The 60948-nt window shown below is 36.5% G+C and overlaps 8 protein-coding genes and 2 pseudogenes across 12 annotated transcripts; 4 read left to right on the forward strand and 6 right to left on the reverse strand.

The window, feature by feature from the left end:
* The first annotated feature begins 18894 nt into the window (after positions 1–18894).
* On the forward strand, positions 18895–24913 carry LOC147568868 (GTPase-activating protein gyp1-like). Its single transcript, XM_086655290.1, has 10 exons — positions 18895–19120; positions 20576–20732; positions 20848–21031; positions 21121–21191; positions 21748–21885; positions 22009–22100; positions 22675–22946; positions 23893–23978; positions 24126–24227; positions 24462–24913. The coding sequence occupies exons 1-10, from the start codon at positions 19017–19019 to the stop codon at positions 24624–24626; spliced, it is 1371 nt and encodes a 456-aa protein (XP_086511416.1). The 5' UTR covers positions 18895–19016; the 3' UTR covers positions 24627–24913.
* A 90-nt stretch (positions 24914–25003) lies between these two features.
* On the reverse strand, positions 25004–28475 carry LOC147568869 (protein THYLAKOID ASSEMBLY 8-like, chloroplastic). Of its 2 annotated transcripts, none has more exons than XM_086655293.1 (3): positions 28042–28475; positions 26168–26428; positions 25004–25260 (listed from the first exon to the last, which is right to left on the reverse strand). In XM_086655293.1, the coding sequence occupies exons 1-3, from the start codon at positions 28414–28416 to the stop codon at positions 25231–25233; spliced, it is 666 nt and encodes a 221-aa protein (XP_086511419.1). In that variant the 5' UTR covers positions 28417–28475; the 3' UTR covers positions 25004–25230. The 2 variants fall into 2 exon arrangements, with proteins under 2 accessions (XP_086511419.1, XP_086511418.1); XM_086655292.1 differs by having other exon boundaries at positions 26168–26554.
* Positions 28476–28571: 96 nt separating this feature from the next.
* Positions 28572–29249, forward strand: LOC147568870 (protein TIC 20-II, chloroplastic pseudogene; annotated as a pseudogene). The gene has a single exon (XR_015231131.1). The product of XR_015231131.1 is annotated as a protein TIC 20-II, chloroplastic pseudogene (transcript).
* Positions 29250–29946: 697 nt separating this feature from the next.
* On the forward strand, positions 29947–32687 carry LOC147568871 (FKBP-like peptidyl-prolyl cis-trans isomerase family protein). Its single transcript, XM_086655294.1, has 7 exons — positions 29947–30136; positions 30540–30826; positions 31157–31240; positions 31427–31476; positions 31594–31642; positions 31775–31849; positions 32364–32687. The coding sequence occupies exons 1-7, from the start codon at positions 30100–30102 to the stop codon at positions 32481–32483; spliced, it is 702 nt and encodes a 233-aa protein (XP_086511420.1). The 5' UTR covers positions 29947–30099; the 3' UTR covers positions 32484–32687.
* LOC147568872 (endochitinase EP3-like) lies at positions 32560–33664 on the reverse strand. Its single transcript, XM_086655291.1, has 2 exons — positions 33213–33664; positions 32560–33084 (listed from the first exon to the last, which is right to left on the reverse strand). The coding sequence occupies exons 1-2, from the start codon at positions 33619–33621 to the stop codon at positions 32672–32674; spliced, it is 822 nt and encodes a 273-aa protein (XP_086511417.1). The 5' UTR covers positions 33622–33664; the 3' UTR covers positions 32560–32671.
* A 266-nt stretch (positions 33665–33930) lies between these two features.
* On the reverse strand, positions 33931–39306 carry LOC147568873 (diphthamide synthesis DPH2 family protein). Its single transcript, XM_086655289.1, has 10 exons — positions 39084–39306; positions 38702–38922; positions 37776–37884; positions 36653–37028; positions 36132–36201; positions 35946–36013; positions 35439–35554; positions 35228–35334; positions 34840–34982; positions 33931–34562 (listed from the first exon to the last, which is right to left on the reverse strand). Exons 1-10 carry the CDS (start codon positions 39162–39164, stop codon positions 34297–34299), a joined length of 1557 nt encoding a protein of 518 aa, XP_086511415.1. The 5' UTR covers positions 39165–39306; the 3' UTR covers positions 33931–34296.
* A 319-nt stretch (positions 39307–39625) lies between these two features.
* LOC147568874 (signal recognition particle 14 kDa protein-like) lies at positions 39626–42689 on the reverse strand. The gene is made up of 4 exons (XM_086655296.1): positions 42552–42689; positions 41965–42058; positions 41751–41860; positions 39626–40007 (listed from the first exon to the last, which is right to left on the reverse strand). Exons 1-4 carry the CDS (start codon positions 42552–42554, stop codon positions 39831–39833), a joined length of 384 nt encoding a protein of 127 aa, XP_086511422.1. The 5' UTR covers positions 42555–42689; the 3' UTR covers positions 39626–39830.
* Positions 42690–43383: 694 nt separating this feature from the next.
* On the reverse strand, positions 43384–48613 carry LOC147568875 (eukaryotic translation initiation factor 2A-like). 2 transcript variants are annotated; one of them, XM_086655288.1, is made up of 15 exons: positions 47719–47827; positions 47521–47592; positions 46904–46953; positions 46434–46788; positions 46142–46328; positions 45732–45966; positions 45408–45476; positions 45157–45258; positions 44978–45018; positions 44678–44811; positions 44374–44437; positions 44189–44285; positions 43962–44086; positions 43775–43797; positions 43384–43671 (listed from the first exon to the last, which is right to left on the reverse strand). In XM_086655288.1, exons 3-15 carry the CDS (start codon positions 46941–46943, stop codon positions 43572–43574), a joined length of 1572 nt encoding a protein of 523 aa, XP_086511414.1. In that variant the 5' UTR covers positions 46944–46953; positions 47521–47592; positions 47719–47827; the 3' UTR covers positions 43384–43571. The 2 variants fall into 2 exon arrangements, with proteins under 2 accessions (XP_086511414.1, XP_086511413.1); XM_086655287.1 differs by having other exon boundaries at positions 47521–48613.
* Positions 48614–48810: 197 nt separating this feature from the next.
* On the reverse strand, positions 48811–52587 carry LOC147568876 (selenoprotein family protein). The gene is made up of 4 exons (XM_086655295.1): positions 52185–52587; positions 50561–50619; positions 49348–49529; positions 48811–49087 (listed from the first exon to the last, which is right to left on the reverse strand). Exons 1-4 carry the CDS (start codon positions 52339–52341, stop codon positions 49012–49014), a joined length of 474 nt encoding a protein of 157 aa, XP_086511421.1. The 5' UTR covers positions 52342–52587; the 3' UTR covers positions 48811–49011.
* A 1041-nt stretch (positions 52588–53628) lies between these two features.
* Positions 53629–56829, forward strand: LOC147568877 (cysteine-rich receptor-like protein kinase 25; annotated as a pseudogene). Its single transcript, XR_015231132.1, has 7 exons — positions 53629–54527; positions 55022–55147; positions 55298–55419; positions 55529–55739; positions 55905–56142; positions 56244–56394; positions 56499–56829. The product of XR_015231132.1 is annotated as a cysteine-rich receptor-like protein kinase 25 (transcript).
* The last annotated feature ends 4119 nt before the right edge of the window (positions 56830–60948 follow it).

Raw genomic sequence — 60948 nt, forward strand, 5'->3', positions numbered from 1 at the left:
TGAAGAAGATAAAATGTCACACAAAATAAGAATGATGAACACCCAAAAATGAGAACATAAAACTTTTAGAGAGAGTAAGAACAGAAAATTGATGTTTTTAGAGATTGAAAGAGATGAAGAAAATAAAATGTGAAACAAAAAAGAATGATGAACATCCAAAAATAAGAAAATAAAACTTTTAGAGAGAGAAAGAAAAGAAAATTTATGTTTTTAGAGATTGAAAGAGATGAAGAAGATAAAATGTGAAAAACAAAATAAGAATGATGAAGAAGATTTTTGGATGTATAAATAAGAAGAAAGAAGGAGTTGAAACAAAATATAATGGGAGGGATCCAAAAAAATTGGCTGAAATTTCGTCAAAAAATGGCGCCATTTTTAAATTTTCAGAAAATCTGAATGTTTCTCTGACATGACGTCATGTACGGGGAATTAATTGCTTCGCTGTCGTCCGTCAGATTGTCAGAAAACACAGAACTTTCCCGTGGAGGGGTAAAAGAGGGATAAATAAAAACCAGAAAACTGTGAGTTGTCCTGACAATTTGGAATTGGTTCTAATTTTTTTCTTGGGCTGGGGGTAATGCTTATTTACCCTCCATTTTTTGGGCCTCTCACTCAAAAATCCATAAAATTTAGGATGGCTTGCGCTTAATGGGAGATAACGGAAGATGCTAAGCGCAGAGCCGTCCTGGGTATTTGTAAATTTACATGCTTACACTCCTCGTATGGAGCAGGGTTAGCAGGTCGGGTTTAAGGCTGCTCCAGCCATCCAACTCACAACCTAATGTGAAGATGTAAGTTGACTAGCTAGTCCAAAGTTGACGAGGTTGTCCACTTAGAATTTTCCATGTTTAAATGGTAAATACCAACGTTCATTTCTAACAAATTGTTAAGGGTATCTTGCACTAACTTCATCTCATATGCCAATGCTAATCAAAGGAACTTGGGAGAATAGTCCTCATGATACAAATGACATCGCATAATAAAAAAAAAATCATATAGAGATTAGAATGTCTCTATTCGTTGTTTATTGATTTTGAGTCAGAAGTCCAAAATATACACATTTTATTTTCATATTTACCGACGAAAAATAATTCTTTACATACCAATAAGGCAATAACCGGTAAGAAGTTTTGTACATCAATTTTAAAGATTAGTTTATTGTTTCATGTCAACTTAAATATGTAAATCTTAGCGGGCAATTTCTTGTATATAATTTTTCCTGAAAGTTCCTTCACGTTTGGTTGGGATTAGCCTCCACAATTTTCTCCACTTTTAACTCTCCATAATTTTCTCCAATATATAAAATTAAGGTTTTGTTTCAAGAGACTACCAAATCCAAATAATTTGTCTTTATTAGAGTCTGTAATTTACTTAGCTTAAGCACTCACATACTAAAGTTTAAAACCCCCACATTTCGTATACTATTAATATTAATTTCCCAGATGAAATCGGAGTAATTTGTTATTTGTATCTCAATTACCCTGCCTTCTACCAGTTGTCAATGAATAATGAGAGAAAACACCTCTCAATTTATTTCTTTAAAGGCCGTAATTAGTTTTATCTTGTGCACATTTCGATTATTTCACAGAGATATAAATTCACCGTGAACCAACAGAGTTAATGAATTATGTCTCGTATTTACAACCTTGTCAACCTTTATCATGGACATATACATCTTTCCTTTTATCAATGTGGGGTTGAAACTTGGAACTTGGAAGTGTCCATGAACTGCATCTTTTATAAATTTAGTCTACTAACATGACAGTGACCCGACATCTTGTTACTAAGCTATATGAAAGTTATAAGCTAAAGTTTATCTTTTAAGGGGATATGCTACCATTTGAATGTGTTTATTAACGATTAGTTTATATTCAAACATTAACAACACCAGACCTATAGCCCAACAAAGGCAATGGTCTGAAGTCCAACAACTTTATCAATACCTACATAATCCCAATTCAAATAACCAAAGATTCCACCTTTTATGGGATTCGAACTTGAGACTTCCAGAGTTTTCTGGAGTTTATGTCAACACCTTTGAACCACTTGGGCTACCAAGTACCAACTGTTGACGTTGTTTATGAGTTTTGCTCCTTGACAAGCTGAGATGGTTAATAAAATATGAAGATGTAGTTGGATATGTATTTGTTTTGCTTTATTTGTTGGCAATTTATGATAATTTGTCTACATATATGATAAAAGGTCCCATATGTGAAAATATTAACAAATCACCAAAGGAGAACAAAAATCCAATCATTTAACAAACAAAATGGAAAAGTCTTATCTGGTAGAGACTATGTTGATCTAAAAAGTGAACAAGTGGTTAGCATTATAGAGGAATGTGAAGGGGGGAGCACATGGAGCATGTGCTTATATGGACACCCACCATTTGCTATTATTGTGTACCACTCTTGATCTTATTGTTAGCCTAGAAGAAAGACAAGAAAACCTTTTCTTTACAAAGAAATGCTTTTTAACCACCTATTTTACCTTCGGGTCGCTTTGGCAATATTGAATTTTCTTTTACTCAAAAGTTTTATATGTGTGCAACTTAACCTTTTGTTCAAGGAATCAGTTTCTGAACTAAAAGACACATCTTAATGTGCTGCCTAACAATTTCGACCCACACAACTTTAAGTTGGTCGTCAACATTTGGTAGCCCAAGTGGTTCCAAGGTGTTGACATAAACTCCAGACCTCCCTGGAGGTCTCAGGTTCGAATCCCAGAGAAGGTGGAATCTTTGGTTATTTGAATTGGGGTTATTAGGGTGTAAATAATGTCTTCTTGGCTTTAGGCCATGTCTTGTTGGGCTATAGGCCCGGTTCTGTTAGTGTTTGAGTGGGCTGTTATCGAGCTTATCACATCTATGATGTATCAAGTGCCAAATGTAACGACATACGTAGATTGTAGTCGACTTCAAAAAAAAAAAAAACTTTAAGTTGGTCAATAGTCTTTAATCATCTACCAAAAGAGCTTCTCCAGTATATACATGATAAATCGTATTCTTAAAACTATGTATGCATTAAACACGTAAAGAAATTACGGAGCTTATCACATCTATGATGTATCAAGTGTCAAATGTAACGACATACGTAGATCGTAGTCGACTTCCAAAAAAAAAACTTTAAGTTGGTCAATAGTCTTTAATCATCTACCAAAAGAGCTTCTCCAGTATATACATGATAAATCGGATTCTTAAAACTATGTATGCATTAAACACGTAAAGAAATATCTTTAGTTATTACTTCCCTGTTTTTAGAAATTACGGAGCGGTGACTCCTCGTTACATTCCATGGTGTACTCCCTCTAATAAGACAACGAGTATCTTAGTCTTTTCACAGAAAACATAGTAGAGAGACTAAGATACCTCTCGTCTTATTAGCCACCTCAACAACGAGGTAAAGAAGTCCCCCAATCATTTTTGTAGAAATTATACTTAGAGAAAACGATTGTTTGGGTTTGAAATATTATCATAATGACTAAAATGACCTACATATTTTTCTATTGACTCAAAGTTGTCAATATATTATGATTAATGATACATAAGGTGTAAAATAATATGGGTAATTGTCATTAAGGTCATTTTGTATTTTTTTCAATCCCAAAATGCCCTTGCCCAATAAAACCTATTTGATGCCTAAAAACCAAAAAATTAAGGGTTTCTTTTGTTCTGCTTCTCCTCTCGATCATTCTTCTCCATCTCGACCCTTCTTCTGGTCTCTTCCTAACCGATGCCACCCACGATTCTACTGTTCCACATGGGATTCCTGGTTATGTCGATCACGAATACCACTAATCAATGTTTATAGTTTTGGAGGTGTTTTGATTGAGATCACATCCTCTAAACCAGTAATCGATATCTATAGGCATCCACACTAAATCAATTTGTCTAACCTGGCAATTAACAAGATTTATATTCATGCTTTACACTGTTAGATCCATCAATAAGGTTCCACTTGGATTTTCATGTGAAGATGATGATAATGTTGGTTGTAGAGTTAGCTTTTAGGTGTTTGAACGAGACAAGGAAACCAAACATTCAATGGTGGTATTTTTTGAGGTTTTAAAAGGGATCTGAAGTGAAGCTTCAAATATGCCCATGGCAGTTGAAATAGAAGAGATCAAGTTCAGGAAGGGTACTCCACCAGTTAATTTAATTCGGCAGGATTGTCTAGAAATCCCACAACCCTAATAGTTGAGACCTTAAAAGTTTTTAAAATGAGATCTTGATATATATATATATATATATATATATATATATATCATGTATGTTCCACAGATTCTTTGTTTCTTAAGGTGGATTTGTTTTCCTCCCTGGGACATATAAGATCGTTCCAAGTTTGTAGTCAATTTTGCTCTTAAAGATCTTGAAAATTCAGTGGATATGGTTGCAGAAAATGACTTAAAATCAATAAATGATATTGTTGTTGAGCTCCAAAATTGGTTGAGTTTAGTTCTTTCCCATAAAGGAGATGGTCTGAAAGATAACCCTGAATTAGTTAAAGCGATGAAAGATTCAGATTTAAGTAATGTCGACGAATTTGCAACCATTTCTCTTGGTATCGTTGGTGAATTAATAGAGATTCTTAAGGCTTTTAACATACCCATCGATCTAAAGAGTACAATTAGCAATGCTGGAACTCTATTAGACAGAAAGAGTGAATACCCAGAGTGGTTTTCGCATGCTGATAGAAAACAAATGGCAATCCAACACAGTGGTGGTTTGAAGCCTAATGCAGTTGTTGCTAAAGATGGTAGTGGGTAGTTCACAATAGTTACTAAGGCCATTAATGCAATGCCAAAGACAGACAAGAAAGCAAGAAAACTTCGAGAATCGTTATCCCAATATATGTAATCTATGTTAAAGCTCCTGTTTACAAAGAATGGATTCAAAATTCTAGGAATGAGAGTAATATCTCTATGTATGGAGATGGCCATCGTGAAGTCGACCACACATTTCTTCATGAGTTTTATTTGATGAATGATGAAATCAATTCCAAACTCAAGAATCGTATAAACATAGTCTTAGTTTATATTCTCGATTTGCAAATCGAGTTTGCAAGATATGCAACTTAAGATTATATTTTGCAAAGCTTGCGAATCATGTTTGCAATCTATATTTTTTGCAAACACAGTTTGCAGTTTACATTATGCAAACACACGTTTGCAGAACAGATTTTTGCAAACACGTTTGCAGAACAGATTTTTGCAAACACGTTTGCATAACAGATTTTTGCAAACACGTTTGCATAACAGATTTTTGCAAACACGTTTGCAGAAAAACGTAAAGGAAAAAAACGCCGTTTTTTCTGAGTTTTTTTTTTTGGAAAAAAGTATTGAAAGTGGATCTTGTTGGAAAGCTAATGAAAAATCATTTCTAAATATATAATCTTTATAGAAATCCGACATCTCAAACAAAAGTTATATCGATTTAAAATTTAAAGAAAAATAAAAGAATTTAGTTACATAAAATGACAAAAGGGGTATTTTAGTATTTCCACACTTTTTGACCTGAATAATAATTTCCAAATGTTTTGTGCTTTTCTACTCATTTTCGATATTATTTTGACCTTTATAGAAATTACCCCACTTAACTAAAAAAATGAAGTGTTAACAATATTAAAGGCGCATCTTTCTCTGACATTTTCTTCCTAAAATTTGGTTGGAGGAGGGGCCTTTCTGTCGCTGACTGAGCCCATAAAATGATGAAGCCCATTACATTTCAAGCAAAAGCCCATCAAGGGCTCCTTCTTCATCCTCAACCTTAATAGTAATACTAGGGTTTTGCTTTGAGGATTTTGCAGTTCAGGTGGAAGAACAGAACCATTGTTCATCCTCTCCGATCAAATCCTCGCCGTAAGACTCTCTCTCTCTCTCTCTCTACGTAGACTTTTATAATTTAAGCGGGAAATGTTCCACTAGGCATTTCTACTTTATTTTCTTCATTTTGTCACTACTATTCTAGGGATTAGGGTTTAAAGCTCTCAATTTATTTACGATCATTGTTCTCTTGTAAGAACCATTCCTCAGAAACAGTTGCTTCTGGGCGCCGTCTAACTCGGTTGGCTCAGATTCTTTTTTTTTCCTAACCCTTTCGACCAACACAAAAACCCTTAGGGTTTCTTTTCTCTTGTCCGATGAAATCCGATTGGGCCCTATGGAGTCCGACTATAGTCACTAGTCCCCGGTTGGTCGCCTAGTCCCCCTTTCCGCTTTTTCCAGCATAGATCTTGGTACAGTTTTCCTGAGTAATGGAACCAGCTACTGAAACTGAAAGAGCTTCTTTTTGGCTATTTGGTCTATTGAAAATCAATTATGAAATATTTGAATTATTTCCAGTAAAATGATAATCCCCTTTTGTTCAATTAAGTGATTTTGCATATTAACTCAATTTATTGTCTCTGTGAATACTATGAGTGAACTAAAAATTGGGTTTTTTTCTTCAAGTTATTGAAATCAATGATTTAGAAATATTGGTCACTATCATTATTAGGGTTCCATTTGTAAATCGCCTAATTGGGTGGGGAGATAATGTTAAACTTGAATTACTTAGACGATTAGTGTTTTATCTTTATAACTTCTTCATTATGATTGTTTATACTTTATAGTGTGTTTTCCTTGTTTAGTCGATGTTATTTTTTTTCTCGTAGTTGCAGTGTTTAATTGATTGATTTTGGATATAGTTACTACTTTTTTCTTTGGTGGGTTCTCTGTTGGAGTTGTATTTTTTGATTGACAAATGTTGAACACTGTCAAAACTATAACATATTAACGACTACTTTTCTATTTCACATCTCTCGAGTCTCGACTTTTGAATGAAGCACTCTAATTATGTTCTTGTTAGGATGGATAAGGCTTAGTAGCAAAATGGTGGTGTTTAGTCGGTCTTGATTGAGTCTGGTACCAATGACTTTCGTGTAAACCCATTGATGGTTGTTCTACACATGCATATTTAGGCTGATCTTCCCTCCTTGCAAATTATACCCAAAATATTTTACTTCAGATATTAGAATCACAAGCACTTTGATGTGTTGCAAGTGTTAAAGAAACAGATCATCTCATGTATTATAAATTGTATGTTGTCTTCCTTTTTCTGTAATACTTGCAAAGCAATATAATTGGTGTGAACATCTAGAGATTGCCGATCAACTGTTTTCTTTTCTAGATATTTGGTTATCAAGTTCTTATTTCTTCAACATATTCATCATCCTCTAGTCCTCCCTTGAATGAAGTGTAGGGTTTTAAACCCTTATACTAGTGTTTATAGCGGAAATAAGACATCTAATGTCTACACTAGTATCCCCAGGATCACATGCAAAACTAGTAATTAAACTAATGGAAATAGTAGATTACCTTAATCGCTTTTCCCTCGAACTAGTTGAATTGATTGAAGAAGACCAAGAGCTTCAAGTGTAGCTCCTCTACTTGGGACACGAGCAATCAATTTGATCTCCCACCTTGTTGTATAGCTAGCACACCAATGGTGGTTGGATAGAAGAACACCTTCTTCTTTGACTAGATTGATAGTAATGTGAATTAGCTCACTTTCTCCTCTCTACTTGATGTGGTAGAGTAAGAAAGCTTAGAGAGAAATTCCACACCTTATTCTCTGCCCTAAGAGTGTTTATATAGAACCCTAATAAGAATCCACCTCCTTTTAGGTTTCCCAAAACACCCTTTAGAATAAGATTTAGGGAAATAGTCGAAAATAGCAACTATTGATATTTTCTCAATTACCTAAGGAAATGACGTCCAAACCCAACCAAAATTGGCAGATTTAATGTTCATAACATAAGGAAACGTCCCTCCAAAAATCAGCCCAATCCGAGCCCTAGAAGTGCCCGAATCGGCTAAGGCCCAAAAACCCTGTTTTTGGCCTTTTTGTACTATCTTTGCCTAATTCCTTTTTAGGCCTATGAGATATGTTTATGGGACACTCCCATGATTATATCTCACTCCCACTAGTCATATCCTAGATCAATTTCACACTCTTATGTGTAACCCGTTGTAGGATCCGATCGAAGTTAGCCGCGAATTACTTCGTAATTCGACGATCGTAGTTGGTCTCTAGCTACAACTCTACGATCCCTAAATCAATCGGACTTGATGATCTTCCACATCAATTATCCTATCCGACATATTGCTCGCATTTCCATCTTGGTCGAAGGACATCTCCTTCAACTCCTTCAGACTCCCACTTGGACTTAGAACAAGTGCAATGCCTCGATTCCCGTGTCAATTTAGTATCCCATCTGATACGTCACGTCATTCAGACTTTCTTGATATCCGAGTACAACTGTAAAAGACAAACGATTAACTTTTAATCTGTTTGAGCGCGGCCACGCATTTTCAGTTGCTACTCATCAAGTGGCCTTGAGACACTTTGTACCTAATGTGATTAGGGTGACACAATCCATTCTTGCGCTCCCACTTAACTTCATGTGTATCCTGTCCTTCCCAGTATCCGTCTTTATGACCTCCTTTTACGGCGCGGCGTTTAACGGAACCAAAGTCGGGCATTCCTTACATAAGATGAGTGGAGCACTTATGTTTTGAGGAATCTCTCCAATTGTCTTTATGAGAAGTATTGACGTTCATCACGAGTGATGTACTTCTCATTTGAGGGTTATCCAGTGTATAAACCTTTTACACACCCACGTAGTCGAGTAGAATATACTATTCCTATAGCCCATGAAACTGCGCTATCCCATCGACTCCCGTGCTAGTCTTCGTGAGTCATTGTTGTCCATGTAATGACCTGGACCAGGGTTTTTGATAATAAATATTCCAAGTTCACTTAATAGTGTTTCATTCATCAGATCACGTATCTGACAAACCTATTCGGAACGTTTTATTATCGATGGACTGTCGTTTAAATACTAAACCAAATTTAGACGACTTGTGAAATAACTCTATTATTTCTGATAACGAGAGTTGTAAATCTGAGCCTCTTGAAGGAGTTGAAGGAGATGTCCTTCGACCAAGGTGACAATGCGAACAATTTGTCGGATAGGACAATTGATGTGGAAGATCATCAAGTCCGATTGATTTAGGGATCGTAGAGTTGTAGCTAGAGACCAACTACGATCGTCGAATTACGAAGTAATTCGCGGCTAACTTCGATCGGATCCTACAACGGGTTACACATAAGAGTGTCAAATTGATCTAGGATATGACTAGTGGGAGTGAGATATAATCATGGGAGTGTCCCATAAACATATCTCATAGGCCTAAAAAGGAATTAGGCAAAGATAGTACAAAAAGGCCAAAAATAGGGTTTTTGGGCCTTAGCCGATTCGGGCACTTCTAGGGCTCGGATTGGGCTGATTTTTGGAGGGACGTTTCCTTATGTTATGAACATTAAATATGCCAATTTTGGCTGGGTTTGGACGTCATCTCCTTAGGGAATTGAGAAAATATCAATAGTTGCTATTTTCGACTATTTCCCTAAATCTTATTCTAAAGGGTGTTTTGGGAAACCTAAAAGGAGGTGGATTCTTATTAGGGTTCTATATAAACACTCTTAGGGCAGAGAATAAGGTGTGGAATTTCTCACTAAGCTTTCTTACTATACCACATCAAGTAGAGAGGAGAAAGTGAGCTAATTCCCATTACTATCAATCTAGTCAAAGAAGAAGGTGTTCTTCTTTCCAACCACCATTGGTGTGCTATCTATACAACAAGGTGGGAGATCAAATTGATTGCTCGTGTCCCAAGTAGAGGAGCTACACTTGAAGCTCTTGGTCTTCTTCAATCAATTCAACTAGTTCGAGGGAAAAGCGATTAAGGTAATTTACTATCTCCATTAGTTTAATTACTAGTTTTGCATGTGATCCTGGGGATACTAGTGTAGACATTAGATGTCTTATTTCCGCTATAAACACTAGTATAAGGGTTTAAATCCCTACACCTCTTCCGTAAAACTCTTTTTACCCACTCAGTTTTACTCGTCGAGGTTTATTCCAAATTTACCTCATGCCTTAGACTGTGTATGAGTCTCATACTATGTCTTAGGTGACAGTTTAGTTTGACTACGTATGTAGTCCGTTTTAAACTTTGCTAATTATCAATTAATTTGAAGATTGCTTACTTCAACCTTGATAATTTCTAGTAACTTTTACTAGAGTTAAGGGTTTTAATTCTTTATGTAGTATTTGCAACAGTTCCCGGCTTAAAACACTTTTAGCCTACTTTCCTTCCATGTCTGAAAGTTTGCTACGATGACATGTTCAACTTTTGTACTACTTCATCCTTTAGCCTTCTAGGATGTTTCTAAGTAGTGTTTCGGTTTTCAAATCCGAATTTGGATATTCAAATGCTAATCATATCAATATGATTGACTTTATGTATTCGAACATAAATCTCTCTCTCATGCTTGTTTGCTACGTCGGTGTCTTTTCAAACTCCGATTTAGCAACGCTCTTAGTCATGAGTTTTGGGTCGAAATTCTTTTAGACTTTCCGAGTCTTAGATTTTCTGTTTCGGATCTCAAGCATCACAGCGTACTGAGTCTCTCTAATCCTATCATCCTTTTGATCTATGCTTATAGATCTTCAGATGCCCAAAATGGCATTTTATCCTTTTGTGTGTGGTCCTTTATTGAGTCAGTTCGTTACTGTTATACAACATCTTATGTCGTACTTAATCTTTTGTATGTACTCAGCATACGGACCCGGAAGGTTTGTTTCTCCCACTTACCTTCTTGAAACTCGCGATTCAAGATTTTCTTCATTCATCAGGAATCAAACTTCTTTGATTGCCTTTTTGAATCGAAGATTCTAACTCTTGCGTGCTTTTAATCCGTCGATAGATTTCTGAAGCATGCTTGTGGACATAACTTGATTGGAAGAATCTTATTCTTCTTGTCTCGTTTCGGGAAACATGAATGTTTCCATCCTTCTCAGTTTTCTATTTTGGAAAACCAATTTAGGTCTTCTGTTGACTTAAATTATCAAGCTTCTTGTCTTGACGAGATATGGATTCCATGATGATTTTGGCTTCTAGCCAAAATCTAGAGTCAGTTTCCGTTTCTGCGCAGGTCTTTTATCTCTTCAGAAATAACCTTTATTTTCTGAGTCTTTAAGATTTTATTTTGACCTTTCTAGGGCTTTTGAACAACAATTTGGAATTTTCTCAACTACTTTGAGATATTCCTTTAGAGACACTTTCACTCGCTTTGAGAGTTCTCCTGCGAATGACATTCGCTTTTGTGCGGTGGGTTTACAAGATCACATCTTTAACCTTTCCTTTTCCGAGGAGCCGCAGTTTGTTGCTCTTGGTCGAATTTAATCGTCTTGTACAAGTTTTCATGATTGTTCTTCATGACTCTTCATGATTTTTCTCATGATCGAATTAAATCGACTTGTACTTTTCTCCCACTTATTCTTGTAATAATTAGTGCTTTTCTCCCAGACTACTAGGTGTGCTAATTATTAGAAGAATACTATCATGAGCAACAAACACTTTGTTCTCTTGATTGGTTGTGGAAGAAGCCCAAATTTCTTTCAAAAAGAAATTGCATCAGATATTAACTAAGTTTTGTAACGCTGTTACAAGTTTTAGCCTTAGACGGAGTAGGTTAAGTGTGAAAACAATCGTGTCTAGAATATATCCCAAGGTATTCGGAAGACTGGCTTAAACCCATCATTTGATCGAATCATGCATAGCAGTGTTCGATTACTCCCACTGAATCCACCATCCGTCGGATGTGTTCCATGAAGCAGAGTTGGGAAACTGTTTCTCAACTCCTTTGATGGTTATCAAGTGTTTGACTCAAGTTTTCACTATCTTGTCAAAGTGATTCTTTACTTCAGTTTGTACTTTGTTTGAACCTTTCAAAAATTCTGACTTATACTTTATGATTTGTACGTTTCCATACTTCATGAAGTTATTAGCGTACATATTGGAGTAGCTCTCGTTACTTCTGCAAGTAAACTTATAGGTCTGCATAACACTGTATGAGTCCTAATAGATTACTAGTCTCTATGCCTTTTGAAAGGGGTGACTTTGTCAATTTAGTCCTTAAGACCTAATTGACAACGCTGAAGTTTAATGAGTTTGAATCTCTTGATTTTAGCCATTATCAATGTTAACCTTCAGTTAATTTTACCACTGGTTTAAAACATCATATGTTTCTAGAAGAACAAAATAATCACTATTAAGTTCTAAGCTAGATCAGTGTCTAAAAGAAGACTTTGATCCCTTTCAGCATCCCTAGCATTACTGCTTCTGCTCCCTCTTGGATCTTTACTTCTTTTAGTCAAGTATGTAATTCCCTTAAGCTCCCACTGAGCCGCTCATCTGGTCTTAAATACCTGATGAAGGAATTTTACGATACTTGTTTTTAACTTTGTTAGCAAGGATACGGAACCGGAATTCATGATTCCATTCCTTTTGTCCTCCAGGTGCTAAAGGTAGTTTCCTTTTAAATGGTCTAGCCATTGTTTTAGAAACATTCACAGTAATGAGGAATACTCTTGATCATGTACTCGGCAACTGCTTTTCTTTGATCAAATGTTTGTCTCACTTGACTGATCCTTTTGCCCTTTTGAATCTCAAGATCTCTTTCTTAGATTCTTTGTACCAAATCTCAAGAACCTTTCTTAGACTGGATATTCCCGTATGTTCTGCTCAGTTTGTTTGTAACAACCTGAGTGACTCATCTAAGGTCTTTATCAATCTTTGTTCAATCGATATTGAATTGGGTGATAGATGTATTCTGTTGTCTTCCCTTAGGATGACTTTCAGATTGCCTTGGAGGTCTCGTACCTCTCCATTTATGACTTCTGTAGGAATTTCTTCCTTAGTTTGTCTTAATGGTTATGCTAGCACTCATTACTCTTCCAAAGAGAATGTTATACGATTGCTTGCAAATGGCTTTTGACCTTCTCTTGTATGATTCAACATTGGGATTGGGTATTCTGGTGACCTTCCTTTTGAATCTGAGAACTATTCTCGGATTCATTCTTCCATTCTAGGAAGTGGATCAGCACCTCCCTTAGGTGTGATTCAATGTTGAAATCGTTTGTGTCATCTTAAAACTACATAAAGAAATGGCAAAGTTTTAAAACTCGTTATCGTTTTTGAAAAACTTAGTTTTCCCACATTATTCAATAAAAATCGTCCCCAATTGAATAAGTGATTCCAAGACCCCAGTTCTTCGGAGTAAAGCGGACGAAGGCCCTACCCTTTGACCCCGTCGTTCCGGGTGAGTGAACTACTTCACTGATCATACCTTATGACTCTTGGTTGATAGATTTCATTAATGAATGACTAATCTATCCTTTTGCCTCGAGTATCCAAGACTCTCTTGCTGATCTCGTTGAGTAGAACCATTTAGACGTGTAGGCCTCTTCTATAGACCTACCCGCATTGTCCCAAGGTAGAGGAGGTACTCTGCGAAGGCCGACCCACCTTCCTCGAACAAGGGCGCAACGAGTGTCTTAATCTGGATAGGCGATTACTCAAGATTACGTTTTGGGGACTTTTACGCTAGTCTGGCGTTTGTTATAGTGAACTATTTAGCCTAACTAACATCCACGACATAAAGCGTAAAAAGTAAGTAAATGCGCGCGAGAAAGTAAATCAAGCAGACATGGATCCTAGTATGACCCCTAACCTAGAAGATCTAATCTCCTTTGGTTTTCTTCTTGTTTCGCCTTTCGGTTCGTCTTAGATCGCCATCTTTGAACCTCCATTGATTTCTCCAACTCGCCTTTGGATTTCATCCTCGCGTTTCTTCAATGGACTCATAGACCCTAAACTCTAATTACAAGACTCTAACGATTCGCAGATCGTATAAACTTGAAATTAAAATTAATTACAAAGCATGCACCCATCCGTGCTTAAAACAAGAATAAAGATATAAATCTATGGCCATACTAGTTTCCCGCATTCACATCACATGCAATCATATAATATATCAAGGCTAAGAATTATATATGCATGATTATCTTGGGAGATACTTTTGTTGACATCACATGTCACATGACGAACCTTAAGTCTAAATTCGAAGAATTCGACTAATGGTGCGTTCTCGTTTTATCTCTTATGATTTCTAAAATCAACTTTAAGAAAAACTCCGTTTTGGGCTCGAGAAAGCCCGGGTCAATTTCGGAAAAATATTGGTTCGATTCTTAATGATTTCATAAATCAATTTAAAGAGAAATCCGTTTTGGCTTTCTGGATGGCCCGGATTGATTTTGTAATTATTTGGTTGGAATCGGAAGAAATTTTGGCAAAAACTCCCACTCGAATGATGGTCCCTTTTTGTGGTCCGAAAAGCCTCAAAAAAGCCCGGGTCAAGTCCTAGACAAGTCCCAGCCCAAGCCCACAAAAGGGCTCGGACAAGGTCCGGACATAGCACGGCCCATAGGGCCGGCATGTCCTGGCCGAGGCCTATCAAGGCCTGGTCTCGTCCTGGCCGGAGCCAGGACGCTAGTCCATGTACCAGACGCGTCCTAGACGTGTCTGGTGCTGGACCGGACCAGCACTAGGTGTCTCGGACTAGTCCGAGACACCCAGAACCTCCCAGACGCGTCTCCAAGACGCGTCTGGTCGAGAGCTCTGGACGCGTCTCAGACGCGTCCAGGAAGCTACCAGTGCAGCTTCTGGTCGCGTCCTAGACGCTTCCGAGCTGCTCTGGACGCGTCTCCAAGACGCGTCCAGATGCTTTCATTACAGCTGGTGGTCGAGTCCCAGACTCGACCTGGACGCGTCTCCAAGACGCGTCCCAGCTGCTCTGGACGCGTCCTAGACGCGACCAGTGGCAATCTGGTTGCAGCTGCTGGACGCGTCTCCTGGACGTGTCTCAGCAGCTGCTCTGGACGCGTCCAGTGGACGCGACCAGCAGCTTCTGTCCGGCCAGGAAGCTTCCTGGCCGGACACTAGGGTTTCCAAAACCCTAGTTTCCAAAAATTTTTTTTTTGTTGTTGTGCAAATCTTATTTGCTAACTTCCAATTTTAAAACTCTTTCTAAATTTTGAAATCTTTTAGAACACTTCTAAAATTTTACAAAACTTGTAGAAACTTTTAAAATTTTCCAAATTTTGTTTTGAGAGTTTCCTAAAACTCAAAACACTTCTTTTAGAACACTTCTAAATTCCAAATTTTGTTTTTCAAAAGTTTCCAAAACTTAAAAACAACTCTTAATCAAACCAATTTTGGATCAAAGTCTAGGTTTTTGAAATTTTTCAAAGAACAATTTTGAAATCAATTTGAAAAATCTTTGAATCCAATTCAAAATTAATCAAATTTCATGTTTAAAACCTTTTTAAACATAACTATCAACTTAATCAAGCATGGATTAGTTTGAAATTCAATCAAATTGAGTCTTTTAAAACACTTTTAACAATTTGATTCTCAATTTGAAATTCATTGAATCCCATTCAATAATATCAAATTGTGAGTTTTAAATAATTTTTAAAACACTTTTAAAATACTTTTATAAACTCAATTTATTAAACTATTAATCATATCTAATATGAACTAGTTCGATTCTTAGCAAAAACTAGTTCATTGCAAGAGGCTCTGACGCCACTGTAGGGATTTAAACCCTTATACTAGTGTTTATAGCGGAAATAAGACATCTAATGTCTACACTAGTATCCCCAGGATCACATGCAAAACTAGTAATTAAACTAATGGAGATAGTAGATTACCTTAATCGCTTTTCCCTCGAACTAGTTGGATTGATTGAAGAAGACCAAGAGCTTCAAGTGTAGCTCCTCTACTTGGGACACGAGCAATCAATTTGATCTCCCACCTTGTTGTATAGCTAGCACACCAATGGTGGTTGGATAGAAGAACACTTTCTTCTTTGACTAGATTGATAGTAATGGGAATTAGCTCACTTTCTCCTCTCTACTTGATGTGGTAGAGTAAGAAAGCTTAGAGAGAAATTCCACACCTTATTCTCTGCCCTAAGAGTGTTTATATAGAACCCTAATAAGAATCCACCTCCTTTTAGGTTTCCCAAAACACCCTTTAGAATAAGATTTAGGGAAATAGTCGAAAATAGCAACTATTGATATTTTCTCAATTCCCTAAGGAGATGACGTCCAAACCCAGCCAAAATTTGCAGATTTAATGTTCATAACATAAGGAAACGTCCCTCCAAAAATCAGCCCAATCCGAGCCCTAGAAGTGCCCGAATCGGCTAAGGCCCAAAAACCCTGTTTTTGGCCTTTTTGTACTATCTTTGCCTAATTCCTTTTTAGGCCTATGAGATATGTTTATGGGACACTCCCATGATTATATCTCACTCCCACTAGTCATATCCTAGATCAATTTGACACTCTTATGTGTAACCCGTTGTAGGATCCGATCGAAGTTAGCCGCGAATTACTTCGTAATTCGACGATCGTAGTTGGTCTCTAGCTACAACTCTACGATCCCTAAATCAATCGGACTTGATGATCTTCCACATCAATTATCCTATCCGACATATTGCTCGCATTGCCATCTTGGTCGAAGGACATCTCCTTCAACTCCTTCATGAAGGTCCGTTGTGCATGAAAACATGTTTAACATCCCCTTGATATAGGCAAAAAGATCAAGCAAAAACTTGCAGTAAAATAGTCACTGTGTTAGCCGAGAGTGTGCTTCGGTGGGCTTGATTTATTTGTTGTAACATGAATCTCTTGTAGCTACTCCAAACCAAGACAATGACTTTCTTTTCTTTTGTTGGTCAGTGCAAGCGGTAGGGAAAAATGAATGCTTTTAAGGCTTTCAAAGCGTCTGTTCCGATTGCGTGGAGTCCAAATCTATATATAACGTTGGTGAGGGGAATCCCAGGGACAAGGAGGCTTCACAGGCGGACACTCGAGGCATTGCGCTTACGTAAATGCAACCGAACTGTTATGCGGTGGAACACACCTACTGTCAGAGGAATGCTTCAGCAGGTTCATATAGTCGACCTTATGTTCTTGTTTCTTTTATGTATCGAGTTTATACAGTGTTTAAATAACAACAATCACAACGGAAATCATGGCTGTTTTCATCATTGCTGGTCCTCCATCATTTCCTTCTACACTATTATTGTTGAGAAAATCATTTTGTTCCACGTGGTAATTATACCTTGGTTTTATCTCATGATTTTGTTATCACTAATTCATTTCTTTCTTCCAAATGTAAAGGTTAAGAGGCTGATTGTGGTTGAGACAGAAGAGATGTTCAAGGCTCGCAAGCAAAACCAAGCCAATCATCGGGAGCTACGACCCCCCATTGTAGTAAGCCATCACCACCCTTTTCCTGCAAGTGAATCTTCTCAGTAATATTACAGAGTCGTAGCAGGTCCATTTCCTGTTTGGGCATTTACCGAGTCAGGTCCTTGTTGAGGTGTTAATGTCTCGAAAAACAGGTGAACTGAAATATATTATGATCATCGTCTCAGGTTTCCTGTATAATCTTTTTGTTGACAGAACATAAACAATATTTTCCCTTAGTCAATCGAATAAGGACAAGTATTTGGGTAGCTTCTACTTAAATCTTTATGGATATGTTGTTTTTCTCAGTCAATTCGATTATTCTACTCACTTGTGCATTGCGAAAGAGAATTATATCATCCATATTTCAATGATTGAGTACGAGAATGAAAATGGACAGTGAAGTGTTTCTATTATGTCTGTGAATGATTATGACGGACAGACATATAGGTGCTTGCGAAAACTCAAATGTGTAATGGTTTAAGGTGGATGGATATCTTCCAGTTATTGCCTTGTGATTGCTTGTGGATTGGCTCGGATTCTCTTATTTATTTTTCTCTTCTCACAAATAACAGTTGGGTAATAGCTTCCTTGGTAATCATCATTGGTGGCATGTTTTTGTATGAACAATAATATTTCTATTTCAGTTTACCAGTGTTAAAATACTTGCTTGTAAAGGAAATACTCCCTTGAAGTGGAAGATGGACTACCCACAAAGTTGATGTTGGCCAGCTCTCTCTCTCTCTCTCCACAACCACCACCACCGTCTTCTACCACCACAAAATCGCACAGGGACCAGCTCTCTCACTCTCTCGTCCCCACCACCACCACCACCACCGTCTTTGATCACCACAAAGTCGCACGACAGTTTTTTGTAGTAAAAAATGACATTTTCTTCGTCCACTTGGTCCATCTCCCAACTCTCCAACTAATATGGCGACGTCTAACTTGAGCATATTTTCCCTCCATTTGCTCTAGGTTTTTTTAGGTCGCCTTATTAGCTACAGGGTTGGAGGATGGACCAAATGAAGGGAGAAACCGAGGAATAAAATTTCACTTCATCCTCCAGGCCTTAGGTTTGAGGCGTTCACATTTCATCCTCTTATAGAAAGGATTCCGACCAATAAAATTACATATTACTTATTTATCCATTCTCTCCTCTCACCTTTGTATCCCTCTCCCATCTATCTTGGCAATCTGAGAGGGATGTTTTTGCCTTCTCCAAAGCTTCATCTATATTGGAAACACAAGAGGGACGCTTGTGGCTTTTGCAAACCTTTACCCGTCCCTTTCTTTGTCGAGAATTATTTAGGTGAACAAGAGGAACCCCATGTTCCCCTTTTGCGAACCTTTATCGGTTCCTTCCTCAGTCGAGAATGTTTGAGTGAACAAGAAGAACCACCCTGGCCCCTTTTGCCAACCTTTACCGGTTTCTTCCTTTGTCGAGAATTGTTACGGTGAACAAGAACACCCCTGGCCCTTACTAACAACAACATCTATTGTTGGTGGTGTTGATGAAGAAGATAAATAAGAGGGACTTATTTTAAAACCTTATAAAAGATTAGGAGTTAAAATGAGAATCCTCTCCGCAAAAGGTTATCCCCTTAAAATACTATTCCCGAACTGGTATGGTGAAATCGGTTCTAGAACCAAATCTCTCAAAAAAACGTTTGAAATCGGATCCAAAATCGACCAACTCATTTCCCACTTTCCGTCTCAATTTCCAACAGTTGAAACAAACGAAAACCTGTGTGAGAAGGTTTATTAGTATTAAAGAGAAACAAAAAACATGATTATTGAAAAAAGAAGATCATGAAGAACAACAACGATAAAAACAAAGAAGGGGATCTCTCAAAAAAGGATAACAACTCGAATCTCGACTCTAGATTCAATCAAACCCTCAGAAATGTTCAAGGGTATGTAAAAAAATAACTTCACAAACCAGTTCTTTTTTTCTTCTTTTGATCCAATTTTAGTGCTAATAAATCACTTAGACATAACGGGCATGAAAATCAACTGCAATTTTTTTGATTTGAAAGATACCCATGTTGTTAAATTCAGCTGAAATGCTCTGGATTTCTTGAATCAGACGATCTAGTCGAAAAATTTAAAATGACACTGAAAAATTTGCAAATTTCGTGCCTAATTCATCAGCTCAAGAACCCATTAAGTAGATCTAGCTGGTTTCTGGATTAGTTGTGTTATTTCCTGCTATTGTTATATGAAATCTATTATGTAAATTGTACATAGATTTTGTATATGTTTAAATCACAATAGTACATGAATTTGATTTCATGAACTGGCAGAAAGCAGAAATTAACTGTACTAGATTGATTTCCATGTTATGATAGACTAAATCTCTGCTTCATTCACTTCGATTCTATTTAAACTTTTCAGTCTGAGATAGTATAGTAGCAAAACCCAGGTAGTTTTTTTGTGGGTGTCGTCCAGTTTTCCAATTTGCTACTAAAATTTATGACAATAAAGAACTTTATTCTATTTGGACTAATCCTAGTCCCGGGTTCACCGACTAGTTCCCGTTGCCGCCTTTTTCAAGATAGTAAAGAAGTAAACAAAATTTTCATATAACATTTTGCAATATTTTGTTAACAAAACTTGTCACAAATTTGAACAATTAAATATAATTAGCTAAGTAGTCAAGACTTTTGAGTAACTCTTGAGCGTCTCAAACTTGTCACTAGGCCGAGTATGGCAAACTCAGTTCAAGCTTACCCTTTTATTTGGTAACTACTTATTTTCCCTGTGTGGTTAGGGTTACATGTATAGTAGGTTACGTGTATAGTAAGTTTATACACGGTAGGTTGGTGTTTGAGTCTCTGCTTAGGTGACTGCCGGGCTCCCCCATCCTTCCTTCCTCCCGCCCCACCCCACCCAACTACTTAGACAATTAGTATCCTCATTAATCGCCTATACCCGGAGTAAGCTGATAAAGTATACATTTTGAATGTTGTCGTACCCAGGCAGAGAAGTTCAAATTTTATTCATTCTTATAGGTTTTGTGTGCGTGCGATGCCAACTGTTGCAGTATTATATGCATATCTTTGGATGTTTCACTTTCACCATTTGAAAAAAGGGTCCCATGTGTTGCTCTTTTACGTCTAAAGTTGGTGTGAGGAAGTTAGAATATGAGACAACCCCTTGGTTTCTATGTTGTCCTGTTCCTTTTATATGTCAGCGTCTATTCTTTGAGGTTAGGTCTATATATTCGGGATCTCACCTATATTCTTGGAAAGAATTTACTTGGTTTATCGGGGTCTAATTTGCTTATTGATACTGCAATTTATTGTATAAAATTTTATGAGGTTAGCTCTGATTGGGTATATGTATTGTGTTTGTTATTCGTAATACAGGTTGCTTAAAGGTCGAAGCTTTCCTGGTAAAGTTTTATTGACCCGCAGATCAGAACCATTAGATATTTCTGGGTCATCAGATTTGTCTCCAAATACAGAAAGGAGTTATTTGGAAAGTAGTCTAGGAGCACGAAAACTTATGGGCAGGTCGTCTGAGGTAGTTTTGATGACATCCCCTAGTTTATCAGTTCAATTAAGTAGGTGCGCAATACCAAGTTGTTGAGGTAAATGACGCAAGTCTTCTATTATTCAAAAAAATCACTATAATGCAGGACGAATTTCAAAGTTCACGTGGTCCAGTAGATGATATAACAGCTAGTAGTTCAAAATTGTCAACATCACGAGCGGAGAAAACAGATAGAGAGGTTCCTAAGTCCATGACAGGTGCTAGAGCTACAGATTCTGCGAGGGTCATGAAGTTCTCGAAGGAACTTACTGGATCAACTGTCATATTAGGTACTCTTCTTTTCTCCTTCCAACTGATTTGCTTATTTTTCCTATATTCCAGTCTAAAGTATGTAAATTATTTTCTTCCATCCCTGTAGAGACACTGCGCGGATTAGCATGGAGTGGTGTTCCACCATATATGCGCCCAGGGGTATGGAGACTTCTTTTGGTAAGTCCAGTTTTTATAGTTAAGAGAAAATCAAATTGACTAGAGGTATCTGAACATTAAACATGCCAGTTGCTGTGGAAAAAATAGTCTAAATTGCATTTGTTGTCTTCTGTTAGAGGGGTTTCAGGTGAACCAATGTATTTCAAGGAAAATTTCATGCTTATCTTATCATTAGTTCTAGATTATATAGTTCCTTTTCTTCCTTCTTTGACATGTTTCTTAAAAGAATATGACATTTCGGCAATCCAATGATTCATCATGAAATAGCATTGATGATTGAGAAAAGGAACATGTAATCAAGGAACATTAGTGAATCTGTAGAAATTCTATGTGACATGGGTACTCCTTTTTAGTAATCTTTGTCACGTTGGTTACTCGTGCTTATATACCCTTGCGTGACAAACTAATCACGTAAATTTTACAATTTGGGATGTTATATGTACTTCCAATTGGAAAGTTGTAAATTTTGGCTATCAGATCAAAAGTACAATAAAAAGAAGAACATGCAGTTAAAAGTTTTTTGCTTGTTTAAAATTTAAATATGAGCTGACAACAGGGATATGCACCACCTAATTCAGATAGAAGGGAGCCAGTTTTGACGAGGAAGCGACTTGAGTACCTTGATTGTGTTTCCCAATACTATGATATTCCCGATAGTGAACGGTCTGAGGATGAAATCAACATGCTCCGCCAGGTATGTCGTAGAGTGTGCTCTTTTTCATTATGTTCATTGCTTAACCTTTTTCGTCACAATGCTTGAATATTATATTATCTTATTAGATGCTATAGCCCTTTGTTGTTTATGGTTTTTGCTCAGATTGCAGTTGATTGTCCAAGGACAGTACCTGATGTCACTTTCTTCCAGCAAGCAGAAGTGCAGAAATCCTTGGAGCGTGTCCTCTATACATGGTTAAGTATCTTTCGCATTCTTCAATCGAACTGTTAATTAAAAGTATATCCACAATTCTGGTCTTTGAGTAATTCAAAAATATGAGGTTGGCCTCGGATTAGAATCTAAATCCACAGCCAGCATTAACTGAGCAGAATATAGTATCTCCCCTTTGCTTCTTGGATCTATTGTCATTTATTACAAGATTCTAAGAATATAGTTCTGATTATGTTCACCGTGTAATATGGTTTCATGCATCTTTCACGTTCCAGACATGGTATGGATTTATCAGCATCAAGTTTGCTTGGAAGCAGTAATCCTATACTAATAATATGACTGGCTTAAGTTATCAGAATGACTTGCCCCATTTAGATGGAGTTTCCCTTGTTTGTAGGATTTCGAATTAAATCAAACTCCTGATGCCGTCAATTGGTCTAATTCGGGTGTCCTTGTATTTGGTCGAACTTCATGTTGGTGAATTTTTATTTTGTAAAAATCCGAGTTCCCTACCATCTTGAAGTCGTCATCCTCCCGCTCTCTAAATCTCTTATAACAATAACGGTTTAATTGACTCGTTCGTTTCTTCTTTTTCAGGGCTATTCGGCATCCTGCAAGTGGATACGTTCAAGGAATAAATGATCTAGTTACACCGTTTTTAGTTGTTTTCTTGTCAGAACACTTGCAAGGGAGTATTGAAAATTGGTCGATATTGGATTTAACTCCAGAGAACATTTCTGACATAGAGGCTGATTGTTACTGGTGTCTGTCAAAGTTGCTTGATGGTATGCAAGATCATTACACATTTGCTCAACCAGGAATCCAGAGGCTTGTGTTTAAGCTGAAAGAACTGGTTCGGCGTATAGATGGTAAATCCCGCTTGTCTGTTTTCTTTCAGTCTTTGTCTCTATGCATTTATAATTTTCTGCTAAAAACTGCATAAAGCTACAACTACCCATCTAGCTGTCCAAAATACATAGCAGCATTGACTAATTGTAATGTTTATTTCAAAAAGGGTTTTTTGGGCTTACCCCCTCAAAACTAATCAGTAATTGAGTTTACCCCCTTCAGTAATTAGTAATTGAGCTTACCCCCTTGAATTTAGTATTTTTAGCAAAACAACTAAGGACATGTTTGGCATGGGATGATAAAATCACAAATTACAACCAAAATCAATCTTTACTAATCTTATTACCGACCAAATCAAACAATAAAAGTAAGGTGGAATAACTACGAGGAATCATATTGAAGGATAATTGTTCTTGGTAGTCATATTTATTTCACGTACGCCAAACACAACCTTTATGTTTTTGACAAAGTTAGTAAATCTAAGGGGGCAAACTCAATTACTCATTATTGAGGGGGTTTAAACTCAATTACCAATTAGTAATGAGGGGGTAAGCTCAAAAAACCCTTTCAAAAATGATTCTTGTCCGGCTTATTAGCTTTTAACTTAGGGGGAATGGTTTTAACATTACACTCGAGTAATCCTTAAAAACCCATCTTTAACTGGCCAAAAGAAAACAAACAGACAAGGTGATTCACATCTGCATATTTCCGAGATGAATGTTATGCTTCCGATTATAGTGGGGTTCGGAAGAAAGCATACATAATGTATGTGTGTATATATATATATATATCAACATTTTCGGCTACATTTTTGAAGTTAAAATTTTTGTACTCGCGACAGCTTACTAACTGAATTTTAAAAGGAAAATAGTTACCGAGTAACTCAAGCCCACGAGGTTGTTTAGTTCTCAACTGAGTTTTTCACATGTTCCCGCATACCAACTAGTAAAGTTAGTTTCTTTTCAGAACCTGTTTCAAGACACATGGAGGAGCAAGGGCTTGAATTTCTTCAATTTGCTTTCCGATGGTTCAACTGTCTTCTAATTCGCGAGGTTTGCTGCCTCATTCAACTGCCTTTTCAGATTATTTTCTTTCCATGTTATCTGTCACTTCCATGTACACTGGTAGGCAGAAATAGGTTAAAATCACATATTTACCCTCACTGAGTTTGGTTCATGTTTTAATGCTCTCTGTTGTAGATTCCTTTCCATCTGGTAACTCGTCTATGGGACACATATCTTGCAGAAGGAGATGCATTGCCTGAATTTCTTGTATACATTTTCGCCAGCTTTCTTTTGACAGTAAGTTCATCCTGACTAATCCTCATAAAAGACCGACCTTATGAATCCCTTTTGTTTTTGCTCTTCAGTAAAAGAAGCAACTTCACAGTACCACCATAAGAAGTTTCGCAGTATCCCCACCCACTCACACCCACTCACGCGCACACACACATATTCGGCCTTCTATTTGTTCAACTGTGTACTTTGATTTTATTGAGTTATTCAAATTTGAAAATGGTATATTATGATGTTCAGTGGTCAGATAAACTTCAGCAGCTCGAGTTCCAAGAGATGGTCATGTTTCTTCAACACCTTCCAACTCAAAACTGGACTCACCAAGAACTCGAGATGGTCCTTTCAAGAGCATTCATGTGGCATACTATGTTCAACAGTTCGCCAAGTCATTTGGCCAACTCGTAACGAAGACAAAGAAGAAACTTCCCATCCTCTTTCATAGATGTGAGCAAGTCCTCTCCAGCTTCTCTTGGTTCTTTGTGAGTTTAGTATCTCTGCTTTGCGATTGAGTTCTTGTTATCGGCAGCAAAAGAACCTCATGATTCCATTTTCTACACCCCATTGTAATGCAACTCTCTCTCTCTCTCTCTCTCTCTCTCTCTCTCTCTCACTCACTCACTCTCTCTCACTGATGTTGTAAAACCATCCTTTGTATCTTTTACCCATGGATGCAAGTGTTGAATGATCGAAAACCTAAGTTAAAGCTTCTACCAACAAGTTTACATGAACAATTAAAATACATACAAACTGGCTAATGAGGGATAAAAAGAAAAATTACAAACTTAAAAGAGTTAACGGGAGACAACTTTTATTCATTGAAGACTTGAGAGATTTTAAATGAGTATCTTTCTACAATGTACATGGAAAATTTTATATAAGTCTATAAAGCAAAGATAACTGAAGCTCCATTCTCTGCACCTCATCGATTTTTCTAAGCCATTTTGTTCGCCTTGTTATGCTCACAGCGTAGAAGTAGTCGTTCAGGATCTTATTTTGGTGGCAGGAATGTTCAAACAAATTCAAGTGATCTCCTCTTTGGCTGAAAGAGAACAAGAACCAGTTAGGAAAACACAGTCAGGCCCTGAAACTTATGCACTTGAAATTTTGTTGGATAAGTGCCTAGAACCATCTACATTAGTCCTTACAAGGCATTGATACATCATGAAGATGTGATGAGTACGATAACCGCCTAATTTAAACCATAATGAAAGAGGCCTAAAGCCCGACAAATGAAAGAGTCCTAAAGCCCGACAAATTTATTTCAAATATTTACTTTATATACTGGAGACTCGATCCCACGACCTCATGGGCTTAAGAGGGGTGTCCAACCGTTACACCAAAGGGTAGTGGACTGCCTAGAACCATTTAGTACACTAAGGTGCTGTTCATTTTTTCTGAAGTATGAATCTGAAATCTGAACTAATCTATGTATAATTTACATGTATACTTTGAGTATTTGCATTCGTTTACTTCTCTAATAAACTCAGATCTTAAAACAACTCTTCTTTATCAAATTCAAACTTGTTTTATAAGCTGAGGGAGGGAGGGGCCATCATGAATAAATTTGTACTCATACATACATGTACTACTACTTGTTATCACATTTTCCACTCTCTCCCTTCCTCTCTCCAAAAGCCTCAACAAGAGGAAAATGTTACGAACTTGAGCCGAGTTTGGGTAACTACCCAGTGGAGTTACTACTGGTGACATAGTCACTAGATACGCCCAGTTTGGGTAACTTCCCTGTGGAGTTACTACTAGTGACATAGTTACTAGATGCATATCATTTCCGAAGTAAAAAATAATGAGTGGAGTTACTATTTTGACAACATAATAACTAGACACATAATTCTTAAGAGTAAGAGACAACCAGGACATAAGGGGCATAAGGCAAACACTGAAAATTATGTACCAAAATAAACAGGATAGTTTGAGAAATTCCTTACATATGTTCGTCCAACTTCTTCAAGAAACTCCTCTGGTGAATCCACAAATTCTTCACAATCTTTCTTTACGCTCTTTGCAAGCTCTTCCTCTCCAGCTTTCTCAAGGTTCCTTATTAATATAGTTAAAGTTAGTTTGTCAGGAGCACAACCTGATTCCTTCATTGATTTGTATGTTTCCATTGCTTTCTCTACCATGTCTACTTGGAGAAATGCTCCAATCATCTCAGTATAAGTTCTTGTATCGGGCTTCAAGCCTTCTTTCTGTAGTTTGAAGAATAATTCTACTGAAATGTGGGTCATTTTGTTTTTACCAAACATATATATCATGTCGGAATATAAAGATAGATCTGGCTTGTACCACACTTCTTTCCGCACAAATTCAAACACCTAAAATGAGCGAAATTTAATTAATTTCACTTTTAACAAAAGAGACGACTTCGGCTAAGTTTACTGAAATAGACCAATTATATCTCAAGATTTAGAGTAGAAACTCATACAAATATACTGGAAAAAAGTACACAAAACTTAGGGTATTTTCTTTAGTTATTGTTTCCATGCATTATCAAGTAGCATCTCTCTGACACAGGAGTTTTATTTTTAAGGTACCAATTCAGCACATTGAAGTGTGGTATGCCAATCAAGACATAATCACCCAGACGAAAAACGGAGGATTCATGTGCTAAGCACTTAGTCCCACAATGCTAAAGACCTGGGTTATAACATACTACCTTGTCTTACATATTGGCTAGGCCTTTTTGCTGGATTTAGCGCCTAGATTTGCCAGGTGGAGAAGCCTGGATTGGTCCAGGGCAGGCCCATGCCACGGAAAGCCTTGTACCAAGCCAGAACTAGGCTACTGGGAATAAGTGGTGCCTAGGTCAAGGACAATATGGTTGGTATTAAGATTAGTGTTACATCACACTCATTTCATACTTACACTACCAAAGTTATATAGAGACTTGGTACATGTTGAAAATCATAAGCATATAGGATTGAACTAGTTGGGAAGAATTGATGCATTTCAAAACCCCACAATCTTTTCATTTCAACATGCAGTAGAACATTGTAAGCCCATGATGTGCCTTGTAAAGTTAAAATGTAATTTTAATTTTGACACAAGCAAAATGTAACAGAGAGGAGTCTCGATTCTTAACTTTTTTTTTTTTTATCTTTGAAGTGAATAAGATGGACAGAAAACAAAATAGCACTTTATGCTTAGATAAATGTGAACTTGCAAATTACCAACAGAAAAATGTTCTTTTAGATATAACTGCCATAGTAATTGTAGCGCAAGGGCCAATGGTCACAGAAACAATAAAATGAACCTAAACGCCATGAATAAGATGAAAGCTATAACGATAGAGTAATAATCATATTGTCCACCTAATTCTCCCTGTACTAGAAACAAATGGTCTCACTAGCTCTAATGTATAAACTCGATCCTAATCAGTACTCGGGTGTATGTACTAGTATTATACTTGAGATGTTTCAATGCTCTTACAACCTAAAGAACCATTTCCCCCAAGTTCATCGTATTTAACAACAAAAACAATAACAAGACTACTTATAAACAAGCACAGCAACTCTCAACATAAAAAATTAGATGCCCAAGATAAACTCTTTCTTATGAAGACTATAACAGTGCAAGTCAAAATCCTAATCAAAATTCTTGATTACCTATCTATTATCTCCCTCCAAATATCCACTCAACTCCAAACCAATACTAAAATATAACTATTTATCTTCTATACAAGAAAAAGATTTATCTTTTCTTTGATACCCATGTTATAAATTTCAGAGATGAACATTTTGTGTATAAAAATGACCAATTCTAAGAAATAATAATGTACTAATTTTAGAGAAAGAAATCATACCTTGAGAGCTAATTCCCATTCATTTTGCCTCTGAAGTTCTGTCAATGTACAAATTAAGTCCTCTTTCAAAAGCCTACTAAGTCTACTATTAAAAACTTCCTCTAATTTAGCTGATGATCTTGCTAATTTTAAAGACTGTACAGCTTGTATTGCTTCAGTAGATAAAACCCTAGACCTCCATAATGATTTTCTTGGTCCACTTCTCAACCCACATGATATTTTCAGTTTAGAAGAAACCCCAGACACTGAAACCACCATTGAAGAAGAAGAACAATAGAGCTGGTTCTGGTTCTGTATATGAAAAACTCTCATCAAGCTATCACCTTTTTCTGATAAACCCATCTTTGGAAATGGAATTTGAAGTGAACCCATCATCAGAATTCTAGAGAGAGAGAGAGAGTTGCAGAGAGAAATGAGTGAGAGATGGACTAGGTTAACGTTAAACCTAAACACCTCACGTGCGCATTTTAGAACCAGCCATCGCCTATAAAAACCTTATCTTGTGTGTCATTTAACCCTAATACTAAAAAATGGCTTCCATTCCTCTGCTTCGCCTCTCTCTCTACCCAACTTCCCAAACCCTAAAAAAACCCTTCTTTCCACCTCCATTATCTACAGTTCGATTCCCAAATCCCCTCCGATCTACAGTAGGAATTTCTCAGCCACCATGTTTGAAGAAGAAGAAGAACAAGACTACTACAATTTCAATGTCTTACCAAGCAGTTCCGGCCACCGAGAGATTAATCTCAGCAGTAGCTTACTTCCTCCCATTCTTCAATGGACTTCAATACGGACGTTACCTGTTCGTCCAATACCCAAATCTAGGGCTTTTATTTGAACCAATTTTCCCTCTTTTAAACTTCTACAGATCAGTCCCTTACGCTAGTTTCGTGGCTTTCTTCGGTCTGTATCTGGGTGTTGTTAGAAACCCTAGTTTCAGTCGATTCGTGAGGTTTAATTCAATGCAAGCAGTGGTTTTAGATGTATTGTTGGTTTTACCATTGTTGATTCAGAGGGTTTTTAATCCAGGGAAAGGATTAGGGTTTAGATTGATGATGATGGGTTATAATTTTATCTTTGTGTTTATTGTTGTTTGTTTTCTGTATAGTGTGGGTTTTTCAATTCTTGGAAGAACTCCTTATTTGCCTTTTGTTGCTGATGCTGCTGATCGTCAGCTTTGAATCAATATATTTTTCTAGTTTGTGTTATTGTAGTTTTCCTTCCCTTAAACCAACAAAATAAGCTAATATAACCTAAGTTCAATAAACCACCACTTGGGTATGGGTAAACAAATGTTCACAAGCCATCTTCTATGTATAAAACCAACAAAATAAGCTAGAGAACAAAATACGAGGAGACCGACCTGAATTTTTATACTACTTGTTTGATTTGTGTTTTCGATCATTCTGATCAATGAAAGTGTAAATCACGACAAATCCTCTGTCGAGTCTGCATGGGTGGTGGTAAATTGTTTTTTTTTTGTTGACCATTTTTTTTAAGAGGGTGATAACTTGTTTTGGTTTAGAGTTTGTTTCTAATTTGATCTTATCACATCTTAATAAGTACTGTCACTATTACGAGTGAAAGAAGCATTTTTCTTATATCAATGTCACCAATATGGTTAGCTTTCTTACCAATTAGACGAATGGATGTATTTTTTTTTTTCCTTTTGTTGAACTACATATACGGTCTAAGTTTGTTTTTATGCTTTGATCTTAGGGACCTCCCACACATCAAACCTTTCTCTTGATAAATCGATAAGTAATTCTAAGTGGAGTTAAAAAAGTTGGTAGTTGTTTCAATAATGATCTATGTGGTGAAAGAAGTTGCCATAATTTGATGAGTTTGAGACCAAAATAATATTGTATGATTTTTGGATAAAGATTTTCACACATCATATAAAAAGGAGAAGGTTTTAATAGGAAAGATAAAAATAAAAGGTGGGATTGAAGTATACTTTCTCTAACAAACATATGGACACAATGAGTATGTGTACATACATTATCCATTCCAATTAAGTTCTTAATTCACAAGAATCTCTTCCAAGAAAATTGAAAAATGGCTTCTTCTTCTTCATCCCTTCTCCTTCTAATAGGTACCCATTTCCCTATCTCTTTACTATATGTACTCTCTCTCTCTCTCTCTCTCTCTCTCTCTCATCACTTCATTTTGAGATTCCATGTTCTCTTCCCTTTTTGTTGTATTCTCTCATTTGGGTCTAATCTAGCTAGTAATATCTCTTTTCTTAGATCTACACTTTCAATTTATGAATTCCAAATAATTTCCCAATTGTTAAATTGATCATCTTCACATTTTTTATGAGATTGATTCTTTATAAGGTCAAACTTACTATAGATTGTATAAAAAATGTATCTTATCTTCTTTTTTGTTGGTTTATAGAATTTCATGTAATTATATCACTCTTGTATTGTTGTGCATTGGTAAAGAGTTCAAAGCCTTTTGTCTAACCATACCAAAAAATTGATTGTGTCTACTAGGTCAGGATTATGGTAGAAGAGTATCTCCCATTTCTCAATACCTAGGCAGGTATAGACTTCGAAGTACGGCTATCCAATGCTTAGGTCAACAGATTAGAGCTACACCGGTGAAGTTGACACAAGTTAAAGATCTGTCGAGCTCTCTGGTGAATCGCAGAGATTTTATCGGTTTGGGTTTTGGTATGTCATCCCTTGTTATAGCTACATCTGATGCTAAAGGAGCCGGCTTGCCCCCGGAGGACAAACCAAGACTTTGTGATTCCGACTGTGAAAAGGAGCTTGAAAATGTATGGTGAGCTCACATATCCTTCACTTCTATAACATTTCTATAATATTCATCCTCTCCTAAGGAGGGTGTAGCAACACGATGAAAATCCTTATCGTGGGTGTTAAATAGTTAAGTTTCCTACCCTTTCGACGTATGTTTAAAACCCCAAGGATAGTATAAAGTAGGTGGAACAAAACCGCACTGGACATTGTTATCGTAGTGACGAAGTTGAAGTTTATTATCGTTGTTGCTTGATGATATCATATCTTGATTTTCATTGATCAATTATGACTAACTTCTCGTTACGAGGAAAAGGAACTAAAGTTTAGGGGCTTTTTGGCATATGAAGGTCCAAATGGTAACTACAGAGTCGGGCTTGCAGTATAAAGACATTAAGCTCGGTCAAGGTCCGTGCCCACCCACAGGATTTCAGGTGATATTTGAACTTAAGTTGTTTTCATTTTTCTACTGTACTATAAGAAGAAGTTTAGTCCCTAAAGTTCGAAATTGATTAAGTTTATGTTGGTTACTTGAAACTATGAAATATGTTGTATTTTTCTTTAATCTCGGGTCAGAATGTTGGAGTTTTGCTAACCCTCTTTCTTTCTCGTTTTCGTAGGTTGCTGCCAACTATGTTGCGATGGTACCATCTGGACAAATATTTGATAGGTACCTCTCCTACTTGGCTTAGCTGATCTTGTAATCCTATTCATGTCAAACAACATTCTTTCGAAAGTTCTATGGTGGTTCCGTTCCTTATTCTAATTACTTTCATTTGATTTCTAGCTCATTGGAGAAAGGTCTACCTTATATTTTTCGTGTTGGCGCTGGTCAGGTAAGATTTATATTCTCGGAAGTTCATCAATTTACTCATGTGAAAACTGGTTAGACACTTCGATTCTAAAGTAAATCTGTCAGCAAAGTCTACTCGTCTTCTGATTCCTATCATGTTCTTGCACTAGAATAGGTGATTAAGGGACTCGATGAAGGCGTACAAAGCATGAAAATTGGAGGAAAACGCCGACTCTACATCCCAGGACCTGTAAGTATCTTAATAGGTTACAGATTCATTGCAAAAGAAGGGTTTTCCTAATTCCCGTAGTTCGTTCATTTGGTCTCACTGTTTCATCTTCTTTTAATATTTGGAAGATCCTCCCCCCGACCCCATACACGTTTCCTAGGTCTTCCTGTAACAGGCTTGTCTTGAAATAGACGTACTCATATTCTCCCACCACGACATGCTTATCAAGCTAGTGCTAGTGTTCCTAGTTGTTAGTTTGTGGCCATCTGACTCAAACCCATTTTGCTATGAGTGGAGAGGACAAGGTGTGAGCCTGTGTTGTGTCTTGTGGAGGCACGTTAAAGGACTTAGATACTGTATCTTTAGTTATAAGAGTATCTTTTCTCCATGCGGGACTATTCTCGAACTTAGTTCTAGTCATTCTTTCATGGTCTATATAATAGAAATTTCGGCTAGCATTTTCGGAATGAACAATTCTGTACATACTAATGATTGTGTATGTGCTGTGCTTTTATTTGTCGTTTGTTTAAATCAGTTGGCGTTTCCGAAAGGTCTAAATTCAGCTCCAGGAAGGCCAAGGGTAGCTGCAAACAGTCCAGTAGTTTTCGATGTGAGTTTAGAGTATATTCCAGGACTAGAAGCCGATGAAGAATGAGAAATTCATCATCAAGAACTTCAAATTTTATCGCCTATCCTAGTTATCTTGATATTTATAGAGAAAGCTTGTATTGTAACTTGTAAATCTCATGAATTCTCCATTCTTTCCTTCTTTGTGTTGTATAATACATTATAAAATGGTTAGAGAAACAATTTTATTGGAGAGAAAACTTATATCAATATATCTTAACAAGTTAAATTATCTCCTGGTGCAACATCAAGTTGGTTACAATAACTTGTGTAGTAATTAACCCTAGCCCTAACCGTTGCCGTATTTTTACCATCACATTCGAGCGCTCCGTTAATAGCGCGAATCGTGGGTCCAAATCCTTGGCCAGAAGTTATGAGCGAATGGACATTATTCATCCAATACCACAATGCAGTCTTGAACGAGATGATCGGATCTTTAGCAACGATTTCTGGATTATTTAGACCGTCGAAGCCAATGCTCTTACCAGCTGGTCCATAGTTGAAATTCCACGACAGCTGCAACGGTCCTCTACCGTAGTATCCCTTACCCGGAACGCATGGATATTGTGTGTTGTTTTTGTCACAGTAGTCCCTGCTTGATCCATTTATTTCTTCTATATAACAAAAATCTGTACATTAAACAAAAGGGTTAATTCTTTAGAATGAAACATTATTTAAATTAAAATTCTAAACATACTTAGTTTAGTTCGATATTAGCTACAAACACAAGTTTTATGAGTTAGATTGAAACACTTACGTCCAGTTTCGTGAGTTAAATGTGCAAAAAACGCAGCAATTTCACGTTTAGAGTCATTCATATTTCCAACTTGGCCAAAACGAGGGTATGAGTCAAGTGCTTTGAGAAAATTATTCCGAGAATAGAAATTCTTTCCGGCACAATCATCTTTAGCCTGTTTACTTATCCCGTTATAGAACTCATCTGTAACGATATCAGACACGGTTACGTTGTTACTAGTGGGAGGAGGTTGAGTACAAGCACCTTGTTGACATCCAATACCGCAATACTCAGAGGTAGTACCGCAATAGCCAAAACGACTACAACATAAATCAGCTGCGCAACCACAATTTTGACCTACAACTGAATCCGGCAACATTCCGGCTACTATTCCGATTGCCAAAACAATAAGAACTTTTGAAAGTTCCATCTTTGATCTTTGAGTGGAAAAAATGAAATGATGAAAGTTTGAATGAGTAGTGTTGAGTCTAGAGGAAATATATAGAATATTTGTGTGGAAGTATGGCTTTAGTTCAAGTCAAATATCTTTCATTGACTTTAATAGACCAATGGTTTATGGACGCGTTTTCTTTGACTTTGATTTCTGACTTCTCAAAAGGGCAATTTGTGTGGTAGTGGCCAGTGGTTGTATTTTTAAGATCAAATTTGATGGCTTCTAGAATCCAAAATTAGGGCACCCAAGATTAGTCTTCCACACAAAATTCACAATCCACAATTATTTCCATGAAAAAGATAAAGCAACTAATCAACCTAATTGATTGCTTAAGTTATTTCACATGAAATTTTGAAGAAATAATACATGATTTTTCCAACAACAGAACCAAAACCGCTAAGAAATCTAATCTTATTTGCTTAAATTGGAACTACACCTACCAAAACCGGTTTATAGATATTAATTTTCATTCTATTGCATATAAATAAGAAAAATACAAATAGAATAATGGAGAACCAGAACCCAAATAGAACCATTCATCCAGGTCCTGTTGCTAAAATACAAATCCGTTTGATGTCTTCTGCTTTGTCTATCTGCGAAGATCTGAAGACAAACTTACTCCGTTAATGAATGAATCATTAGGGCTTTCGGTCAATTAGGGATATCTCTGCTTGTTTCGCTTTCATCTTTGTAACCTGATGCTTTCCCAGTTCTTCCAACGACAAAAGATCGAGGCAACAAATCATCACTCTGCATTTCAAGACCATGATATGATCGAGAACTGAAATACTCTGCTCCAGTTTTCGCTGTTCCTTTAATGATGGAGTTAGAGTGGTACTTTTCGTGTAACTGAAGAGACTTCTGAGTTGCCTCTGCTAGTTCACTTGCTCTTTCATTCTCGTCATTGTTCTCTGTTTCTGCATGTCATTTCATATATTTAAGTACTGATTCCAAATATTAATCAAATGAAAACATTTATCTCGAAAAAAAAAAGTAAAAATCCTACGGGTTCAAATCATTTAAGAACACCATAGCATGTAACTGCATAATCTCCTTTTGACCGTTTTTCGGATTATCGTGTTTAGATTAAAAACTGTTATAACAAGAACGGTAACAACCGTGGACTTCTATACTATGTTATACCAGACAGTGCTTATGACTGTTAATTGAGAGAGGAGAGCGAAAGATAGTCACCTTGCTGCACAAAATCCTCTACATAGCCACCTTGTAAGAAGGAAAATCGAGGTTCATCAGATCCACCACCATCAACTTGAAATTGATCACAAGTAATTAAATCCCTGAACCCTATCACATATTTTCCAGTCCACTGACTTCCCCTGGGGAAACAAAGCAAAGAAAACAAGAGAAAAAGAACAAACTCATTTCAACTAAAGGGATCATAATTTATAGAACAAGTTCCTCAGCATGGGAGATTGTTTGCTGAGTAATGGATGGACGCTTAGGAACTCCATGAATATAGATAAAAGTGAAAAGATTAAACTTCAAAAAGAAAAATGTTTGAAGTAATTAATCTCGTAACTTCGATTTTTGTAATGAACGGACAAATACCAAAGAGTCGTACCTGTTGAAAGCCAGCATAGCCTCAAAAGGCGTAATAACTGGAGCTAGGAACTCTTTACTATCCAGAAGAGCAGTTTGAGCACAAGAGACGTAAATGAAAACATCACACTGTCCAAAATCAGACATGCTTAGGAAGCATATAAATTGTAATCGCCTGACATACTGCGCCAGATAAGTTGTTGATGTGTAGTAAAATGTTTGTCTGTTTTTACCTCGGGGAAGTTGGCTAATTTTGCAGGATTTGGTTTTCCCATAAGAAGAGTATACGCCTTTTTCCCCGCTCCCGCAATCAGTGCTTTCATTTGATTAATCATATTAAGATACCCAGCTGCATGGATAGTTGTTAATTAGACTGAGTCTAGTTCTGTTGCGAAGTACAAAAATAGTACTTGTACACAAAATTTAACGACACGATGAAAATATCAGAACAATTCGGAGGAACTAAGAATAAGCCACGACACTTGTTTAAGAATTAAGTTTTTCATTGTTAGTTTAGTTCTTCAAAGTATTACTGATGTCATGACATTTTAAGTTTCATAAATCATTTTCCTCATTAGATTGTTCCAATTTTTTTTCTTTTTCTTTTATCTGGTCATATTTCAACATTATCAACTCAACAAAGTTAGGCCTTTTACAACCAGCTACCTGCTAATGAAATACATCGTAGTGAATTGAGATAAAACAGTGAAGAGTGATAATAACTCGCTTGTGCAACATACCGACACCAAGAGTCCCCACCAAAATCCCTATAATGTTAGCATCCTTTGCTTTCTCCACAAGGTAATATCTACAGAAACGTGTATTTCCCTCATTAGATAAAAGCAATTTAGGAGGTACATGGATGGATGTAAATAGAGACTTGATAGGCAAAGAATAGAGGATAAACACTATATCAATAATAATACCTACGCTTAAGAATCCTTTTCTGATGAGAAATGTCGTTCAGCATAGAATTTTGTACAGGATCATATCTGACTGGAGACCAACACAAACAAAATTTAAAATCAAATAAAAATGCACGTGAGAACAATCAACTAAATTCACATTATAGCTCGACTAATAGAAAAAGCACTTTATATCTTTGATGATGAGGCAAAGGATATTATAGGAGGAATTGACATATTATATTACAATCTCTGGGTTCTAATGGCACTTCTGGCGTCAATATTCCAGAACAACCAACAGTTATTTCTTGTAATTTACCACTTTCACAGCAACCAAATGATTATCTAAAAGCATGTTTACGCTATTACAATTAGCAGTTTGAACTTAAACAAGACAGGAAGAAAAATAATAAATACCCATTGTTCCAAATTCTCCTAGAAGTATACATACCGGGCCAGTGAAGATTTCAAAGAAAAATATACCATTAAATTTTCCAGTGAGATAATGCAACTACAACTCAGAAAAGCATAGCAGATTTTACCGATTTCACTGCTATTGTAAGTAAGCACGACATTTGCAAATGCAGGGTTGTCAGACCCAATCCAGAAAAGCATGTACTCATCCATACTCTGGCCATGAAGCAAATCCCATGTCAAACCTCCTATTGTGTGTTTGTTATCTTCCAAACTGGAACCAGTCTGATTGCAATCACTGGAACACCCATTTGTAGTGTCAGCATCAGAGACTCCATGCTGCTTGCTGTGTGTTTCTGAGTTTTGTGATGGATTGATAACTGAACATGCAACATCCCCAAAAAAGAGGCATTTAGCTTTGGACCCACAGCTAATTAATGATTCTACACTCAATGATTCTTTGATAGAAGGTATGGCATGTGCATATTCGAGTCCGTAGAGAACCTGGTTAAGATGAAATCAAATAGTTTAAGAAAAAACTCCATACACTCTGTAACTATTTTTATCTTTTCATTCAGAAATAGATTGCAGTTATGCTCAGACTAGGAGAATTTATCCAAAGATGTGCAAAAGGAAACATGGATGCATTCACTAATTTCTTTGACCACTACGCATTTTTGTTTATTTATATATTTTATGTGCAACCAATATAGAACTTCAACATTATCACATCTTGACGGTTCTCTAGAGTTCTCAATCCAGAGTACGAAACCAACATAAACACCTAGTTAGAGCTAATAGCCGGCACTCAATCAAAAGCAGAATAGGGTAATTATGTATATCTGCAAGAAGCAATGTATTAAGTAATAACAGAATAACCATGCTAAAAGAAGCAAAGTAGGAAAATGGTTCAGTTTTTACAAATTTAGCCACAATAGTAGTCAGAGTACGGAAGTCATCAACTTAGAATGCCATACACAGGAAGCTGTGCAGCTAGGATCACCCGACCCCCAGGGTAACTCATGGATCGGATCAACATATTTAGAAAAGGTTCATGGACAAATGATGCTTCCTATCATCTCATTTGGAAATTCGACAAGCAGTAATAAGCAGTTTGGTGCAAAGTTCTGTGGCTTAAATGTGTTCTCAACAAAAACCATGTTAAAGAAGCTCGTACTGTTCCTGCAATGATCTTAGACTTATAAATAGTCAAGAATGAAAAAGTAGAGTAGCTGAAGTTTTGGTACGTACCAAGACAGGCTTGTTGCTTGTCAACAAGCAATCCGACAAAGCCTTGACACAATCAGATATGCTAATAGGAGCTTTTCCAAAAACAAATAGAGCTGGCAAGGTTGATGTTCTGCACACAAGAACAGAATTATAGGCACAAGAATAAAGATTAGATGTTTAGAACCCTCACCTAAATACGTTTTCTTAAATGATGTGTCTCGATAAATTCTCTCCCCCATCAACAAAGTGGTCCAAACATGAACTGGGTAAAACAATGATGGTATAAAAGTAACAAATAAACACCACATAACTCGCCTACTCTGTCTAGTCTAATGAATTTCTTCACATTTCACGAGCTCATGGTTTATAACATGAAAGAATAAAATCATAATTTAAATGACATTTTTCACACAATTTTGCATAAGAACATATCAATTTTGGCATATTGCCGATAAATAAAAGATTACTTTATTTTGTCAAAACTAGTTATCCATAATAAGCAATTGTGATTTCAAATTTCCAATAGAACAAATAAATAAACGATATTTTCAGAATTATAGTTCTGCCCTGACCGAAACGATGGGCCAATAGTTCTAAGTCTCACTATAGATAATCATCAAAATTTTGCATTAGCATCAGCTAATTATAGATTCCTAGAAACTTAGACAACACACATCTATTTAAAAAAATTATGGGTTCTTTAGAAGAACTGCACCAAAGAAAAATTCAGCTCCAAGAAAAAAAAAACATCAAAAAGATCCAACCTTTTCTCTCTATTGTTCTTCAAAAACCAAAGGATTTTAATGGGTTATAGTCTTTTAAATCAATGATAAAGAAAACCCTTTAGCCCTAAATTAAGCTATACCAAATTTCAAAAGTACTTAAAAATGGAAGCTTTCGGTCTATCAGTCTATCATTTCTCAAAAAGAAGAAATTTAGATACTTACGGGCTTAAGCAAGTGTGACCATAATGTACAACGGAATCAGCATCAACGTGTGAAGCTCCAACTTCATCCACACAGCAACTTCCATATGTAGTATCCGCCATTACATACAATCCAACATTTACAATACCATCTTCACCGTCTGTTTCTCTACTGATAGAATGAAGTTCGTTTCTCAAATCACTCACTACTCTTATTGAATCCTTCAATAACTCATCTGGAAACTAGAGAGAGAGAGAGAGGAGAAAATTAGTTGCTTTAGTTCATTGTAGTTAAAGGATTCAAGTGAATAAGAAAATCTAGGGTTTTTACAAAGAAAGGGGTTTTTGAAGGGTTTTAGGGTATTACAGAACCAAAGAAGAAGATGATGATGATGATTGATTACCTGCAAAGCGACTCTAGTGAAATTTCTACTGCGTATGAAATCAGCTGTGCGGGCGATTTCGTAATTAGATGCAAAATCCATGGTCGTTATTATGTATTTCCAGCCGGAAAAGAAGAAGAAGAAGAAGGGGTTGCGGTTGCGCAGTATAAAATCGGTGTTTTATTTCTCCGGTGAATCTCTCTGGAACTCTAAAACTAAAAAACACCAACAGTTTGAAAGGGCCGTTACCGTTATAACGTGAATTAATATATGGATATTTCCACCCAAAATGATATAGTACTAGATTGTCCAACAATCAGATCCGACAGTACAAACTTTCATCTAACAATAGCCCTGGTAGCTCAGTTGGTAAGTGCATTTACTTTCGCAATGCGGAGGTTCCACGTTCGATCCCAATGGAAGTGTCAATCCAGGAACAAACGTAGTTTATGTGGGCTCTTTAGGCCATTTAATTTCGTCGGGCTTTTAGGTCGACAGTTATTGTGCTTATCACATCGTATCCATGTATCAATGCTTATCATTGTTTTTTTCATTACATCATGTTGATATCCGTTAAAAATTCATTATAAAAAGAACTGAACAATCAAACATTTCTCATCTGAATCACATATTCACAAATCTTCATTAAAATTCGGATCGAAAAAAATTCCTTTGTTGCTCTATATTGGAAGATGACAAAATCCTATCCTCTGAAACCCTCACAAATGAAAAAAGGAAACAAAAAATTTGAAAAGAATGAAACATTACTTAAGAGGTAGCTTTAGTAGAACTAGAACGATGTTTCTTCAAACCTCCATCTTGTTTCTTGTTCAGATCAGTAGTCTTTTTCTTATCCTTCCTCTCCCTCTTCTTTAATGCATGCATGTGGGCTTTCAGAACTGTCGCATATGAAGCTTGAAATCTTTGTTGATCTTTAACTGCAATCTGAAATCCCATATAGAAGAAACCGGAGTCTTATCGAAATTCTAAACTTCACTGTTTAGATGGCACAATTCAAGTATAAATCTTACATTCTTACAAATACAAATAGTAACAAGAATGAAACAAAATTTGAAGGTTTTGTTTTCAGACTTTAAGCACAAAAGATGGAAAAGAATGTAGTGTTTTTAACTCACCTAGCTTAGATGTCAACTAATTGCCCGGCTATTCATTGAAACAGCATAGGCCAGCGCTTTGGGGAAAGCAAAATAGTTTCCGGGGTATGAAATTTTAAAGGGAATATGTGTAATTTTAGAAATTTTCCTGGGTAACAAATTTTAAGGGGAAATCAAACATTGCTTCTTCCTCTTCTTCTTCATCCTCTTCTTCTTCTTCTTCTTCTTCTTCTTCTTCTTCTTCTTCTTCTTCTTCATCTTCAATTCCGGCCACCATTTCCGGCCACCATCTCCGGCCACAACCACCACCATTTTCTTCCTCCTCTGCCATTGGGTTATGTAGATCTTTGCCATAGTATGTGGAGATTACAAGGATCTTTGGCTGTATCAAGAGCAATTGGCGATCGACACTTGAAGGAATGGGTAATAGCAGAACCAGAAACTAACATTCTTAGGATTAACCCCGATTGTGAATTCCTAATCTACACATGAAGGCTTAAATTGAGAGAGAGAAAGGGCGAAACGGCTGAAGCATCTTCCACTTGGTCCGACGAACCAAGAGTAAGTAGTCCGATTACAGTCTGAAATTTCTTGAATAAAATGAAATAACAAAGCTGATTTTTTTTTTTTCTTTCTTTAATTATTGAAGGTGGTGAAAGATGGGTGGATAAAATCTCATTCTTAAATGGGTTTTAGGTTAAGAAAAAGTTGGGTAAAGCATGATTGTTTGTAAATACCTAGCAGCAGGAACTATAATAAGGCGTTTCTTCTCCACTTGTTCTTCTTCCTATTTTGAGAAGAAGCCATGGTTGTTTGTGGGTTTGGACAATCCTGGTCAGAAATACCAAGGCACAAGACACAACGTAAACTTCCTATACCCTATGCTTCATTCCATCATTTGTGCTCATTCCTTTTCATCTTTGAAACCCCTTACTTACTAACATCAATCTATCTATATCTTTATTTTTGGTTGAAGCAGGTTGGGTTTGAGATGATTGATTCATTTGCACAATCCCATGGAATTTCTATGGATACAGTTCATTGTAAAGCTCTCTTTGGGCAAGGTCGGTTTGATTTCCACTACTAATTTTGGATCAATTTAAGCCTTCATGTGTAGTTTCATAAACATAAAAAAATGATTGAAATTGCTTTCCTTCAACATGTTGAAAATTTTTGCTTTCCCCCTAACATTTAGAAAATATACTAGTCAACTAAATTTGACCAGTTTTTTACAAAGTCTTCACAGCCCGGAAACTATTTTGATTTCCCCAAAACGTTGGCCAACAGCATATTAAGAAGTTAAACTTGAGGGTTTTGACAGACGATGGAAACTAATGGCAGACCTTGCGCCTAATTGTCATATGAAAGTGACTGTCATACTATTCAATTTTCGAGATTATAAAAGGCGAGTTTAATTTGCATTTAATGAGGAAAGGTAGCTTATCATCAATCTTTTAATCCAAAGTACAATCAAACCTATAAAAGAGTACATGTATAGGTAATTGAGCACTGATATTGTTATAGCATTTGCTTGTGTGTATGGGAGAGAGAGAGAGAGAGAGAGAGACCATACCGAAGTAGAGACGGTCTTTTTACCATCAGTGGCCCGAACAAGGCATCTATATTCAATAGTTTCATTGGCGCTCGCCATTTTATCCCTCTTCAATTTGGACTTCATGGATGCTATAGACAGAGAGTATATCGAAATCAAGAAACTTAATAGAAGCTAAAAGAAAAAAGCCGGAAAAGAAAGTACCAAACTAAACAATGCGAAAAAGGGTTTTTACATCTTTTAAAGGTGACCCAAACCGAGCCCTTCTCAGTGCTGCGCTCGTACATGCTAGTGAGCTCATTAAGAAAAGGATCCGGTTGTAAAAGAACCTGATAAGAGAGAGGAGTATAAGATCACGATTCGTACATCAAACAGTACCCGTGTTTCGTTCACCTATTGTGGGTTTCCTTGATTTTTAGGGTTCTAATCCAATATAATTGATATTTAGTTCAGTATAAAATCATTATTCCCACATCATAAATAAACTAGAAAGGGAAAATCAAAAGAAACTCAAAAGAAAAAGAAGCACATTTGTAGTCATAAGAAGTAATCAAATACCCATAATTATAAAAAAACCCATTTTTTATCCCAATCTATAGAATTGAATCATAATTCATAAATCCATGTTCTACCCAACCTACAAATTAACAATCTGATTCTATATTTATTAACAGATTAACTGTGATAAAATATTAAATGGGTAGATACCCAAAAGATAGTCTAACTTCTACATGATTTTTATTGCTGAATTCTGCAATCTAGGGAGAGAGAGAGAGAGAGAGAGAGAGAGAGAGAGAGAAAGAGAGAGAGAGAGAAAGTTACCATGACTGCTTTGGGTTCTTCTAGGAGTTGAGAGGAGATCTTGAAGCAGGTTTTCCTGTGTGTTCTTCTCTGTGAAACTCCTTCACTAGAGAAAACGTTTGGGTGGAAATAAATTGTTTCGTTTATTTAGGCAGCCACAATGGGAAAGCACATTTCCAAACGAAGGGTTATTTCTTTTTGGCCCCCCAGATTTGACCAACTTACCACTTCGACTCCTTATAACAGACCATTTTGGCTTCCCCAACTAAGAATATTGTTAGTTGAAAGTTAAACTTTCAAAAAATTTATGCTTCGACGAATTATCGATACCCTTGCTTCCGATAATTCATTATGAAGGTCAAATTATAGTGTAAACAAAGCTTGCCCAGCGCAATCAAGTTATGTGAAAAAGTTCGAATAGCAACCCACCTCTAAATGTTCCAACTAGTGAAAACTCTTTTGCTCAATAAGAAATTGCTTTGATCAATGCTAATTCTACAAATATTGATAGGGGAGTTCTAAAAGAACCGAAATTTTATGTATCTATGAAAATGGTGTCGCCTTGGAAATTCCCATGTTGATAACTTGCTTAATTCAACCCTAGAATTGGATCATTGGTGATTTTATCCATCCTGGGAACCTTCATGAGATGTGCAGGAAAACTGTTAAAAAATAAAATAAATTGTCTAACAGCTAGCAGCATGATCGTCGGGACAAAATTACACAGATTTCAGGTACAACATCATTGTTGATAATGAAGTACCGAAGAAAAGAAAACTCTTTCTCTCTCGGTAATAATGCAGCAGGAGTTTGGTTTCACACATTCAATTACGAAAATTCAAATACACTTGTCTGTCAAAAAAGTTTATCTCTTTCTGCAAAATTCGTTCTCGTCAAGAAGTACAGTTATAGAATAAAGAAATAAATAAGACATTCGAGATTGGCAATATTGAACATGACCAACCCTGTCTACATACAAAAACCAAGAGAAGTGCTATCAAAAGAATCTATCCGTGCATGAAAATTCTGACATTACGAGAATTATGTGCCATTGTCAGCAGCAGAAGAACCTTCTGCTGCCTTTTTCTCCTTCTGTTTCTCCCTTCGCTTTTTGTTCCTTGACGCGTTTTTGCTCATTTCTCTGATAAATGAAACATGTATAATAAAAAAAAAGTTAATACGAGAGCTCGGAGTTGAGTTAGTTATGCAGCTTATATACAATACTAAAAGTAGATAATACTTACTCGGTCGAACTTCCTCCAAAAAGCTGCATATGGGAAATGAAAAACTAATCAGACCAAGTCGGTGACAAAAAAGGTTCGAACTTTGAGCTTAGATCGGGTATAATCTAGCCAATTAAGCCTCCCTTTCAAATGCAGACATATTTTATAGCTAGAAGCTGCATATGGGGAATGTAAAGTGCATGCGTACCTCTGCCTGAATTGCTGCTGCACCCTTAGCATGTGGTGGTCGATAAGCTGCAGGTTTTTGTGGAGGTGCGTTCGTTACAGTTGTTTTTGCTTTAGCAGATCCTTGGGAAGGCTTTGAACCTTGTCCTGCAAAAGTTAAGCCAAAAACATGTACAGAATATCCATTGAAAAATTATATTTTTTTAAGCAACTAGGAGTTCACACTGCATAACTAGACGGGGTAAAAACCTTGCTGTTTTTTATCGTCGATCTTCAAGGAACCAATGGCTTCAGCGAGTTCAGGAATATCACCGAATTTTTCTGGGTCTTGTGGTTTCCAATCAACCTATAAAACGAGCATAAAAGCAAAATAAAACAGCTGGAGAAAATAAAACGATTCCAAAGTAGTTTAGAGGGAATATGACTACACTGACCTGGTAAAGCTTGTTATACATCTTCTTGAAATACAATGATCCATTGTGAAGAAAAATTTTAATCCTTCAAGTGAGGATAGAAAAATATGTCACATAATGAACTTGAAAGAAACAGAAAGAACGAAAAGAAACACAGATGTTCAAGCAGCCAAGCAGGATAAGTGCCAGAACATATTATTTATATACATATATGTATATTACATTTGGTATAGCGAGCTCATTCTCTAGTATATGTCAACTTTATGCATGCGAGCAGACACACAGACACACAGACAAAAGGACAATCTATAAGATATACACGTACCCGTTGTCAACCTGTAACCTTGGAGCCGTCGTGGCAGTCATGAAATATCGGCCATCCGGAGACCATTCACTAGTCACAGACAATTCAGCTCTCGTTTGACCCAACATTTTTTTCTCTTTGTAGTCCCAGAATGCCTAAAGAGTAACGTAATGGAGCAGAAGAACAAGGAAGGACTATTAGTTGGAAAGTTTAATCTCAAAGAAATTCAAGCAGTGCGTCCGAATATTACAATATAACTTCGTAGTAAAAATTCCATTTGTATAGAGGAGAATACTTGGAGAAAGAATATAAATGACATACCATATCTCCGGGCAAGTTACCAAAACCAGCTAAACATAGAACTGTAAACCAGAGATTAAGGTCACAGATTCATAGTAAAGAGAGAGGTCACAGGATGCATATTTAGGATCAAAAACATTGAATATTAGTTGAAACCACTGGCAAAAGAGTAAACAAAGATGAATCTTTTAGAAGGATACACTTCCCTTTCGGGTTCCACCTGATTGTATTGTACGGGCCCGTTCCAAGTTCAAGAAGTGGATTGCATTTCTTGTCAAACACTGTCGCTTTTGCCGGCATAACTTCGGTAAAAAGTAAGTTAAGGAACAAAAGAGTTAAATAGGTAATTAAGCAAAAAAAAAATTGTGAAAGATTGAAACCACCATTCTCATAGCTTTCTCATATGGTAAAATAGAGTAGAATTATATAATGTAGCGGTTGGAAAGGATACATCCATAAATAACCGCAAATTCTGAACCGCTAGATGACCATCGAACATCATGAACAGGCCCTTCTTTACCTGCAAATATATTTAACAATCAGTAACCTTGCTATTTTTCTTATCTTTTACCCAGTTCTCTTTCTCCCTTATGTAGGGGCCCAAAAGTTAAGGTCAGACAAATCCTCCAACGATGAAGTGGTGACTTGAGCTTCTAATATGTGGTGTTTCACTCCACTTAACTTACCAACCAAGCTATCTCTGCTTCGTTATCAGTAACCTCACTTGCTCACTACACCAACAATTTGTATTTTAAATATTAATTAACCAACATACCAAGGGGTACGAGTCCTTCATGGCCTCCATCAGTTCTCAAGTAGTACAGCTTTGATTCTCCATAGTAACTCTGGTTGGTTTTATCAACATCTGACTGTGCAACAATTAGAAGACCACTAGATCCATGATTCCAACTCAGCTGCACTGTGGAGCACCGGAAGAAACTCCGTCGAGCCACTGGTTGGGCTCCGGCATCTTTCCCACAAGCAAATATCTGGACACTGGCAGGAATCCCCTGTATTTCAAGAAAACGGATTTAGAAACATTTTTGTTGAAACGAATCGCGGGATACTTGGGATGAAAATGGATGAGCTTCTACTATCAGAGGATGTCAATTGTGTTCATCAATCTAACAACTTAAACATAGGGCTCTCAAATCACAATCCTGGGGTATCACTTAAACAACTAACCTTCGATTCTGGAACGAAGGCCGCAACATGGGACCCTGGCGTCTTTGAGAGCGCAATTGCAGCTACATTGGGGATTCTGAGCCGATAAGCAATCCCTTTAGAAAAATCTCCAGTGTCAAAAAATTGGATCTCGTTCGTTGCCATGCGACAGGCAATGGATTCATCAGAGCTAAATTGAAGTGAGGGCCTAAGGATCCAAGAACAAAAGGTTTCAACTTTCGACATAAAACCCATTAAGAACCGAAAATTAAAAGGAATTGAATGAAAATAAGAAGATGAAATGAATATGTACCATGTGGTCTTTGACATGCTTTTCTGGAAAAGCTGATAAACAGGAGTACCAGTCTCTATCTTCCACAAGACAACATTCTTGTCTTGCGGTGTTGTGGATTTCTGAAAGGTCTGAAGATAAGTCCCTCGTGGAGATATGGTGGCTGCGAGAAAATTGGGGATTTCAAATGTTCTGATCTCAGAAGAGCTGGAGGAATCATAGATGCAAATCCCAGAGTCAGATTTAACCACCATGAGCCTTGATCCATCTTCACTATATTTTGAAGTGGTACATGGAACTCTTTCAAGCTTGATATGTGGTTGTCCGTTTGCGAATGGAGGTCCATTCCATAAAGAGAAACCTTCCGGCTCTCGAGCTGGTGCAAAGTAAAGGTTTAGTATGAGAAGAAAGAAACTAATCCAACTTGCAGGTGTTTAAACGAGAAAAGGAAAAGTACTTCGAACAATGGTAAGCGACGAGTCTCAAAATACCTAAAATCTCCAAAGATGGTGACGGGTCTGCAACTGCCATAACAGGCTAACTGCAAATTTGAAGAAAATGGCAAGTAAACTTAACATCAGATTCAGACTAGCAACTTAAACTTCAATGATCAAAGAAAAGATTGATTCGATATCAAAAAGATTGAAGTTTCAATATCCAAACAAACGAATTCAGTATTTTCCTATCCCATCTCCAGATAGAACCTCAAAAGAGAACCCATTTTCTATTAATAGATTTGAATTGCATATTCAATATTCATAGTAGAAGAAATACTATAGACACAACAAGGTAAAGTAATGCTGATACTTCAATATTCAATAACCTAAGTGATTAGATAAAGTCCCAAAATTTCTTCTTCAGTTCTTTTTCTAAACTAAAATTTAATCTATAGTTAATTACGTATACTAAAAATTCCTCCCCAAAATAAAGAACTTCTTAACCAGTTTGCTAAATGTATCTAGCAATTTTAGCAAACTGTTTTTCTTTCAATCTTCTCCTACAGTTTCTGAACCAAATTCTCCAAGAATTAGTTGTAAGATAAAAATAAAGCCTACCCAGATTATAAAATGATCAAAAGATTAGATTTTGAAGTATATAAAAAGGGTACCTATATAGGAGAACCAAATTGAACGATTGAAGATCAAACCCGGTCGATGGTTTAGCTTTCTGGAACAATCAACTGCAATATGAAGTGGAAAAGAATCAGAAAGCTTAGTATTTGAGATGAAAATGAAAACCCATTATGGAAGAGAAAAGAAAATCAGATTTTTGGGGAAGATTTTCATGGCGGTGGCGAAAGACTTACAGGTTACCACCGCCACCAAAGAGCTGCTTGGGTACTGGAAAACAACAAAGGGAGAGACATTGAAGTTGTCGGGTCGGTTTGAGTCAGACTGTTTAAAGTTCGAACCCTTGGAGAAAACTTAGATCTACCAAATTTTCGATAGTTCTAAAGGCACCCCAGAGTAAAGAAAATTTTATAAACTAATTATAAATTTTTTCGCCAACCAAACAACATAATTATAAAAATATTTGAAAAGAATTCTTGAAATTTTAATTTTAAACATGGATTTTGTTTATCACACATCGCCCTTTACTTGGTCAATTCACTGTAGTGAGTCAAGTGTTATTCACATCACCAACATGGTTCCACCACTATCGTCTACCCCCCCACCCCGCCTCTGGAATTGCAACTGACCTGATTTTGCAGCTCTCTCTACAGCTAAAGAGATGGTAGTGATGGTTCGTAGACTAGTAGGTAAGTTGTTGAAACTCTAGTGAACCCACTGATAGGTGGTCAGAACAGTCGCGCACCCATGAGAGATGGATGTGTGTTAAACAGAGATAAGAGGCAAGCGGTGTTTGTAGATAACTTCTTACCTATGTAGGTGTACACCTTACACTATCACCATTTCCCCTAACCATAACCATTTTCCCTGAGGACCGCAGAGAAAGAGAAACAGAGAAAGACAGAGAGAAAGTGGTAGTCATCCTTGAGTTGCCAAACAAAATTAGAAGAGATTTTGGTGTGGCCGCATGAGGAATGAGTCCAATAAATGATCCCTTGAAAAGTTGGGTTTTCAAATTAGGTCATTCGTTTTGAGACTGAGGGAGTAATTTTAAGTCCCCCAAGTCCCAACCCTTCAATTACTTTCGAAATAAATTTCTGCGCTGCAAAATATCTACTCTTGTGGACACTCAAGCATGTGTCTGGTGATGATAGTGGTGGTGATGCATCTTGCTCTGTTAAAAAAAAACAAGATGAACTCATCTTTCGATCTGTTAAATACGTAAACTTCCGCAGGATCAAGTAATAGATGCATCTCGCTCCTGTTCCAACCTATTTTTGCATTTACAATATAGGATTTTACATCTGCAGAGTAACTTCAATCAAATATCCTTCCCAAGATCATCAATTTTATAAATAAAATTAGCAATCTCTTACAATACACAGTATCAAATTAACGACCCGTTGAAACTTTATTCAGATGGATGTTTTTTGACTAATATTTGTTCTTCAAATTGAAACTGTATTAAGACAAGTTACAAAACAATTTTTACAAACCTGCAAAAGAGTGAAAATCTCAAATTTCATATCTTAGATTGCCGATGACGCGGACTTCACCTTCCCTCTCAAGAATTGGAGTATATGTTCACGTTTCCAGTTGTCAATCCTATGGTTAAGCAAAAAAGAAAAAAAATCAATACGAAAATTTTAACACGCAGACGCAGTCATGTGAAAAGGGCGAAAGAGGGTAACAATGTCCAGGTGACAACAAATGCCCACTCAACGATGAAATGAAGGTATATGACCCCGTGTTTAAGGTCAACTGAATCATACGTCAGGTTTCACTTCAAGATAAGTCAAGAAATTAAGACAAAGGCATTGAATAAGGTTTTCATGTAATATTCGAGGCAAAGAAAGCAATCTTACCTTATGGTTTCCTTGTGTTGACCCTCTTCATCCAACATGACAAGTTTGGGGGGAGAATTGAAGATGTATTGAACTTTGACCGACGGGAATTGATCCTTTTCCTCCTCGATGAAACCAACAACTTCAGGATAGAATACAAGTTTCCTCATGCAAACTTCTATCACTGCACCAGCATATGTAATCTGCAGTTTCATATTAGAGCCAATCAGGAGGTAACGTTGTGTTATTTCGGAGAAAAGCGGGCAGCAAACAATTCTGAAGCAATGTCTAACTTTGGATGAAAAAGAACTAAAGAAGATTCAGAGAATGCATAAAATTTTCAGAGATCTCCTCGTTTGATTAATGATATTGTCATAGAAATTTGACTAGTGTTTTCCCTTTCGAGGTTCATATTGTGAAAAAGTTCATTTATGTTTGACTTAAAATTTGAGGCACGCTGTCTTCTTCGGGTTCAGGTGTCACAATGTGGTCTTCTTTCCTCATTGTCAGTATCCTAACTTCAAAAAAAATCCTAAGTTGAAACATTTTACACTAATCAATAAACTTAATTTGAATCAACTCACAGTAATAGTCTGCCTTTATCATATTTATGAAGTAATTAGATCACTTTACGTCCTTGTGCAATCCTGTATGCAAGATTCTGTAATCTTTATCTCTGACTCTCTGTTACTTGTTTTTTCTTTCTCAGAAGATATATTTAGCTGAACTATTAGTATCTCTGTCTATAGCATTCAGAAACCAAATAGGGGGTTTACACTTCACACCAAATGTTTTCAAAAAATAAATCAGCTATCTGGTTCTGAACACCAAAGGAATGCAAGCGATATATGCGTAGTAACTTGTCTACTGATAAGTTAATAACTAGTTAGAATTTCCAACAATTGTTTAACAGGACAGTATTATTGGACGTTTCATTTGAAGGGATTATGAGAAGTTATATCTGTATACAAACGGGGAAGGCATTCATGAAGAGTTTGATTGTCCTTCAATCTAGTGCAGTTATCATATGATAGTTATTTCGTGAATTGTGATAATTCGCAACAACTCAGATAATAAACATACCGTTTTTTCGTTCTCTAGGGGTAAAAAATGCAAGATTCTCAATCATAATGTGTACAATTGGAAATGCAAAACAAATAAACCAAAACATAGTTTTTCAGCTTCAACTGCAGGAGTCAAAAGGGAAATTCAATTTGAATATAGTTAGCCATACCTTGCTCATGGAATCATCAGAATCCTCAGTGCAACACTTCTTACAGTCTGATACCAACTCTGCAAAGAAAAGAACATACAGGCGAATTTAGTATAACCTAATCAAACGTTTATCTCTTTCTAAATGGTCAATTAATAATTTATTGCTATTGAGACTGATCAGAAGAATAATCGTTTCCCCGTCCCAACTATACAGTAAACAAAGCCTCCCAACTATAAGTAAGATCTACAAAGGTAAGATTAGAAGAATAATCGTTTCCCCGTCCCCTTATTCTAGGTAAATAAAACTGCTCGCTTGTAGAAGATTGCACTTTTAGGTGATAGGTCGTCCCTCTTGTCCATATATATGTAACATTGCTGCACATGTTCCAAATAGGTCAAATGACCGTAGAGGGATAGATTTCCAAACCTCTTGCCTTATTTGGAATCCTCAATCTATCTCATTGGTAATTATATTCCTATCAATGTCGGGATGCACAATGAAGATTGAAATAAGTGTATGATGAACCTCCACATTTTTGACGGCCACCGGACAACAAAGAAATTGATGATTGATAGTGTTTGCTTCCTGCCTAAACATAATACACCTTTTAACATTGAACGCCGCCTTCGCCAGATTATCAACTACTGTAGGTAATCTCTGCCAGATAACTACTGTAGGTGATGCATTTACGAAATGTTTTACGGAAGACAAGAGAAGATCCCAAGTTGAGCACCAAACTTGGGACCAGAACTTAATTCTCTGACCATTGTCACTCACTGTGAAGCTCCAAAACCCAGTGCTCAAATCTTACTACAATGCCCGCCCACGCTCTGTTCATAAAGTGGACTCCAATCATCTACATTTCTCTCTCTATTTGTCTACTATAATCTGTTCCAGAAAGGCCTTCAGCTCCACTGAGGCACTGATCTCCACAACACCAAGTTGATAGAGCTTGGTTCATACCCTTAGGTTTTTGGTTCACAACTATAGTAAATCCGACATACCGGTCAAATATAGATCACTAGGAAAATTACGTAGTAGGAGGAAACCAAGTAAATAAAACAAGATTAGCAATCATCGTTTCTGGATACATAAAAATGAAGCAAACATCATAGTAAAATATGTCTAAAAGGTAGCAAATTACAATTTTGAATAACTATATGCCTTTAAATATCTAATAGCAATTTAGGTAATCGTCATTCTCAGTTAATGAAGATATCCCAACAAGAAATTGGCAAATAAAAGCCCCTACAACACTTCCTTTTTTTTTTTTTATCAGGAATCAAAATAGCCTCCGATTGCACCTTATAATGTATTTGCCCTAGTAGGTGCAAACACCTACAAATCCATAGTAAATGAATATGAAAGACAACTAGAAGATTTCAGTAAGAAAGCTACCCACTATCCCAAATCTAAAAAAAAACAATGTGTAGGACTTGAAATCACTAATCTCAATAATAAAAAACTGTATGGTTGCCATTAACTTGCAGCAGAAGTTATAAATTTCAGAAAAGTAAACATTTCTATCATCAATATATACATTTTTCATGTTAAATTCTTACAGATCATTGCATATAGAAAGTAACAATTTCGTACTACTAACAATATTACAAGAGAGAGAGAGAGAGAGAGGAATTGATACCTTCGTTTTTGACATACTCAGCAAATGTGTTGCAATCGGAACAGAGAGCTAAACCTGTAAACCCTAAATTTTCGCATTCCTTGGAACTCAACTGCTCTCCTGAAACAAGTGGGAGAAGAAACAAGGCCAATTTTAGGGCACAAAACCACCGAATCATCTTTCTTTCTTTCTCGGTTCTTCTCTTCTCTGTGATCTCTCGTTCTTTGTTACGTCTCTGAGTCTAAATTTTGGTCAGATCCAAACTAGACCACACCAGCGTCGGGTCGTGGCTCGTGGGGACCCTTATAAGCCCAACTATGTATCATTCAGGTCCGATGACAATTCGCGTTCGATATGCTTAGTTCGTTCATAAAAAAGTGGATCTTAGTTCCTTCATAAAAAATGGATTGGCAGCAGTGCCCATAGTGTCTTACTGTCTGCGAATAACCTAAAAAGCTCTGGATTGAAAATGTAAATATAGCAGAAAAGATATTTTCACCATTGGAGCTCGACAATTAATGAAAGCTTGAGTACGATCCTTTGCTGAAGCAGAAGACCATGAAACTGCAGTTGTTTCTTCGAACGCCAGGATAATTGACTAGCGCCAAACATGGTAAAGAAACCAATGGTGGAGCGATCGGGCTCAATTTGAGCTAGTAAAACAGGAAAGGTCCAGGAATTTAGTAAAGAAAAGGGAATCCCATCATCGAGAATTCCTTTCAAGTAACGAATAAACCGAGTGTTTTGGTCCATATGAACGGAGCGAGGATGCTGCATAATTGACTGAGATACCTCATAGAAAACTAATATCCGAATGAGCGACAAAGACGTAGAAAAGGCACCCACTGTGACATTGGAATGAAGACGGATCGTCTAATATAAAAAGGTGTAGTCGGGCAGGTAAATTTTTTGAATGATGTTCCATAGGAAATGGGTTAGAGAATGTGTATTTACTTCATTAAAGATTTTTTTCGGTTGAAAATTGGTTAGGATTTAGGAATAACATTTGTTGATTATTTTCAAATTATTCAGACGAAAACATTGAAAAAAAAAACACCTAAAACCTAAGTGCTTATAAAATGTTCGGGTCAATGTTCATTGACCGTGATAGAACTATAAACTGTCTGCTAATAACACGAAGGTCGGGCGTTTTTAGCTACACCTAGAGTTCTACATTTTTTGGTTGGGTATAGTAGACTAGTAGAGATAATATTTGAATATATTTCCACTTCTTTAGAGTTATAGAAGTAAATGGTAAACACCTTCATCCTTACTAGTCAACAGTCAAAAGTCTTTCCTAACAATCTATTCCTGTCAAAATCTGTTACATCATTGAAATATGAAAATATTTTTTGTAGTGAGTTTTATTTATTTTTTAAATAACTTTGATTTGTTCAATCTTGGTATCTCAAATTAAATCTAATTCTCCCTTCTTGCTCTATTGACTTAGCATAAAGAGTCCAAATTCATTTAAACTCTTCAAACCCAACATTTACATTCATACTTTCACATACAGATAGACAAAAGAGAAAATGGGTCATATAGATAGGTTTTTGTTCCTTTTGATCATAGGATTCAATGGCCTATGCAGTACTAGTGCACAAACTTCGCCGAGTTATCGTTATCACTTATGTTTAGGAGGTAACTACACTGCCAATAGTACATTTGAAGCTAATCTCAACCTTCTTCTCCCGTCTCTATCTTCATCGTCTAGCAACAATACAGTGACCCGAAATGGATACTACAATTACACGGTTGGCCGGAACTCTGATGCTGTTTATGGGTCTTTTCTATGTAGAGGTGATGTTACTTCACAAGTATGCCAAGATTGTGTTTCGAAAGCAGTTGAAGATATTAAAGGTAGTGATAGATGTCCAAACTCGAAACAAGCCATTATATTGTATGATGAATGTATGTTAAGGTACTCGGATCAATATTATTACTCTATAATGCAAGAAAACCCAGAAATTTATCTCTGGAATCCAAATAATGTTACCAACCCGGATCAGTTTAATCGTATATTAGGTGATTTATTAGATGGTATTGTGAAGGAAGCTGTATCTAGTACCTCTTCTAATTACTTTGCTACTAGAGAAACAAATGTTACCCCCTTTAGTAAGGTATATGGACTAGTACAATGCACATTAGATATATCATTGAGTGACTGCGATAGGTGTCTCCGTGGGGCGATCGCTCAATTACCAAGATGTTGTGATGGAAAGCAAGGTGGAAGAGTTATTCGTCCGAGTTGTAATTTTAGATATGAGTCAGAACCTTTCTATCAATCTAAGGTTACTCCAGCACCACCTCCATCTCTTGGTGCACCTCCGCTAGTATCCACGACAAACACCACAACAACAGACGGTAAGTCCTATATATCTTATTTTAAATTATTATTTCACCATATATATGAATTTGTCCTACGTTTTAATTACTTGATTGCAGTTGACACTAATTGATGATGGTACTCAATAGACCCTGTGTGGAAAGAAAACTTTTCATACATTGTTACAGCGTAATGGAACGCTAAAGTTGAAGAACTTTTGCTGCTCCTTCAGCCTTTACAATTCACTAGTATTATCTACCCATTAGACTGCGATATTCATTTTCGGAGTTCATAACTTCCAAATTTATTTTCTTGGGTTGTTACGTCAATTCTGTCTGACTCCTAAGCTATATCTGTATCGATCTATATGTTCATAGTTAATACAGATCATATAGGCAGGTGTTATTAGGTAAGGGGTCTAATCGCAACGAAGTATTACAGTTATAATGGTCATTGACACTCGGTCGCCTGTTTTTTAGGACATTATTTACCATAATGAATCACTTAAGGAAATTGGTTCTTATATTTGCAGCAAGTGGGAAAAATACATCAAAACTTGTTGTTTACGTAGTCGTTCCGTCGGTAGTTGGACTACTGGCCATCATAGGCTTTTGGTGCTTTTGTCTCAAAAGAAAGAATACGAAAAAGAAATACGAAGGTCAGTAGCTACGCCATAGAACTTCAATCATCTATATCATCTTGGTTGATACTTTTATATCTTAATACTTAAAGTTTTACTTTTCGAATTGGAAATTTTTAGTTATTTCGTTGCGTCATTGACATCTTTTTTGTTGTTATCTTTTTGAAGATGTCGATGAAATCCGAAGTGCAGAATCCTTGCAATTCAATTTCAGTATAATAAGGGCAGCTACAGATGATTTTTCCGAAGCTTATAAACTTGGGGAGGGAGGATTTGGTTCTGTTTACAAGGTATTAACTTTGTTGATCTCTAGTACAACTTTAGATTGGTGGTTCCGAGGGGGCGGAATTCAAAGTTAACCTTTTTTGTCATTTTTCTTTTCTCCACTGTCATTTTCAGGGTAAACTTTTAAATGGGCAAGAAATAGCAGTGAAGCGTCTCTCTGCAAATTCTGGTCAAGGTGAAGAAGAATTTAAGAATGAAGTCACTTTACTAGCTAAACTTCAGCACAGGAATCTTGTGAGGCTTCTTGGTTTTTGTTTTGATGGAGCAGAGAAAGTACTCATCTATGAGTTCTTGCCAAATGCTAGCCTTGACCAATTCATATTCGGTTTGGCTCCTCTTTTCCATATTTACTTTCTAGGTTCTTTTATATACCAGATCATATTTTGTCAACTATTACATGTGATTTGAGTATATATAACTATATATAGTTATTACTTCGTATACAAGCGGTTAACTTGGTCTCTTGGTTGGTACTTGGATGCAATTGCAGATCCGATTAAACGTACATACTTGGATTGGGAGATACGGTATAAGATTATAGGAGGGATAGCAAGAGGTCTTCTTTATCTTCACGAGGATTCTCGACTTACAATTATTCATCGAGATCTTAAAGCGGGCAACATATTACTAGATTTAGATATGAACCCTAAAATTTCAGATTTTGGCATGGCTAGACTTTTTGTGGCAGATCAATCTCGAGCAAATACAAATAGAATTGTTGGAACATAGTAAGTATTCGAGCCATGAGCTGATATTTTTCATAGTTACCGATCTCTGAAGTAATTTCGTGTACTCATAGAGCTTCATTTTCATTTGATGCTTTGATTAGTGGGTATATGTCTCCTGAGTATGCAATGCACGGGCAGTTCTCTTTGAAATCAGACGTGTTTAGTTTTGGTGTTTTGGTTCTAGAGATCCTAACGGGACAGAAGAAAAGTTCTTTTTATGAATCAGAAGTTGCGCAGGATCTTCTAAGCTACGTAAGTACAAATGGTATTGTCATTTACTTTCTCTCTTGTGATACGGCGAACTAAGTTAAACGATTCATTAGTCGAGCCTTAAGACAGATGAGAAATTCTTGCAGGCATGGAGACATTGGAAGAATGGAACAGCTTTAGAAATCTTAGATCCATTCTTGAGGGATATTTGTTCAACGAATGAAGTTATGAAATGCATTCACGTTGGTTTATTATGTGTTCAAGAAGACATATCTGATAGGCCTACAATGGGGTCGGTTGTTCTGATGCTCAATAGCTACTCTCTGTCATTGGCATTGCCTACAGAACCTGCATTTTTTGTCAATACAAGAAGGGAATTCTATTGTCTCTTCTAATGAGAGTGAAGAACAAGCGGTAAATAAACCTGCAACATGGAGTGTCAATGAGGTATCAATTACCACATTGCATCCTCGGTAACGACACTCAATACAAAGTTCTAGTGTTAGTTTACTCTCGTTGTGTGTCTGTGGGTTAAAATAATTGGAATATCATCATTTTGTCTTCAAGATTTGGGATGGTAGAATATTGTAAATGGTACTAATGTAATTGAAACATACACGTCTTTTTAGTTCGTTATAGTGTGGTAGAGGTGATATGGTTGCAACACAAGTATGGCAAGATTGTGTGGCTAAAATTGCTCTAGAGACGTTCTAGGTACATGGTATCCAAACTCCAAACAAGCTAGAATGCAAGTACTCTGTCTTATTTCTCCATTATGGAAGATGATTTAGTAGTTCTTGGTCGGTGGAAAACTCCCAACAAGTTATTTATGAATGCTGATATACCATAGAATGCGAAACAGTTTTATAACCCGGTGGATAATCTAGTAGCTAAAGTTGCAGTTTCATATAGGGAGATTTTGACATTGACCCCCACTTTTATATCGATATTAGGACTATACCCCTGTTTTTTAAAAACTTTTGATTTACACCCCCACATGAACGGAAAACGTTAACTTCTAATTAAATGTCAGTTCAGGACAAAAATGGCCTTATGTATGATTTTAACATTGACCACCACTTTTATATCGATATTCGGACTACAACCCGTTTTTTAACAACTTTTGATTTATATCTCCAAGTGGACGGGAAACGTTAGTTTCTAGTTTAATTTCAGTTGTCGAATCACACGTGTGAATCAGGAGAAAATATTCTTATTTGCGTTTTAATTTCTTTCTCAATACCTTATTCTTCTTTATTCTATTAATCAACTTCATCAACCACAGACAACCATTCCCTTTCATTGACTCCCAACATCCTACTCATCCACCGACACAATCTTTATCTTCACAAGCCACCATCACAACCATCATCAACCTAGTCAGTGATCAAAGTTGTAGACCTTCTTTGGTTGATTAAGGATAATTGAGTTAAAGGTCAGCTTATAGAAGAAATCAAATTTAAGAGTTGATTAAGAAGATGATGATGATGATGATGGTGGTGGCAATAGTCGAAGATCGCCATGATTTCAAGACAAGTTCATTCTGGTCAATATGTTATTAAGGAGGTGACTCCATTTTGGGATGTACAAGTTGTTCATACTTTGGTCTGTATTTTTGAAATGAGATGACTCCATTTTAGGATGTATAAGTTGTTGATACCTCTTTTCACAAAATTTCGCAAAATCATTGTTTGGGTAGTGCTGATAATGATGGACTTGGAGATGATGAAGATTATAAGATTCATTATCAAGAAAATTAGTTCAAGTAGTTTGTGAAGATTAAGATTGTGGCGATTGTTGCGTAGGCCGGAGAAGATGACGATGATGATGATGATGATGATGGTGGTGGTGGTGGTGGCAGCCAATGAAGGGAATAGTTGTCTGTGGTTGATGAAGTTGATTAATGGAAGAAAAAAGAAGAAGGTATTGAGATGGAAATAATGTAAATAAGTGCATTTTGTCCTGATTGATCACATGTGTGATTCCCGGCTGACATTTACCTAGAAATTAACGTTTTTCGTCCACGTGAAAGTATAAATCAAAAGTTTTAACAAATGAGGGTGCGGTCTTAATATCGATATAAAATTGGGGGCCAATGTCAAAATCGCACGTAAGAGCATTTTTGTCCTGATTCACATGTGTGATTCACACAACTGACATGTAACTGGAAGTTAACTCCATGTGGGGGTGTAAATCAAAAGTTAAAAAAACGGGAGTGTAATCCTAATATGATATAACATGGGTGTTAATGTCAAAATTTTCCTAAATAATATGCATTGTACATACACAAGACATGACCCATGCCTCCGCTACAGACGATTTCGTAAAGCACTGTATGCATCATAAAATCATGGAAGAAAAAAAATACTTATAATTGTGTAAAGTACTTTGGACTATATTAGGTATATATCCTTAAAAGTCCCATAACCATTACTAACTCCCATTACTAACTCTTTGTCAACCCAAAAGATAGATTCGAAACTGAACTAGAGAACAAAAAATCTTTCGTGGTCTACATTCTTTTCTTTTTGATACTTTGTTTGTCTACATAGAACTTGATTCTAATAAGCTTTGAAAATAGATATTGAGGCCACCATAAAAAGTTTCGAGAAACAAAAACTTGTCACTTTAATAATTCACAGGTGAAAAATTATTTTGTATCAAATAATTCAATAAAATCGAATGGAGTCATATAACAACCTTAAGACAAAAAGGAAAAAAGAAATTTAGAATTATAAAACAACCTATTAAAAGACATGAAATAACTTTTACTTTCGATGTCCCAAGTTTGATCCAACTTCCAATACAACATCTCACCCCTTCAAAAAAACAAACCGACAAAACCACGATCTATCAACTATAACATAGATTCACTAGGATTACGATTTCCAATATGAATTAGGATTTTATCATAATCAACCAAACAAAAAATGAGTACAGGTAAACTTAAATTTCCATCGCAGTGAATTGGAATATAAATAGATTCATATTCTCAATTATTGATGAAATTGAAACTTCATATTCTAAATTTACTACTCCCGAGAAAAATCTTCTAAACACACGTTCTTATCTGTAAATCACAAAGAAGAAGAAAAATCAAAATACTCATGAAAATCAACAAAGCCTAAGTTTATCTTCAATAAACTCGACATTACCTTCAAATAAACAAAAACCTAGCAAAATATTGAAGAACAACAACAAAAGCCAAGTTTCGTTTTGCCAATACTAGAAACTCGGGGTTATAATGTTAAAACTAGTACTTTGTTCATATAGTTCGTGGGCATTCAGATCACTTCAGCACATCTATTATAATAAAATTTGATTAGAGATGGATCAATAACTATTTCAGATAGTCATGATCTTGTAAAATTTGGGATGCTTCAACCTTTGGGTGTTAAAAATTTGGGAAGTTCATAATTGTTGCTACTCTTGTAAGTTCTTCCTTAAGTGAATCATTCAACCTTCAGTGAGGGTTTGTATAAGGAGTCATTTTTGTTTAAGAGAGGTAAAAAGTGAAATTATGAGAGGGAAAGGAAAATGAAGGGTTTGATAACCAAAGCCGAGAATTGAAGGGACGATGAAATGGTTGTTCTAGTGAAATGTTTATGTGGATGTTCTATCAGCGTGTAGGAGCATTAACTTTCACAACCTTTTTGATGAAGGTCGCGGCTTTGGGGAATAAAGAATAATCTCAGAGTAATTCATGTTTTTTTGTACATTCTCGGGGGAATATTTTATTTTAGTCCAAAAATTTACTTGATCTAACATTGCCCCCTAATCTTCAACTTCTTTATCACCTTCACCACAAGTTTACACCACCACCATTCCGACCACCACCATTGTCGTTTCTGCTCTTTCCTCTCTTCTCCTCTTTAACTCATCGTTACCCTATCTCTCTCTCTCTTGTTGTTTTTTTTTTCTCTCTTTATCTCTCATTATCTCTCTCTCTCTCAATGACTATCTCTATGTCGTTCACACTCTAGATCTCTCTCTCTTTCATTGTAGACCACTCTCGTTATTTATCTCGACGTAGACATTTATCTATGCCCAATTTCTTGGAGATCTCTCTCTTATGTTGATAGATATACATATAACTGTAAATGAATTGATTCTCTCTACCTCAATTAGAGGTTCAGAGTTTGTATATATATAGTTGCAGTACAAAATCTGTTACATGATTTGTGGGATATAATCTTTGACTACAGTTTACATTTAAAATTCAAAATTTAAACTGAATCTAGATCCTAATTTATAGATACCAAATATATCCTAACATCCCCCCTCAAGCTGAGACCGCTGGATCCATGAGTGAAAGCTTGGTACAGAGAGTTCGATGTCGAGATTTGATTAGGCCCTTGGTAAAAATATCGGCAACTTGGTGCTGAGTAGGAACATAAGAGACGCGTAATGAACGGCGGTTGACTCGTTCCCTTACGAAATGGTAGTCTAAATCCACATGTTTAGTACGAGAATGCAAGACTGGATTGTACGCCATATAAGTCGCACTTACATTATCACAATGTAAAGTTGGCGGCTCTTTCATTGAAATTCCTATATCTCGTAGAAGAAATTGAATCCAAGCAATATCAGCTGTTG

Source organism: Eschscholzia californica, unplaced genomic scaffold (genome assembly GCF_041429995.1).
Source record: "Eschscholzia californica isolate CP2 unplaced genomic scaffold, dmEscCali1.0.p SCAF_1, whole genome shotgun sequence".
Lineage (NCBI taxonomy): Eukaryota > Viridiplantae > Streptophyta > Magnoliopsida > Ranunculales > Papaveraceae > Eschscholzia > Eschscholzia californica.

Bases quoted from the DNA above. Each gene is read 5' to 3' on its own strand.
- LOC147568876 (XM_086655295.1), bottom strand. From the start codon at position 52,341: ATGATTCGGTGGTTTTGTGCCCTAAAATTGGCCTTGTTTCTTCTCCCA. The intron at 50,620-52,184 runs GTATCAATTCCT...TTTTCTTTGCAG, and splicing joins TGAGTATGTCAAAAACGAAG to AGTTGGTATCAGACTGTAAG. The intron at 49,530-50,560 runs GTATGGCTAACT...ATGAAACTGCAG, and splicing joins CTGATGATTCCATGAGCAAG to ATTACATATGCTGGTGCAGT.
- LOC147568872 (XM_086655291.1), bottom strand. From the start codon at position 33,621: ATGGAACTTTCAAAAGTTCTTATTGTTTTGGCAATCGGAATAGTAGCC. The intron at 33,085-33,212 runs GTAAGTGTTTCA...TTTAATGTACAG, and splicing joins TTTAACTCACGAAACTGGAC to ATTTTTGTTATATAGAAGAA.
- LOC147568875 (XM_086655287.1), bottom strand. From the start codon at position 46,943: ATGGCAGTTGCAGACCCGTCACCATCTTTGGAGATTTTAG. The intron at 43,798-43,961 runs GTACGCATGCAC...TCCCATATGCAG, and splicing joins CAGCAGCAATTCAGGCAGAG to CTTTTTGGAGGAAGTTCGAC. The intron at 43,672-43,774 runs GTAAGTATTATC...TTCATTTATCAG, and splicing joins TTTGGAGGAAGTTCGACCGA to AGAAATGAGCAAAAACGCGT.
- LOC147568868 (XM_086655290.1), top strand. From the start codon at position 19,017: ATGAAGAACAACAACGATAAAAACAAAGAAGGGGATCTCTCAAAAAAG. The intron at 19,121-20,575 runs GTATGTAAAAAA...TTCGTAATACAG, and splicing joins ACCCTCAGAAATGTTCAAGG to GTTGCTTAAAGGTCGAAGCT. The intron at 22,101-22,674 runs GTTAAGTATCTT...CTTCTTTTTCAG, and splicing joins GAGCGTGTCCTCTATACATG to GGCTATTCGGCATCCTGCAA.
- LOC147568869 (XM_086655292.1), bottom strand. From the start codon at position 28,416: ATGATGGGTTCACTTCAAATTCCATTTCCAAAGATGGGTTTATCAGAA. The intron at 26,555-28,041 runs GTATGATTTCTT...CGCTCATTTTAG, and splicing joins AATGGGAATTAGCTCTCAAG to GTGTTTGAATTTGTGCGGAA. The intron at 25,261-26,167 runs GTAAGGAATTTC...GTTCTCTTTCAG, and splicing joins AAGAAGTTGGACGAACATAT to CCAAAGAGGAGATCACTTGA.
- LOC147568874 (XM_086655296.1), bottom strand. The intron at 41,861-41,964 runs GTAAAAACCCTT...CTCTGTCTATAG, and splicing joins TTGGGTCACCTTTAAAAGAT to CATCCATGAAGTCCAAATTG. The intron at 40,008-41,750 runs GTATGGTCTCTC...ATGGGATTTCAG, and splicing joins AAAAGACCGTCTCTACTTCG to ATTGCAGTTAAAGATCAACA.
- LOC147568873 (XM_086655289.1), bottom strand. From the start codon at position 39,164: ATGGATTTTGCATCTAATTACGAAATCGCCCGCACAGCTGATTTCATA. The intron at 37,029-37,775 runs GTACGTACCAAA...CATCTTAACCAG, and splicing joins CAAGCAACAAGCCTGTCTTG to GTTCTCTACGGACTCGAATA. The intron at 36,202-36,652 runs GTAAAATCTGCT...GTTGGTCTCCAG, and splicing joins TTACAATAGCAGTGAAATCG to TCAGATATGATCCTGTACAA.
- LOC147568871 (XM_086655294.1), top strand. From the start codon at position 30,100: ATGGCTTCTTCTTCTTCATCCCTTCTCCTTCTAATAG. The intron at 30,137-30,539 runs GTACCCATTTCC...TGTGTCTACTAG, and splicing joins ATCCCTTCTCCTTCTAATAG to GTCAGGATTATGGTAGAAGA. The intron at 31,850-32,363 runs GTAAGTATCTTA...TGTTTAAATCAG, and splicing joins GACTCTACATCCCAGGACCT to TTGGCGTTTCCGAAAGGTCT.